Below are 72,089 nucleotides of genomic sequence, written 5' to 3'. Positions count from 1 at the left end.
CCCCCATCAATCGTTGTTTCTCCCGCTGCACCTTTGCCCTTCGTTTTACTATATATTCGATCACTTCTTCTACGCCCTACTTGAACCACACCCTTCACATAACCTTCCTTCAACACTGCTTTACCTTTCCCATCCCTCTTAGTTTCATCACCGATCATCATTTCAGACCGACATCCACTACTTTCCCCAGTGACAACGACCTCTCGCCCAACATTCTTCCCTGCACGACTTTTCTGCCATAGATTCTTAACCTCCCGGTTGTCTAACAAGATGTTGACCAACAACTCCCTACTCAACCTATCCCATGTTGATTCAACCTCCATCTTAGAAGTGTTCCTGCCAAAAGAAAACCCTTTTACTGGAAAATACCACATTTTATCAAAATTCTACAAACTATAAAAGTAACATACAAAAACAAACTACACATACATTCGCCTCAAATAATGATTCAATGAACATAAAACAAAAACATTTTTTAAAAAACAAATCACAAACATATAACATGTTGGTGCAACCTCCATCTTCGATAAGTTACTGATAACATAAACCACTTTTAATCACCAATACCTGATTTGATCAAAATATTACAAACTATAAAAAATAACATGCAAAAACTATAACACACACAATCGACTCTAAAACTAATTCAGTAAACTAAAGACTCATCTGAACCCGAGTCAGCCTTTCAAACAGCCCATCATAAGACTCATCTGAGCTATAATCACTGCAAAGTACTATTCAAAATTTACATACTGTGTTTATAAAACATATTACTACATGAATTTAAAAATCATACTTACGCATTTTCCAATTTGTTTGCAGTTCCATCAATACCATCTACCCCGACACCAGCAATACTTGACTCCCCAACTAAAGACTTTGAACAACTGCAAACACAAGAACAATATATATAACATCAGAAAAACATCCCAAAATACAAAACTAACAATATTAAAATACCATTTATGTAAAACATCTGTCACACAACAATGTCTTTTATACTTAAACACAATAAATTAAATGTTTACCCTTTTACACATTCTAATACCAAGTCTTCACACTGATCAAGAATGACAGATGTATCAACCCTAACTATTGCAGGGACAGTAACAGATACTTCTTGCTTCACAATCACTTCATCATCCCCACCATCCTTCAAACTCTCCAAACACAAAGGATCAACATCATGACAAAAATCTTCAAATGATGTCAATTTAACCTTCTTGCCGGTATTTTCCTCATATTCCTCCGCAACTTCAAGATACTCAAAGTATAGTTCTTTGATCTTTGCATCAAACGGGAAGACAGGATTCTTCGATCGGCACCTACACGTATTCAGAACATTTAGATGACTGTCGATTAATAACATTATCCTACAAAAAACAAAAACAAGCATGCATCTAAACCAGACAATAAAACCCAGAAATCGGTACCCACATAATAACATGCAAGACGAAATATAATGCTTATACACAAAATAGGAACCTACAAAACTGAACATGAACAAAAACGTCGGTGTTTACCCGTCATCTTCAACTTTCCGGTTGAGGCTTGACATTTTCGACTAAGATGACGAAAGGTTCGTTTCGTACTAAATAAAAAAATGGAAACCTTGCTTTTCCCAAGTGATCTGAATGGTTTTACCTCTTTGTAAAAACTCTTTCCAAACTAATACACACGTGAATGAATCTATTGATTTTTTTATGTTTCTGTCAAATAATAATAATAATAATAATAATAATAATAATAATAATAATAATAATAATAATAACTATATATCAACCATAAATACACACAATTATAATAACCAGTATTCATTATTAAATATTTAAAAAATATTCAACCAAATATTTAAAATTGCCCTAGTGGCTCAGCTCTTGCACTCAGTCTTCTTTCTCTCTTCTCCAAGGTCTGGGGTTCGATCCCCTCCCAAACCTTTTGTTCATTTTATTTTTCAACTTGTTGTTTTGTATTCTGGTTAAAGTTCTATTTAATGATACTTGTCTTAATATTATTGGTGGGTCAACAAGTCAAGTTCTATTTATTAGGAATCATTGGGGGTGTTGGTGTTACTCTTGGTTGCATATAAAAAACGAAGCCTTGTTTATATATTATCAGTGGAAGGCGTGTAGATAAATGAATACATCGTTTGCCCCAGTAGCCCAGCTCTTGCACTTAGTTTTCTCTCTTCTCCAAGGTTTGGGGTTCGATCCTCTAAAAATTACATTCAACAACATCAGATTATAAAAACAAACTAAAGCATCAAATCCACAGTACTTAAAAACTTCTCAATAAATTGGATTTATTTATGTGATCCAATTCTATCAATATAAAGTGGATGGCTATGATCAATTTGGGTAAAATATAGATCTCATGCATGGTTGTGACCATTTTGTCACTAATAGATATCAATCGGTGATTTAATTCAGACAGCTGATTATATACTCCCTCAACACCCATCGCTGGACCTTATTATACCACTTTAATGTTGGCCACTTTAAATGGAGTTCGAGAATGTTACGTTTTGAAACCCTCTCATCCCAAATCCCTTTTCCATTAAACCATGTCATCTTCATCTATTGCAAACTCCAAAGCGTCCCAAATCCCCCAAATCCCTGAATGTGGATGCAATAAACCAATGAAGTTGTTTATATCCAACTCAAGAAATAACCCTAAAAGGAGATATTGGAAATGTGCAAATGTGAAGGTGAGTTTGATTGGAAAATATGCTATATGATTTCGTCTTTTATAATCTGTATTATAAAATGGACTTGGTTAATTTATTAGTGAATATGGTTAATTATGATGTTTTTTAGGCATGGCGATGCTGTAGTTTGTTCATTTTGGATGATGAACTTGATGGTCGACCTCCATATGATCGGAAAATAACCATGGATGCAAGAAATGTAATTCTGGATTCGCATGACGCAACAACACACAGTGGGTCAATATGTTGCAGCTGCTCAGAGCTTTTGAAGGATTTGCATTGCATTGTTAAAGAACTTCGAGACAGGAGAGGAGAGCAGATGGAGATGAAACTGCAAAATGAATGGAAATTTTCCAAGATTTTTAAGACTTTGTTTTTATTTTCTTGGATTATTATTGTCATTGCATATTTTAAAATGTCTGGTTAATTTATCTAATGTAATTTCTAGAACAATAACCTAATCTATGGTTTTTAATTTCTAGGTTTATGTTTAAGTTACCAATGATCTAACTTATTTATTATTTTTTAAGAAAAGAAAACTGATAATGAAAAATGAATACCTATGTTTGTTTTTAATAAGAAAATGATAATCTTGATTAATTTTAAGTATTTAATATATTGAAAAAACATATCACGTCTATGACAAAGGATTCGATATATCATTACTTGGTAAACGTAACATTGCAACTTTTCATCTGACCAAAGATTTGGTATATCATTAGTTGGTAAAGGTAACATTGCATGCAAACTGTTCGGTTTTTAATCTCTCTTTCTTTTGCATTCTCTCTCACTGTTTAACTGTTGTTCTTTGCGCAACATCCACTCCAACAACAACACTTGATTTGAGACGACATCATGTCTTCTTCAAATAGGTTAGTATTTGTTCTCTTCGTTTTTAACTCATCTCTGCTTTTCTGATATTCGAATCGAAAGGGTTTTAGGATTCATGTAACATGTGTTTGTTTATGCCATACAATGTAGCGCAATTTTATTGATTTAAATGTTATAGATTTTACAAAATTTAGGGTTTTTGGTACACATTTACGGTTTATGTAATTTGTGTTTGTCCATGCATTGAATACCGCGCAAATTTGTTGATTTAAATATCATAGATTTTACATACTTTAGGGTTTTTAATACAATCTTCAGGATTTTATAAACAATGTGTGTTGCATGTTATAATGTTGCAGAGCTGATAAACTCAATCTTCAACATTTTGACGAAAAGAGACTTCAACAGATGTACCTATGTCATAAATTGTATCTGAAAAAACGACTGCTCCAGAAAAAAAAAGATCAGGAAATTGTATAGCTACGAAGAATTTTGTAAACAGTTGGTATAAGTGTGTAATCTTCGAGCAAAATACGGACTTAATCCACCAAAGGAACCTGCCAAGGAGCTCATTCAAAGTGCTCTAGTCAATACTGGTGTTGATGCAAGAAAAAGTTACCATGCATATGTTTACAGAGCCTCTCTCCAAAATGCTGCATCCAGGAGGTAACTCTGAAGTGTGTTTTATGAATATGAACATGTATTTTACCATAAAAACATGTATGATTAGAGAGCAAGTAAGATAATAACGTTTCTTTACTTCATTGGACCATTTGTAGGAGTAATAAACATAGTAACGTGCCGGGAATAGCGAAGGGAAAAGGTGAAGCTGGCGAGGGGGGTTCCAGACAATGCTGTGTGCAAGAGGTTACCAGTTCTACGATCAACGACAGGCTCTCCGTGTAGGTGGAAGTGTGTAATCTTCGAGCAAAATACAAACTTGATCCACTAAAGGAACCTACCAAGGAGCTCATTCAATGTGCTCCAGTCAATACTGGTGTCGATTCAAGAAAAAGCTACCATGCATCTGTTTACAGAGCATCTCTCCAATCATCTGCATCCAGGAGGTAACTATGAAGTGTGTTTTATGAATATGAACATGTATTTTACAATAAAAACCTGTATGATTAGGGAGCAAGTATGATATTAACGTTTGTTTACTTGATTGGACAATGTGTAGGAGTAATAAACATAGTAAGGTGTCGGGAAAAGCGAAGGGAAAAGGTGTAGCTGGCAAGGGGGTTTCCAGACAACATTGTGTGCAAGAGGTTACCAGGTCTACGATCAACGTCAGGCTCTCCGTGGAGAAAAGAAAGAATAAATTTTACAGAGCGAAGATAGGTTAATTCGTCCGACCCAAGGTGTGGTGATCGATGAGGGCATGGAAGGCAAACGCAAAAGAGGAGGTCATCGCGAAGTTGATGTCGGAGGTAACAGCAAACTAAAGGGTAAGGCTGTAGGTTCTTCGGAAGCCCCCGACGCTCAAAGCGTCGACTATGAATTCACAAGTATATCATCCGACAACAATAGGTAAATATATTTTGAACGTATATTATATTGAAATAAGTTGCTTCGATGTTGAGTTGGAAGTTTCTAAACAAAGTTTATATGATGTTTTGGCTTTGGTACAGGGTGTACACTCCGATCATTGTGAATCAGGATGAAGAGTATTGGGTTAGAGAAGTGTTTGATGCAAAGAAGATGCGCAAGAATGTGATGGTATGTCCTATTTTTATTTGATTTCCTATAACAGCAGAAGTCAGTTGTTAATTTTAAAGAATCTGACATTCGGTGAAAACCTTTGCAGCAATTTCTAGCAAATGTGATTGATAGTTGCCTTCTCCGCCAATTTTCAAACATTGTTTTACTTGACTGTGATAAGGGTGAACCATACTACTGTGAGATAAAGAAGAGGGAAGAGAAGAAGGAGACATATCTGTGTGGGGCGTGGTTTGATTACGTAAGGAAAGCTGATTTGAAGGTCGGTGACAAACTCCATTTTGTCATCCGATACCCACCGGTGGAGGAAATATTGGTATATGTTGAGCGTAGGGTTGCAACCCCATAGGGGCACCGAGGAGGATCATAGTTGCAATGGTTTTTTTGAAAGATTCTATTTGTAATATTATAATTTTATATTGTAAACAGTGATGGAAGTTTATTAAGTTTTATTTATAATGTTCCAGATACAATGTTAGTTGTGAAGTGAAGTATATTGGGTATTTTGTATGTGTTTGTTAAGTTTTAATGTAAGTGATTGTTATTGCTGGAAAATTTTATGTATGACCCCAGTTTATTAAGATTGGGCCCTTTTTTTGGTTGTATTAATCATAGCACATTCTGTTGTTTATCTGCATGATTTATATACTTTTTATATCAAAAAGTATTTGTACGGAGTAAGGATCCATGCAAAAACCCATGCAATGCTCAAAATTCAGGGGGTGCAAAAATGAAAAAGCATGAATTACTGGTATGTTAACATAGTTATTTTGCAACAACACACAGTGGGACAGTCTGTTGCGACTGCTCGAAGCTTTTGAAGGATTTGCATGGCATTATTAAAGAACTTCAATACAGTAAAGGAGAGCAGATGGAGATGAAACTACAAAATGAAAGGAAAATCTCCAAGATTTTTAAGACTTTGTTTTTATTTTTTTTGGATTATTGTCATTAGATAAACTACAAAATATGCAAAGTATTTTCCGGATTAAGGTTTCTGTTACTAATGACCTAATTTATGGTTGTTGTTGTTCACGTTTCTGTTACTAATGACCTAATTTATGGTTGTTGTTGTTGCTGTTGTTTATGCTTTTGTTACTAATGACCTGATTTATCGGAAAACAAATTATTCATTTATAGAAAAAAGAAACTTCTCATCTGAAATATTTGTAGTGAGTAAACTGCTAACTGAATGATGCAAAATGCTAAGATTTAATTTAATATTATACACAAGCAATACAATAATTCATTACACTGCAAAAGTACATTATGAAACTCAACATTTGATTCATTTCAACACCAAAACAGACAACATCAAAATAAACTACATACCAATTACTTAACAAAACATCAAAGAAAATTACTTTCCATCTTCAACCAAGTTTAATTATACGCCTAAAATTATTCGTATTACATCATAAAACGAACAAACATTCTTGTAGGAGGATCTGCCACAGTGCACTCAAGAACATCACCAGCCCTCAGACGACTTGCTTTAACATACTCTTACCAACCTAAGCAAAGATATCTCTCCCCTGGCCTCCTACTAGTCTTCAACACACATGGGTAAACAACATCGGTATGAACATCGACAATGTCTATCTCAGTTTGCAACGGCAATAACCAATTGTCAGCAACATTAGATGGAAAGTGCTGCATTTTAAATATGTTTCATAGCACAAAACCATTATCAATACATGCGTATCTAACATACCAACATGTCGATTAAAATAACCGGTCCAGATTACTTACAAAAACATTCTTTCCTCTTACACAAGCAGCAGTGACACAATAATTGAATGAAATGCCATTTTCTTCGACCACGGGATCACCAAAATTTTCATCCATCTCTTCTTCGCCTTCATCACTTTCAATGTCACTGAGATCGACATTCTGTTCAACCTTATCGTAAACGTAATTACCTAAATACTCAGCCCATTGTTCATCCATCCTTCAAAAAGATAAACATGCAACTATTAAAATTACAAAGCAAACAATGAAATTATATGTAAACGCAAATATGTAAGCAAATGATAAAATAATTACGTATCACTTGAAGTCACTGAGTGGGATTCACCACTGGACATTTCTCAAAAGCAAAAACACTTAACAATTCACTTTTAAAACAAGATTTTTTCCTTATGTTATTTTTTCCTTCTGTACATTTATTTTGCACACTACTTCCACCAATGCGACCTCTTTTTCCATTCTTGTCATGTTTTAACAAACAAATTATTCTTTTGATACAGATAATAACACGTTATAATTAATACAGCATATCAGAGCTTGTATTAAAAAAACATAATACCTTCACAACTTGGCTGAATGACTCAGTTACTGGTCGCGACGTCATACCAACATTTTGTTCAGATGGCGCGTTTTCCGCAACCTACAAATTAAACAACATAAACTACTATGTTTATCAAAAGAGCAACAGATTGACTCAAACGAACAAAATATAGCTTTTGAAATTACCGAACAACTCCTTGCATTATGAGTTCTACTGTTGCATTTAGAACATCGCCTAATAGCTTTTATGTCATTCTTTTTTTTCTTTGGAGCACCTTTGCTATTCACAATATTTGGATCACGTACGGCTGAGTTCGATGCCAAAATAGAATCGTCCGTACTGCATTACTTTTTTTGTAACTTTAGAATGTCACCCATTATTTCCCCATAAACACCTTCCTTTTTTGAAGTTTCTTTGCAAAAAGCAGTAAATGCAGAATAATATGCACCAAACCGAGCTAGCTCAATCATATTAGAATCATCAGAACCATTACAATTCATGTTCAAGTAGTGAATTTTTGCATCCTTCGTCCATCTCGACAAAATTAAACCGTTGGGAATGAGACTAATATGTTCTTCCTTCATGACACCAAACATATGAGAACGTGGAATCCCACGAGAATCCCATAACCTACACTCACATTGAAGTGTTTCACCATCATACACAACCTCTACGTCATAGTTATCACAACAATATTTTTTAAATCGATAAGTCTTAAATCCATTGTGAATTAACTTTTCCTTAACAATCAATGATCCAGCCTTCACTATTTCATCTCTGACTTCCTTGAAAATCTCCGTAGTATAAACTTTCGCAGCATGGCTCTCAAGGGCACGCAGTTGAGTAGTCATCACAGGTTCTGAAAACATTGATTTAAAACACATTAGCTTCATCAACTGTACCAAATTCCATAGCACGAATTTCATCAGCAGTAAGGGCATCAATTTTCACTGTTCTATCACCTACAACTGCATCAAATTCAATAAAATTTTCACTGTGACTATCACCATCGCCATCGCCATCACCATCACTTGAACCTTGGTACGCACTGGACACCGAATTATTGTCATCCTGACCATTGTCCGATTCAGAATCAGATGTACCACTGTCATGGCATCGATAGTCGTTGGAATCATAATGGTTGGTGTTTTCCATGGTAAACCTGAATTAACACATTTGTTAACACACCAAAAATCAACATAAATCACAGTACCTAATTTCCTATTCAAATCAAAGGTACTTAACATAATGGAAATTTCCAAATCATCAAATAGGAAACCCATGTACAGAAAACAATTTCAAGCATCAATCACAATTCCTTATTCCCTTATTAAATCAATCGACCTGATTCAAAGGTACCCACCAAAAGTGAAATTTCGTAATCATCAAATATAAAACCCATGTAAATAAAACAGATTCAATCATAAACCTTATTTTCCAATCCTAAACCCTAATTCCCAATTTGAAATCAGTAAATCTTAACTATTCAAACAAATATAACAACCATTTTCTCATTTACCTTTGCAGCAGCGTGCTCAATACGAACACAAACATATTTGTGGTCCTGTTACGTTTGACGAACCTGTGAATGGGACAATTACTGTTGTGTTGAGTTTGTAGTGTTTGGAAAAAATGCCAAGATGAGACGATAACTGTTGTGTTGAGTTTGTAGTTGGGAAAAATGCCAAGATGAGATGATGAAGAATTTTTATTTTCAACTTCTGTTCACGATGATGAAGTGAGGGAGATGGATATGAGTTGATTAATTTGTTGAGTTGATTAATTTGTTTTAATTTAATTGATTTTGTCTATAAACATTACATTTTAAAAACAATATTAATATGTTAGGGACTAAGTTGCAATATACAAACTATAAAATTACCACAGTAAGTGTCAATAAGGGTCATTTAATGCTTCAGTCCACTGTGGCACTATTAGGGCTTAGGGCTTAATTCTGATTGGTCAGGCAGTGACTTCACCACTGAAGTGTAATTGGTGATTGCACCATAGAATTCTCCTTATTGATTTGGTTAATGTAATATAATTGGATACTATTATTGATTTCTTCCCTTACGAAGATATTAAGGGAATTTGATTACTTTTACAAATTAATTTGATTACCAACGGAAATAATATAATATTAATATATGGGAACAACTTCTCTACCCATCACACAAAGTTGGGTAGTGTACATTCCACCAATCACATTTCATCATTTAATTTTGTCATATTTAATTAATTATTAAATAGTATATTTTTTTATTGTATCCAAAGCATTTTACACTAAGGTAACTCTACCCAACTTTTTGTGTTGGATAGATAAGTGTGATTTTTTAGTGTCCTTTAGGTGATTATAAATTGAATTTTATTTTATTCCTATTTTTAATAATAAAAATTAAAACAAATATAATTGGTCATATATATTTTACCAACCAATTAAAAATAATACTATATAATAATAATAAATACTACTAATAATATGATAAATAAATTGTAATAAATGTATTTTACGTTTCTATAACTTTAGATTTAAAATAAATTGTAATAATTTTGCAATATATTTAATAATAAATTAAAATAATTTTAATATTAAAGAATGTTATTTTGATTTTATTATTTAAAATTAAAAATCTATTTTCTAGTAAATTAAAAATAAATACAAAATTCAAATACTATATTGTAAAAAAAAACATACTAAGCTAAAAATAAAAAATATGAATAATTTAAAAAATGGTAAGATTTCATTTTATTGAAAAATAATTTTTTTCTATCATTATAATATTATAAAATATTATAATTTTATTAAATGGTAATCATGAAAAAGAATAATTTGAATCATGCTCACCTTTTAATTCATTAAATATTTCAGATAGTTAATGATTAAATATCAGTATTAAATAATTAATAATTCAATTATTTAGTTTACATCATAAGATTCCAATTTTTTAACAAAAAAATATTATTTTTAAATTACAACAGAATCCTTATTTATGAGACATGAATGTTAATTACTGCCATTTTTATAAGGATTTTAGTACTTGAAAATTGAATTAATTTCATTTTAATACAATAATGATTGGTTTATATTTACTAATTAAATTAGTTGATATTTTAATTAGCATGATTAAATCTATGAATAGATTATGTGTTATGAGATACAATTGATTGATATTCTAAAAAATTTATGAATAAAAAAAAACTCTCAGTCTTTAAAGAAAATGTATAATATGTCATACTTAATTTGATTTTTATTTGTCTTAAATATTTGATTATGAAATTTTTATTAAATTCAATTATGATTAAAAATATACATAATATTTGATTTAAATTGGTTTAATTAGGTTGATTTTTAGAAATTATAATTAGAAATTTATTGGTAGAAGATTGAATTTTGGTTCTTCTTTAAAAACTGAGTTAATTTTAATAAAAAAATTTGAACTAGTTTTTATAATAATTATTGATAACTATATTAATATATAGTTCTAATGATATAATCATAATTAATAAAAAGAATTAATTATCTATTATTTAAATGGAACTTTGTTACATTTGTTTAATTTGTTGTCTATTATTTGATTTTAGTGAATGAGTGATTAAAGTTTGGATGATATTTTATAATTTTAAAATAGTTTTATATAAAGAAATCATTAAATGGGGGAATTTTAATTAGAATTGATTCTATATTTTTATATTTTTTAATTGTAATCATTTTAGGGCGATATTAACTTATGAAAATATGCACAAAACTTCTTGCTCAAAAATAAAATTTTATTTTTCGATTCAAATGTTATATTTTATTTATCTATGATTTTTTTTTAAAAATATAATATATTATCTAAAATTATAAATACTATAACATATTAAAATAAAATAAATGATATTATAATTTATTTATGATGAACGAAAATGTAAAACAATTATATTCATTTAATTGTATTTATGTTATAATATATATAATAAGTTATTAATTGAAACTTATATGATTAAATCAATAATTATAAAATATTTTTTTGAACAAAATGATAATACAATATAAATTAATTAAATAAACTTTAATAAAAATAATAATAGAATGAGGCATAAAATAATACGGGTGAAATGCATTAAAAATTAGATTACAAAAGATAATGTATTATAAATAAAAATTGGTAAGATTATAAATATAGGATTGTGATCTAGAATAAATACTTAAGAAATATATGAATTAAATAGTATCAAAATTGTATGATAATATGAAGTAATCTTAATTATTTTATGATCACAAAAATAAAACTAATATATAATTATGATTCAAACATGAAAATTATATTTATTTAAATTTTAATCTCTCCTAATATTTAAATTTTAATCTCTCCTAATATGAATAAATTATTTTATGCAGATGATGTTTTCTTATTCAGTAGAGGAGATCAGTCCATTGATATTATGCTTGATGCTTTTCAGAATTTCTCTAAATCAACTGGCCTCATTATGAACCCTAAGAAATGCAAGGCATTTTTTGGGGGGATGGATGATAATACAAAATCAACTGTTCTGCAAAACACAGGGTTCACTGAAGGTCAATTCCCCATAAGGTATTTGGGCATTCCATTAGCCAGCAAGAGGCTTAACATTCATCACTATCTGCCTCTCATAGACAAGATTGTATGTAGTATTCGTCACTGGACTGCTAATCTGCTCCGCATTGTAGGTCGAATCCAATTGGTGAAAGCATTGTTGTTGCCATTACACACTATTGGATGCATTGTCTTCCACTACCTAAGGTTTGCTCAAGAGAGTGGATTCGATTTGCAGGAATTTCAGCTGGGTCGGTAAAGCTACTATTGGCAAGAAGAGCCCTGTTGCTTGGAAACAGGTTTGTCAACCTATGAAAGCAGGTGGTATAAACATCCCCAATCTTTATATCTGGAATTTGGTGGCTTTACTGAAAAACCTGTGGACCATTTGTATGAAGGGTGACAATCTATGGGTGAAATGGGTGCACACATTTTTCTTGAAGGGCAAGGACCCCATGGCTGATCTGCAGACTAGGAATTGTACTTGGATTCTGAAGCACATCCTTGACAGCAAGCTGGAAGTCCCTAATATGCTCCTTCTTTGGAATCAGATGAAAATTCAAGGTGTCTTTCATATGACTAAAGTTTATAATGCACTTGTAGGGGTGACTGTAACGGTTGACTGGTATCATGTGATGTGCCATAACATTGCGCGACCTCGTGCAAAAGTTATTCTTTGGCTGGCGTTTCAGATAGACTGGCGACGAAACAACGGCTGTTCAGACTTGGATTCTTGCAGCATCAACTTTGTGAACTCTGTGAAAAGGAGGATGAAAGTCTTGACCATTTGTTATTTTCCTGCCCCCAGACTGTAGGAATATGGACTGCTATTCTTCACTGGATGGGAATTAGAGATTTCAATAATCTGAATTTCGATTGGATAAAGCAAAAAGTCAGAGGCAAAGGTACTAGAATGAGATTGCTCAAACAGTGATTGCTGAGGTGATCTATGGCATTTGGGTGTTTAGAAATAAAAGAATTTTTGATAACATGGGTCAGCATAATGACATTGATAGTATAGTTAGAAGTATACAAAATATAATTGTATATAGAGGGTGGGTGAAACCTATCTATAGAAAGGTTTTAGTTGACCTCCTTATGTAATTAGTTCCCCATATATATGACCTTTAGGCCCTGCTTGTATTTGACAGTTTGGAATAAATATCATCTTTTATTTCAAAAAAATTTATGCATCAGTAAAAATGAAGTTATTGATCAAAAAAATTAAATCATAACGGGAACAAGTTTACTATTGACTCAATTAATTTTGTAAATAATGCCAAAAAAATATGTACATAAGAAAATATAATATTATTGATTCAAACATAATATTTATATATAATTATTTTATGATCACAAAAATAAAAATAATATATAATTATTGAATCAAACATGAAAATTATATTTGTTTTAAATTTTAATAAATTTTATTTTTTCCTGATATGAAAATTTTATGCAATTGGAAATATGAAGTTATTGCTAAAAAAGTGATAAAAAACGGGAACAAGTTTACTATTTATTCAATTATTTTTGTCGATAAAGGCAAATCAAAAATAATTTTTATATTGGAAAAAATAATATTATTGAATCAAATATTTTTATTTTTGAAAAAACGTAACGCACCAGTACCCGTATGAATGCATGTGTATCAATACTTAGGGGTGACAAAACCCGTAAAAAAAATAGTGGAGCGGGCAAAACTGCCAAGTGGTAATGAGCATGGAAGTCTAGGTCGCCACTTCAAGGTGGCGGGTCGGCGGACGGCTGACTTGCCTGCCTATTATTTATTTATTATCAAAATAAGATTTCAAATACTATGTTATTCCTTGATATTTATAAAATTAAATTATTGCATAAATATTATTATAAATAATGTCAATTTTTTTTAATATTTACATAATAATAAACTTTTTTGTTTAAATAATTTTGTCTCTATTTTTTTCACTCTTATTACATTTTAGAAACATATGCGCATAGTGTACCAGTACTCGTACAAACATACGGTGTCCAAATTAGAATTTGTGCGATTGGCACGAGTTATTATATTTTCTGTACAATTAAAAAGAAAATTTTAAAATAATGTATGAATCCAAATACGAGAAAAATGTGTTATTTTTTAATTATTTATGTTAATAATATTTTTATTTTAAAATTAGTTACAATTTAAGATACAATATTTTTTAAGTTAATATTTAAAAAATTAAAATACATATTATTGTTGTAAAATAATTTTGTTTTTATATGCGTATCACACCGAAACAAGGATGGTGTGCGAATCGATTTATGGTGTGCAAAAAAATTGGATTGTGATTTTAGGGTTTCATATATTTTTTCTGATTTCTTCTGATTTAGTGTTTGTTGTTTCAGGTTTGGTTCTGTTGGCTCACGCGGAAAGGAGGAAGATGCACGTAAAAGGAGATTGTTTCTTCCTTCTCTTTCTGTAGCAAGGTACATTGTTCTTTTTATCTTTCTAACAAATATATGAATAAAGTTTTCACTAACTGCTTTTATGTTTTAACATTCAGACCTGTGGTGGCAGCAACAGGTTTCCGACGATTAGTGTGGTGGTGGTTGAAATGGATTTCCGGCGACGAATGTGGTGGTGGTCCGATTCGAAAAGGTTTATGTATGACATTTTCAATTTAGGTTTCGTTATTAGCTTATTTTATTGTAGAAAGTGCAGGATCTGAGCTAATTATTAGAGATTTGAAATTATTATTATACAACTCAAAACTCACTCATTTAATGGAGTTGCTTATCAAACAGGAGTGAAGATTGCAGTTGCTTATGGGGCTGCTCCTATTGGTCAACAAGTTTGTGTTCTGTTTCTTTTTATGTTTTATTTGTTGGTTTAATAGTTTGTGGATTGGAATTCATTGTTTGTGACTGTAAATAGAGTGGATTGGAGATTTGATATATGGTTCATTATTATTATTATAGAAACTAGTATATAACCCGCGCGTTGCGCGGTTAACATATAATATATTATTGGCGTTGATTATGAAATTTTAAATTTATCAAAATTTTAAATTAGTTTTTTTTTTGTGGAATATTTTTTAAATAATTTTATTTGAGTAATTATTCTATGTAGTTTTATAAACACATATTTAAGAAAAAGGTGAATTTTAAGAATAATATAGAGGATCAATTGATTATGTTTATAAAAAAAATTTTACTAAATTTATTTGAATAATTATTATATATGAGTTTAGAATAATATTTGAGAATATGTTAAATTTTAAGAATTTAAAAAATGGTTATTTAGGAGTTATTATTATATTACTTAAAAAAATTAATTCTTTAAAAAGAGATAAATAAATTTAACTTATATGCTTTCTTATTGTGTAAATATTAAAATATTTAAAATCTTTATTTAAATTGACTCTTAAAAATTAATATAGTATGTGTAGATAATAATTTATATAAATAAAATAAAATAAAATTGTTAAGTAATTGCAAATTATATATTTGAATTATTTTTATTATTTTTATTATCTATACTATTATTATTATTTTTTTAAAATATTAATATAGAGTCAACAAAAGGTATAGTAGGAACCACGGTTTTTATTAAATACTAATTTAAATTTATTCTTAATATTTTTTGATAAATATAATTCAATGAATAAATAAATTTTAAAATATTGATATGTAATTAAGTTTAATATTAATTTTAAAACTTGAGATAACTAATACTTTTTCTGATAAATTTAATTTTCTGCATTGTATTTATATTAATTATAAAAAATCAAATATGCGTAATGAATATTTGGGAATTTTTAAAACTATTTTATATTAAAATTATATTAATATTAATTTTTAAATATTCTTTTATAACTAATTAAACAATACATAAAATAAATAAAAATTAGTCATACTTAATTCTTAATGATTTTCTCTTGTGTAAGAAAAAGTAAGAATTTTAATTAATTGATTTTGTTATAAAAAAAACTTAAGATATTGTCCAATGAAAATTAAAGAGTCAGAAAATGAAAGATAACATAAAAGTTTAAATATAAATTTTTTATTCCATATGTGTATAAATATAGCAAGCTTTTTTGTTTATTAGCATAAGATAATTGCTTTAAAAAAGTTTAGGATAAGAAATCATCAAAAGTTATTTTGAATACAATAAGAGTGTAAGAGTATATTTTTATTGGGTATAATATTTGTAGTGAAATCATTATTAATAAATACAACAATAACACACTAATGTAATATAAATGGAATAAGTGATGGTGTATTTAAGGGTGTGAATAGGCCAGGCCAGCCTACAGGGGCCTATAGTCTAGCCTACTTAAGGTCAGACCAGGTCTATTTGATAAAAAGACTTGGCTTGGGCTTTTTTAAAAGCCTATTTAATAAAATAGGCCAGACCCAGACTATTAAAAAAAGCCTATAAAGCCTTGTAGGCCGACCTATATTTTCATATATATTAAAATTAGTCTAAATAGGTTGACCTATATGCATATATATATATTAAAAAAGTGTTAAATAGATTGGTCTATATATGCATATATATTAGAAAAAATGCTAAATAGGTCAGTCTAAATGTTCAAATATATATGCGACCTATAAGGCTTCATAAGTAATATAAATTAATTGAAAATATTAATAAGAAAGAGGCTTTTAAATAGGCTTTCAGGCCAGGCCAGGCTTTTAAAAAGGCTAGGCCAGGCTGAAAAAACGAGCCTATCGTAGGCCATAGGTCAGGCTCAGGCCTGGTAAGTTTATCGTAGGCCAGATCCAGGCCTTATAAAGCCTAGTCTAGCCTAACCTATTCCCACCCCTAGGTGTATTTACTCTCCTGGTTAATATAAAAAATAGACATATTTTTATCAACTAATAAAAAAAAAGAGAAAGAAAGGTAGAATAACAAACTTATAAAAATTACTGTATATAAATAAAAAGAAGAATTTTATGTGATTCCAATATTAGGGTTTAAGACATGTATTTATGTGAATGACAATTTCATTGACCTCCATTGCAGTATTAATGCACCAGTTACCATAAATAAAAATCTCTTATATCTTATTCTCCTAGTTAATATAAAAAAAAAAAAAGAAGTCATATTCCTATTAACCAATATAAAAATTAATAAAAAAAAAAGTAGAATAACAAACTTACACAAATTATATCAATAAAAAGAAGTGGACCAAAGAGATGATATACTTATATTTCATAGACTTCCTAAACAACAATAGTGCAATAAAATTGTATCATCTTCCTGTAATTCACATATACAAAAAAATCATCTTCAAACCAAACAATAAATAGTTATAAAGAAAGTTAGACCAGTAAAGTAACAAAAGTTATATCAATTAAAAAATGAGAGGTAATATATTAAAAAAAATCAAAGAACACCACCAAAGATTTTGTTTGTAGAAAATGGTGAAAACTCAATATCCAGTATTTATAGACACGTATTATGAATAGAATAATAATCAATAATTAAAATAATTGTCAATCAAATTATTAGTTACAATTCATATCAGTGTAATAAGTGAGTGAATGGTCCTAATTAAGTAATGACAGTTGTAATATCAAAAAAATAAAATAATGACAATTATAAAATAGAAGAAAACGTTCAAATATTTATGTGATATATTTATATTTATATACTTATTTCATTAATTCTACTTTTAAATTTTATTTTTGTAATATTTTATTTCCTATTTCCCTTTAACCCTTTCATTATCTTGACTATTCCTTTTTCAGGAGTTTCAAGTTACTTATTATTTTCAATTCATTATTATTCAATTCATTATTCTGAATATAAAATCTAAAAAAATATATATCAAATGATGACAATTCAGTATAACACATTTATATACACATGACTATGAATAAAATAATAAAAACAATAATTAATTAAAAAGTTAGTTAAAGTTTATATCAAGACAATAAGTGAGTGAATGAATATAGTTAAATGATATTATTAAGAAATATATCATTAATTGTTATACATTAAGAAATATAATATTAATTGTTATTAATTTAATATTTAGTAATTGCAATAAAAATAATTATTGTTATAATAATAACTGAAATATAATAATAATAATAATAATAATAATAATAATAATAATAATAATAATAATAATTGTTTCTATAATATAACATGAAAATAATATTTAATATTTAATTATAATTAAATGATAACATGAAAATAATATTTAATTATGATAAAATTATTCAAAATATAAAATCAAGATTTTAAAAATTGAACGCTTTTATATTTATAAATATAAATTTGAGTTAAATTATTTAGAAAGTCAAATTTCAATAAAATCAAAGATAAACTTTATTTTACTAATTTATCATGTAGTGAATGAAATCCTTGGGTTTTTAATAATTTAATTTAATTTAAATATGTTGTCAACTAATTATTAATATGAAATGTTGTCAAGATTTTGGATAGTTTTAATTTTTAACTACTCTGTTATAACAATTTAATCTATTTTATAATTAAATTGAAATTTCGAATTATATAAAATTGAAAATTATAATATTTATACAATTATTATTAATTTAATAAATTTCATTATATATATATATATTATTTAAATTATTATTGTTATTAATATTATTGTCAAAATATTATTATTATTATTATTATTATATATTTATTATTATTATTATTATTATGATTGATTTTATATATATATATATATATATATATATATATATATATATATATATATATATATATATATATATATATAATATTTATTTTTATAGTGGTATCTAAATATTATATTATTACTAATATTACTTATTTTTTAAACAAAAAAATAGTAACATTCTATGATAATATGAGTTATAAAAGTAGTAAAATGTTTTTATGAATGTTACTTGACATATAACTAAATACTAATAATAAAAATTCATATATATATATATATATATATATATATATATATATATATATATGTATATATATTATATTTATTTTTATAGTGGTATCTAAATATTATATTATTACTATTATTACTAATATTTTAAATAAAAAAATAGTAACATTCTATGATAATAGGAGTTATAAAGGTAGTAAAATGTTTTTATGAATGTTACTTGACATATAAATTAAAAACTAATAATAAAAATTCTTATTCTTATTATTATTGTTATTATTATTGTTATTATTATTATTATTCTTACTATTGTTATTCTTATTACTATTGTAATTATTATTATTATTTATTTATTGTATATATTATATTATTTATATTATTATTATTATTAGTAGTAGTAGTGTTAAAATATTATATTATTATTACTGGTATATATTTATTATTATTATTATTTATTTTTAATATAGGGTTAATTTAGTAAATGACACATTATGGTTTTTTGTTAAGAAGGACTATCATGATGACACGTGGTTAGGGAATGATTATCATGATGACACATGGCTAGGGTTGCCATCATGACTACGTTCCATTTATATATATTCAGATATCGGCTTCATACTAGCTTCCACTTAATAGTTTCTTGTCTTTCCATCAGGAACTTCCTTACACTGTCTTTCAACGACAAGCATTGGAACTATATGCCACAGAGGAATACGATGATCGTAGGCAGGTTGCTTCAAGTCATTTAGAAATAAAAAAAATTATTTTGAAAGTTGTAAATATTTCACTTTTTGACATAATTTCGTTATATTTGAGAGTTTTCTTGTAGGTTTGAGACCAATATCTTCTTTTGCTGATAGGTTCTTTACATCACGTGTCCTGCCGCTTATGTTAGCTGGTGATCTAACCAACTCAGTGAAGGCACAGGTTCATGAAGTATATTGCCTTGACTTTTTATACTCTTGCTTTCAAAATTGTGTTTCTCACTAAGTTGATGTTACTGGCTTTATTTAAAAGGCAACTCACATTATTTCTTGGTTGGCAAAGTACAAGTCTATTATTTTGGCAAACCCGCACACATTTTTCTCTCGCTATTCGGATGATTTTTCACGTCAAAACCGTCCAAATCGCACCGCGAACACCCCTACGAACAAGGAGATCCTAAGAATCCAGCCACCAAAAGACTAAAACCAAATCCCAAGCACTACTTAAGAGTTAAGGCATCATTAATCTAGTAACATGTTCTCTAAGAGTTAGATTTTTCCATGTATTATACACAATGTTATCTATGATAATGGGTACAACTGGATGGAAATAGGCTAGATTAAGTTTTAGAAGGCTTGATTCTGCCCTACGATAAACTTAAAAGGTTTGAGCCTGACAGGCCTATTATAGGCTCAGGTTTTTGGCCTGACCTGACATTTTTAAAAGCCTGGCTTGATTTGAAAGTGTATTTAAAAGCTTGAATCTCATTAAAGTTTTCAATTAATCATTATTACTAAAGAAGTCTTATAGGTCGACCTATATATGCATATATATAAGCCGACCTATTTTGTTTTTTTCCTCATATTTATGCATATATAGGCTAGGCTATTTAGCCTTTTTTTAAATATGTATGCATACGTGGGTCAACCGATTTAACATATCTCTAATATATAATGATAATATAGGTCGGCTATAAGGCTTCATAGACTTTTTTAATAGCCTAAGTCTGACCTATTTAATAAAATAGGCTTTTAAAAAAGCTTAAGTCTGACCTCTTTATTAAATAGGTCTGGTCTAACCTTAAGTAGGCTAGGCTATATCCTATTCCCATCCCTAGGTCCAACACTTGTCCTACCCATCACGTCTCTAAAACAATTGTTATTTCTAAATTAGTAGAAGACCCGTGCGTCCGCACGAGTTTTACTGTTACCAAGTTCAAGTAAAATATTTAGTACAATGAAAAGTTTTGTATGTAATAAACAATTGTAAGTAATTAATAGTCACTCAATAAAATAGGTATTGTGGTGATAGTGTCTCGTGTGAAAGTTTACATCATGTTTTTCTTAATTTTTTAAACTTATACTTCTCTTAATTATTTCATCTCAAGACAATAAAATATTAAATTAAACATTGTCACTTCATTAAAATATGTATTGTTGTGCTAGTGTCCCGTATGAAATTTTATATCATGTTTCTCTTAATTTTTTCAACTTATACTTCTCTTAATTATTTCATCTCAAGACAATAAAATATTAAATTAAACATGGTAACTTCAATAAAATAGGTGTTGTTGTGATAGTGTCCCGTATGAAAATTTATATCATGTTTCTCTTAATTTTTTAAACTTAGGTTTCTCTTAATTATTTCATCTCAAGACAGTAAAATATTAAATTAACATGGTCACTTCAATAAAATTGGTATTGTGATGATAGTGTCCCGTGTGAAATTTTATATCATGTTTTTGTTAATTTTTTCAACTTATACTTCTCTAAATTATTTCATCTCAAGACAATAAAATATTAAATTAAACATAATCATTTAAATAAAATAGATATTATTGTGATAGTGCCCCGTGTGAACGTTTAGATCATGTTTCTCTTAATTTTTCTAAATTATACTTCTCTTAATTATTTCATCGTCAAGACAATATATAATAATTGGGTTAAATGGCTTTCACCCCCTGCAATAGTAGCGAGTTTTGATTTCCCCCCCTATTAATTTTTTTTTGTCTTGGCCCCTTAACAAAAAAAGATTCCACAATGGAAAACCTTATGGAGCCATATTCTTTGAATATTACATACGTGGACATAATGTAGAAGGTGATGTGGAATTGGGTGACACACTGGCATATTGAAGTTTATAATTAGGGTAAATCTTAAATCCCCCCTTAGAAAGTTAGGGTTCTTCATTCTGGAAAAGTTGGAATGGGGAAGAAGAAGCGTGCTTCCAAGAAGGTGCCGCCACCGTCAAAGCCATCAGAAAACCCGTCAAAGTCCAAGCAAGGGAAGAAAACGAAGAAGGATGCAGAGAAGCACAAAGAAGATGGAACATCCGTTCACGATGATCAGGTATGTTTAGCTATGTTATGGTACCTTCCGTGATGATTAGGGTTAAAGTTGGGTTTTTAAAGTATTTTCATATGATTTCAGTCAAATGATATGTTCAATGCTATAATCCAATATGGTGGCGAGTTTGTGCTTCTGAACAACGGTGATACGATTTACAGAGGGGGTGTGTTGTTGTTAGTTTCGGAACTCTATTTAGAAGAGTTTACAATGGATAGTATACATAGGTTGGTGATGGGTTGGGGTTACCGGGAAGGGACATATAGAATCTGGACTCTAATTCGTGAAATATGTGAAGATTATTTTTAGATTAGAAAGGATGAAAATTGTTATGACTTTGCTGCATATAGTTGTGCTAATCGAATAGATGGGGAACTTTTCATAGAGCATGATGTTGATGATTTGGGAGCATCAGTTACTTCTCCTAGATGTGTCAATGAGGTTGTTGAGATGGAAGGAAGTGATGAAGATATTGTTGAAGGTTTAGGTAGCAGTGAAGATGAGAGGGCCACTGTAATTCTTGATGGTTTTGAAGGGATTGATATAGGTTTACCAATGAAGGAGACCCCAAAAGGTCTATAGTTTATTAGTGAGCCTAAAGAGAAAAAGTGTGAGGAAGATGAGTATATTAGTGATGAGTTGGAAAGTTCTGATCCATATTTGTCAGATAGCGAGAAGGGCAAAGTCCAGATTTGTCATTGATATTATACAAGATCTGAGGCAAAATTACTCATTTGGAATTACTGTGGCTAGGGCGTGGAAAGCAAAACTCATAGCCAAGAAGATGTTGGAGGGAGATGCTGATAGGCAGTATGCAATATTGAGGCGTTATGCTGCAGAATTGCATAGAGCCAACATTGGAAACACACTGTCAATCACTGTTGAAAGGCCAAATCCAACCATCCCACCAAGATTTGGTTCTTTTTATTTCTGCTTTGAAGGATGTAAAAAAGGGTTTATAAATGGTTGTAGGCCTTTTGTTTGTGTGGATGGCTGCCACTTGAAAACCAAGTATGGTGGTCAATTGCTAATTGCTGTTAGGAGGGACCCTAATGATCAATATTTTCCACTTGCTTTTGGGGTGGTTGAGACTGAAATAAAAGAAAGCTGGAAATGGTTTTTGGAACTGTTGATGAATGACGTGGGCCATAATAACAAATATGTCTTTATATCACACCAACAAAAGATATGTGTTAATGATTTAAGTTACAATTACTTGTTGCATTGTTTGATGAATATGTTTAATATTTACTTGTTGATGTGGGTCATAGTAACAAATTTTTTGTGTGACTAATGGTTGCAAAATTTTAGGGTCTTGTTGCAGTGTTTGAAGAGATGTTTGAAAGGATTGGTATCCCTTGTAGACATGATATTGCTTCTCTAGGTTTCAAACAACAAAATCCAGAAGATTTTGTAGACCATTGTTACCACAGGGACAAGTATGCCATATGTTATAGTTTTGCTATAAGTCTTATAAATGGTGAAGAAATGTGGCTTGAAGTACAGTCTGATCCAATAATGCCCCCTATGTACAAGAGAGGTCCTGGCAGGCCTAAAAAATTAAGGATTAGAGAGTGTGGAGAAGATGGTGCAAGGAGGAGGAGATTGCCAGGTGTGTCTTATAGGTGTACTAAATATGACAAGTTTGATCACAATGCTCAAACTTGCAAAAGCACAACTCAAGATCCCAATGCACTAAAGAGAAAGGTATGTCCACTATTCTTAACATTACAAAATGTATTGTTAACATGTATGTTGAAATTAACAAATTCCGTATTTGAATGATGTAGAGGAAAATGAAAATGGAAGTTCAATCTGGTACAAATCAGGAAATTACACAAACTGAAGTTCAAACTCAAGGGCTATTTGAAGTTCAAACTCAAGGGCTATTTGAAGGGAAAGCTGAAGGGCAGGCTGAAGGGAAAGTGATAGGGCAAGCTGAAGCACAAACTGAACATGCACAAGACCTTGCAGAGAATGGATCAACACAAGTAAACATTGATTTTTTTTGGAGACATCACTGATGAATTGCTATCCCTTCCAAACATTAACTCTACCCAATGTTCTTTTGTGAATGGCAAAGCACAAAGGAAAGGTAAGAAAAAAATGTCACCTAAGAAGCATATCAAAAAGAGGACAAGTGAAAGACAGAAATTGTTCTGGTTTAAAAAACCAATCATATAGCCAGGTGCTAATCCAGATTAGCCATTGTCTTTAACTGATGAAGAGAATGGTGGTGACTCAAAGCGTGGAAAGAAGAAATTAAACAAGAAGTTTTAAGTCATTAACTGCTGCTATGTCCTAGTTATGTAATTAGCTAGTGAACATTTGTTTTTTTACTTATGTTTGATGTTGGTACAATGATTATGTTTTTTGGTTGTACTGAAATATGAATTTGGTTGATGTTGGAACAATGGTTATTTTGTTATGTAATTGGAACAAAATTCAACGGAACAACACACATTACATTAATATAAGTGTACATTACACCCATTACAATCCAAGACACCACCAATGCCACTTTCAGTTGATTCTTCTCTTCAAAAGATTTCAGTTGGGTAATTCTTCTCTTCAAAAGAGCCTGCTTCAACTTGGTTTTTTCCACCCCTTGCCATTAGGGTGAGATTCGGTAAAGATTCTGTTCTTCTGCGCCCCCTGTTCCTTGTTTGACTAACTGTGCGTGAAGAATCTGGCTGACTGGACATTTGAATCTTTTGTCTCACCCAAGATTCAAACTTGGAACTGATATGTTAATAAGCAATATACCCACCAACTGAACTACAACATTTTGTTGAAATTTATTTTACTTATTAACGTTTTAAAAATGTTTTATAAGCGTTTTTTAATTAGCATTTATTATTTACTTCTAAAAACTTTAATAATAAACTTATATTTAATTATATATACTTTTAAAAAATTTGTTAATAAGCTGTATAGTATTTAATTATATATACGTTAATATATATATATATATATATATATATATATATATATATATATATATATATATATACTAGTATATAATTAATATAATATTTAATTAACTATATATATTATATAAACTAATATTTATTATATACTATAATAAAACATATAAACCAAATAATAAACCTATGATAGTTTATAAAACATATATGTTAATTTATAAATGTTATTATAAAAAATGTGTATTAGTTTATAAAATGTTGTTGAATATTATACTTACAGTATATATATAAATGTTATTACAAAAATTGTATGTTAGTTTAAAAAATGTTTGTTTACAAATAAAATATTTGTTAGTTTAAAAAAATGTAATAATAAATAAATTAAAACGTTAAAACGTAAAAAAATGTAAAACATTCTTATACGTAAAAAAATGTAATAATAAATAAATTAAAATGTCACCTAAGAAGCATATCAAAACGAGGACAAGTGAAAGATAGAAATTGTTCTGGTTTAAGAAACCAATCATATGGCCAGGTGCAGATTCTGTTCTTCTGCGCCCCCTGTTCCTTGTTTGACTAACTGTGCCTGAAGAATCTGGCTGACTGGACATTTGAATCTTTTGTCTCACCCAAGATTCAAACTCGGAACTGATATGTTAATAAGCAATATACCCACCAACTGAACTACAACATTTTGTTGAAATTTATTTTACTTATTAACGTTTTAAAAATGTTTTATTAGCGTTTTTTAATTAGCATTTATTATTTACTTCTAAAAACATTAATAATAAACTTATATTTAATTATATATACTTTTAAAAATTTTGTTAATAAACTGTATAGTATTTAATTATATATACGTTAATTTATATATATATATATATATATATATATATATATATATATATATATATATATATATATATATATATATATATATACTTTTAAAAACATTAGTATATAATTAATATAATATTTAATTAACTATATATATTATATAAACTAATATTTATTATATACTATAATAAAACATATAAACCAAATAATAAACCTATGATAGTTTATAAAACATATATGTTAATTTATAAATGTTATTATAAAAAATGTGTATTAGTTTATAAAATGTTGTTGCATATTATACTTCCAGTATATATATAAATGTTATTACAAAAATTGTATGTTAGTTTAAAAAATGTTTGTTTACAAATAAAATATTTGTTAGTTTAAAAAAATGTAATAATAAATAAATTAAAACGTTAAAACGTAAAAAAATGTAAAACGTTCTTATACGAAAAAAATGTAATAATAAATAAATTAAAATGTCACCTAAGAAGCATATCAAAACGAGGACAAGTGAAAGACAGAAATTGTTCTGGTTTAAGAAACCAATCATATGGCCAGGTGCTAATCCAGATTAGCCATTGTCTTTAACTGATGAAGAGAATGGTGGTGACTCAAAGCGTGGAATAAAGAAAATAAACAAGAAGTTTTAAGTCATTAACTGCTGCTATGTCCTAGTTATGTAATTAGCTAGTGAACATATGTTTTTTGACTTATGTTTGATGTTGGTACAATGATTATGTTTTTTGGTTGTACTGAAATATGAATTTGGTTGATGTTGGAACAATGGTTATTTTGTTATGTAATTGGAACAAAATTCAACGAAACAACACACATTACATTACATTACATTACATATAAGTGTACATTACACCCATTACAATCCAAGACACCACCAATGCCATTTTCAGTTGAAGAGCGCCCCCTGTTCCCTTTCAGTTGATTCTTCTCTTCAAAAGATTTCAGATGGGTAAACCCACCAACTGAACTACAACATTTTGTTGAAATTTATTCTACTTATTAACGTTTTAAAAATGTTTTATAAGCGTTTTTTAATTAGCATTTATTATTTACTTCTAAAAACATTAATAATAAACTTATATTTAATTATATATACTTTTAAAAATTTTGTTAATAAACTGTATAGTATTTAATTATATATACGTTAATATATATATATATATATATATATATATATATATATATATATATATATATATATATATATATACTTTTAAAAACATTAGTATATAATTAATATAATATTTAATTAACTATATATATTATATAAACTAATATTTATTATATACTATAATAAAACATATAAACCAAATAATAAACCTATGATAGTTTATAAAACATATATGTTAATTTATAAATGTTATTATAAAAAATGTGTATTAGTTTATAAAATGTTTTGCATATTATACTTACAGTATATATATAAATGTTATTACAAAAATTGTATGTTAGTTTAAAAAATGTTTGTTTACAAATAAAATATTTGTTAGTTTAAAAAAATGTAATAATAAATAAATTAAAACGTTAAAACGTAAAAAAATGTAAAACATTCTTATACGTAAAAAATGTAATAATAAATAAATTAAAATGTCTCGGAACTGATATGTTAATAAGCAATATACCCACCAACTGAACCACAACATTTTGTTGAAATTTATTTTACTTATTAACGTTTTAAAAATGTTTTATTAGCGTTTTTTAATTAGCATTTATTATTTACTTCTAAAAACATTAATAATAAACTTATATTTAATTATATATACTTTTAAAAATTTTGTTAATAAACTGTATAGTATTTAATTATATATACGTTAATATATATATATATATATATATATATATATATATATATATATATATATATATATATATATATATATATATATATATATACTTTTAAAAACATTAGTATATAATTAATATAATATTTAATTAACTATATATATTATATAAACTAATATTTATTATATACTATAATAAAACATATAAACCAAATAATAAACCTATGATAGTTTATAAAACATATATGTTAATTTATAAATGTTATTATAAAAAATGTGTATTAGTTTATAAAATGTTTTGCATATTATACTTACAGTATATATATAAATGTTATTACAAAAATTGTATGTTAGTTTAAAAAATGTTTGTTTACAAATAAAATATTTGTTAGTTTAAAAAAATGTAATAATAAATAAATTAAAACGTTAAAACGTAAAAAAATGTAAAATATTCTTATACGTAAAAAATGTAATAATAAATAAATTAAAATGTCACCTAAGAAGCATATCAAAACGAGGACAAGTGAAAGACAGAAATTGTTCTGGTTTAAGAAACCAATCATATGGCCAGGTGCTAATCCAGATTAGCCATTGTCTTTAACTGATGAAGAGAATGGTGGTGACTCAAAGCGTGGAAAGAATAAATTAAACAAGAAGTTTTAAGTCATTAACTGTTGTTATGTCCTAGTTATGTAATTAGCTAGTGAACATTTGTTTTTTTACTTATGTTCTGAAATATGAATTTGGTTGATGTTGGAACAATGGTTATTTTGTGAGATTCGGTAAAGATTCTGTTCTTCTGCGCCCCCTGTTCCTTGTTTGACTAACTGTGCGTGAAGAATCTGGCTGACTGGACATTTGAATCTTTTGTCTCACCCAAGATTCAAACTCGAAACTGATATGTTAATAAGCAATATACCCACCAACTGAACTACAACATTTTGTTGAAATTTATTTTACTTATTAACGTTTTAAAAATGTTTTATTAGCGTTTTTTAATTAGCATTTATTATTTACTTCTAAAAACATTAATAATAAACTTATATTTAATTATATATACTTTTAAAAATTTTGTTAATAAACTGTATAGTATTTAATTATATATACGTTAATATATATATATATATATATATATATATATATATATATATATATATATATATATATATATATATATATATATATATATATATATATATATACTTTTAAAAACATTAGTATATAATTAATATAATATTTAATTAACTATATATATTATATAAACTAATATTTATTATATACTATAATAAAACATATAAACCAAATAATAAACCTATGATAGTTTATAAAACATATATGTTAATTTATAAATGTTATTATAAAAAATGTGTATTAGTTTATAAAATGTTGTTGCATATTATACTTCCAAGTATATATATACATGTTATTACAAAAATTGTATGTTAGTTTAAAAAATGTTTGTTTACAAATAAAATATTTGTTAATTTAAAAAAATGTAATAATAAATAAATTAAAATGTTAAAACGTAAAAAAATGTAAAACATTCTTATACGTAAAAAATGTAATAATAAATAAATTAAAATGTCACCTAAGAAGCATATCAAAACGAGGACAAGTGAAAGACAGAAATTGTAATCATATGGCCAGGTGCTAATCCAGATTAGCCATTGTAAGTTTTAAGTCATTAACTGCTGCTATGTTGATTCTGTTCTTCTGCGCCCCCTGTTCCTTGTTTGACTAACTGTGCGTGAAGAATCTGGCTGACTGGACATTTGAATCTTTTGTCTCACCCAAGATTCAAACTCGGTAAGTCATTAACTGCTGCTATGTCCTAGTTATGTAAATAGCTAGTGAACATTTTTTTGTTGGAACAATGGTTATTTTGTGAGATTCGGTAAAGATTCTGTTCTTCTGCGCCCCATGTTCCTTGTTTGACTAACTGTGCGTGAAGAATCTGGCTGATTGGACATTTGAATCTTTTGTCTCACCCAAGATTCAAACTCGGAACTGATATGTTAATAAGCAATATACCCACCAACTGAACTACAACATTTTGTTGAAATTTATTTTACTTATTAACGTTTTAAAAATGTTTTATTAGCGTTTTTTAATTAGCACTTATTATTTACTTCTAAAAACATTAATAATAAACTTATATTTAATTATATATACTTTTAAAAATTTTGTTAATAAACTGTATAGTATTTAATTATATATACGTTAATATATATATATATATATATATATATATATATATATATATATATATATATATATATATATACGTTTAAAAACATTAGTATATAATTAATATAATATTTAATTAACTATATATATTATATAAACTAATATTTATTATATATTATAATAACACATATAAACCAAATAATAAACCTATGATAGTTTATAAAACATATATGTTAATTTATAAATGTTATTATAAAAAATGTGTATTAGTTTATAAAATGTTGTTGCATATTATACTTCCAGTATATATATATAAATGTTTTTACAAAAATTGTATGTTAGTTTAAAAAATGTTTGTTTACAAATAAAATATTTGTTAGTTTAAAAAAATGTAATAATAAATAAATTAAAATGTCACCTAAGAAGCATATCAAAACGAGGACAAGTGAAAGACAGAAATTGTTCTGGTTTAAGAAACCAATCATATGGCCAGGTGCTAATCTAGATTAGCCATTGTCTTTAACTGATGAAGAGAATGGTGGTGACTCAAAGCGTGGAAAGAAGAAATTAAACAAGAAGTTTTAAGTCATTAACTGCTGCTATGTCCTAGTTATGTAATTAGCTAGTGAACATTTGTTTTTTTACTTATGTTCTGAAATATGAATTTGGTTGATGTTGGAACAATGGTTATTTTGTGAGATTCGGTAAAGATTCTGTTCTTCTGCGCCCCCTGTTCCTTGTTTGACTAACTGTGCGTGAAGAATCTGCTGACTGGACATTTGAATCTTTTGTCTCACCTAAGATTCAAACTCGGAACTGATATGTTAATAAGCAATATACACACCAACTGAACTACAACATTTTGTTGAAATTTATTTTACTTATTAACGTTTTAAAAATGTTTTATTAGCATTTTTTAATTAGCATTTATTATTTACTTCTAAAAACATTAATAATAAACTTATATTTAATTATATATACTTTTAAAAGTTTTGTTAATAAACTGTATAGTATTTAATTATATATACGTTAATATATATATATATATATATATATATATATATATATATATATATATATATATATATATATATATATATATATATATATATATATATATATATATATATATATATATATATATATATATATATATAGGGGACAACTTCTCTACCCATCACAAAAAGATGGGTAATGTACATTCCACCAATCAGATGATACCATTTAATTTTTATATATTTAATTATTTATTATATAGAACAATTATTTGATGTTTTCAATGCATTTTACACTAAAGGTAACCTTACCCACCTTTTTGAGGTGGGTAAATAAGAATTCACCATATATATATATATAAACTTTTAAAAATATTAGTACATAATTAATATAATTTTTAATTATATTATATAAACTAATATTTATTATATGCTATAATAAAACATATAAACCAAATAATAAACCTATGATAGTTTATAATTATATATACGTTAATATATATATATATATATATATATATATATATATATATATATATATATATATATATATATACACTTTTAAAAACATTAGTATATAATTAATATAATATTTAATTAACTATATATATATTATATAAACTAATATTTATTATATACTATAATAAAACATATAAACCAAATAATAAACCTATGATAGTTTATAAAACATATATGTTAATTTATAAATGTTATTATAAAAAATGTGTATTAGTTTATAAAATGTTGTTGCATATTATACTTACAGTATATATATAAATGTTATTACAAAAATTGTATGTTAGTTTAAAAAATGTTTGTTTATAAATAAAATATTTGTTAGTTTAAAAAAATGTAATAATAAATAAATTAAAACGTTAAAACGTAAAAAAATGTAAAACATTCTTATACGTTTATTATTTTATAAAATGTTTATTATATATATGATTTACTGTTAATATATAACATTCTTTTATATATATATATATATATATATATATATATATATATATATATATATATATATATATATATATATATATATATATATATATATATATATAGGGCATATCATATGAGAATGACATATTTATATGAGAATGTGATAATGAATCTGAACCATTGGATTTTAAAATAAATGGTGGAGATTATGGGTGAATCTTTATTTTCTCTCTCCTACTTCATTTATTTCAAGATACAGGAGAGAGAAAAAAAGATTCACTCATAATCTTCCCATTTATTTTAAAATCCAATGGTTCATATTCATTCTCACATTCTCATATGATATGCCCTATATATATATATATATATATATATATATATATATATATATATATATATATATATATATATATATATATATATATATATATATATATATATATATATATATATATATATATGTGTGTGTGTGTGTATATATACACACACACACATATATAGTTAGTATATTATACTGTTAAAATTTATAAACAAAATATGCTGTTAAAATATATAGTTAATTATAAAATTATAATAAAATTAATATTACAAAACACGTTAATTATATTGTATTTCAGTTCCATAAAAGTATTATTATAAAATTAATATTAAAAAAACGTTAATTATAAAATTATTGTAAAATATTATAATTAATAAGAAAATTTTTTTAATTATAAAATTATTGAGCAATATTGATTTATAAATTCCTAACAAATATTAACGTTTTATATTTTTTATATAAATATTAACGTTATAAATTTATAAATTTCTAAAAAAACTTAGCAATTCCTAAAAAAAATTGAGCAATATTAATTTTTAAATTCCTATTCACATATTAACGTTTTATATATATACATTAACTATAATATATACTAAAAATATGTAATGTACATTAACTATAATATATATCTTAATATAATACTAAACTAGTACTTAGACCCGTGCGAGGCACGGGATAAATTCGGTAGGTTGAAAACAATTATAATTCATATCTTTAAATTATATTCTCTCATTTCAAAAAAAGAATTCAATAAAAATAAATAGTAAAAAAGACTATCTAAAACAACACAAATAAAATATCAAGAATTTTTAGGCTCTTCCAACACAGACAACATAAAATACACTGACCTATGTTTTGACATCTCTTCAGCAGGTAAGGTTGATATTAATGACATGTGGGTTGAGAAACATAAATCATGACTTTTTATACATTAAAACTAACTCAAAAAAAAATTAATTTTATTCTAAAAATTATTAGTCATAAAATTGGCCACTTAAACTAAAATGTTGGCTAAGTCAATTCTCTAAAAAAAATTATTAGTCTTAAAATTATTTATTATTAAAATCATAAAAATAATTATTATAATAATGAATAATAAAATTAAATGGCAATGAAATGAATCAAAGAAGTTTTCATGCATTCAAAGCTTAATTAGCGCAACCAAAACTTAATTAGCGCAACCAGGAAAGAAGATGTTGAACTTGGAAGCTCCACAAAGTTTATGAATTTTCATACAACAATGTTAATATTTTTACATATTATATAAAATTGAATGTTGAAAACTATTCTAATCCTATAATCTTAGTTTTGAAAACTATTCTAATGAATATTTTGAGACTTCCCTAAAAGAGATATATGCTTAGATTTTAGTAGGATAGTTGTTAGCACAAACAACTTATAAGTAGCTTCAATTACTACAATACTTAAATAACAATTGAATCTAAATACATGAATTCCAATCACCCTTAATATACTATACATTTAACCAAAATACACTTTTTGTTGAGTCTAAATACATTTAACCCTTAATATACTTCCATTTACTTGTTTTTTATAGCTTAGTGAGTTGCTTTCATTTAAGGAGGATTGTGAGAACTAATTAAAAAATGTGTAAGATTAAATAATTGGACAGTGGAGTCCATATACAATACAGCTTAAAATTGTATGTGTTTTCTTACTCTCAATTTAATATTGTTTTAAATTCAAATAAACTCCTCTTTTCTTATCGTATAGGATACAAATCGTGCATGTAAATTGGTTTAAAATAAACACAAACTCAACAATAGATTAAACAATGAAAAACTAACAGTCTGGGAAAAAAGTTGTTTAGCCTTAGCATTTAGCAAAAGACATATGTCTGCAAGATAGAGAAACTATGACAAACAAATCTCTCAAACATACTCATTTGGTCCAAGCAATAAAAAATAGGAGAAATATACAAAGAAACATGCAAGTAGGCTTCCATCTGCAATTGGCCTAAATGTAGAAACTTGCAGCAAGAAATGTAGAAACTTGCAGCAAGAAATTGAGTAGGCTTCCATCTACAATTGGTTGGTCACCACTTGCACAAAGTGACCTATGACATAGTTCAAGAGGCTTCCATCTGCAATTAGTCGGTCACCACTTGCAATTGGTGATTCACGTGTATTATACAGTTTACCCTTCACATCTCCTACTGTAACACGATATGGCTCGTTTGGAGGAACCTATTTCCAAAATTTCAAAGTTTATTACCAATATTTCATGAGTGCTGATATTAAATTTTGATAAGTTATGAAAATTCTGATAACCATGTTAAAAGTGTGTTATTTGGAACATAACGATTCATACAAATATAATGTTTTGCACCTTTCTTAGATGATATATGGAGCTCATCATCCCTAACACGAAGCTTGTCATTGCAACGCCAAATAGACAACTAAAAAAGCATATAAAAGCAAGTGTTTAAGAACCATTTCCTTGATGCTTATTGAAATTTTATTAACACAGCCGAAACCGGCATATAAGATTACCTAAAACATGAGATCCTCTATCTGAGAGAAGTATAATTTAGCTGCCATCATTCGAGCCAGCAAATACATGTCCCTTGTAACTTCAGGGGCTACCCTTGGATAACCTATAGTACACATTAGACATATTGTAAGAGAAAAGATATAACTATATTATAAGCCTTGTTTCTTCCGAAAAAAGTTGTGTTCATTTGTAAATTTCTTTGGAAAGATAAGTATAGCGTTACGACCTCCTCCCATCCAAGAAGAGAATTGGATAACAGGAGCATTATACAGGACACATTTGTTTACTCTAAAATTCTTTAGATCTGTGTCAACCCGCCGGCAAATAAGAGAGAACAAACGGGCTCTGCTCAAATGTTACCTTTAACTAATCCATCCCGGTGGAGTGTACCTTCTCGTCGTCAAAGCCAACTCCACTGCGGAGCCGAAACCAACAATAATCAAGAGTCTTTGAAGTGATAACAGATTAGCCGCCAAAGCCCAATCCATTCCTTTCACCGTGAAAATCGCAAGCTCTGCACAACCAAGCTTGCAAATCATGATGTGCAACTAAGCTAAGATAATATTGGCATACAACAATAAACAGATAGAAATTATTACCTCGCCAGGTTTATTTCTCATCTTAGAATTTATAAACCTTAAAAGATGCTTTTGATTCATGCATGCTGAGAGGTGGACATGAGTATCAACTTTCCTAACATTGAAGAAGTCTCGATGAAGAGCACTCTTTTGGGCGAGAAATTCCTTATCCGCGTTTAGCATCAAATGAAGAATGAATTGCTGAGTACATACAAAAATGGTCAAAAACCAGCTGATTTTAAGCAGATTAGAATAGAGGCAGGACCTAACAAAAGACACAACGACTAACAGTTAATTTTTCAAACCTGGCCAAAAGTTCTCCATCAAGAGAATATAAATCTGCTTGACTGCATTCTAAGGGCTATGTTAGATTTGATTTGATCTTATCTTATTGAATGAATTGAAAAACCAAAGGAAGTATATGGAAGCTAAATTGAACATTTGAATCCCTGAGAAAGTAAACAGTTTTGCATACTATTGACTGCAACATATGGAAGGTCAATGCAAGTTATATTGGTCGTTTAATCCTTATATAAACCATCCCACACTGGTGTGTTTCCACATCCAAGCTCCAGAACAAATGAATTGGGCGTTAGATAGGGATGAATAATGTGACGAAAATGGGAATAATCCTTGAATAGCTCATACTTCTCCTCCTTCGAGAATCTCTCATCCCTGAAGCATCAAATTCTCAGAAATTCAGAAAAAAATATCAATGAAGATGTCAAAGGTTTAATTATTACTTACCAGTAAGAAGGGTTAAGGTTCACCAATGCGGTTGAGGGTGATACACTTTCCGTCAGTGTTCAGTCAAAAATGAAACATTTATATCTTGACCATCAAAAGGATGCTTACCTGGTGTAACACCGACTAATACACACTTGTCGTGTTGCTCAAAATCAAGAAGAAATAGGCATCTTTTGTTTACCTGTCACACGGATTCGACAAAATTAGCTTGCAATATTGCAGGGCAAAGGCCATGAAACATTAATAGTATTTCATCATATACAATTCATGATTCAATCCTCAATGAAAAGGAATCAATATTCGAAGAACCAAAAAATCGTATGCCTGAGCAGCATGCTAACTTCCTGCTAGATCCAGAAAATTTTGTTCAAACAAACTAACTCTTGGTTCATTACATCTACCTGACAACAAAAATAAAACAACCTATCTTGCAAAGAATGTCTTAAAGCACATATCAAAAATAATTCAACGTCCTTTCGTTCTCACCAAATTAACCGGTAAAATTTAAAGACAATACTATTGATTAAACGGAAAAAAGTAAATGCGTTTACCATATGACATGGTATAATTCAATCTGGATAGTCAAATCAAAAGGCTGAGACAACTTTTTAAGTTCTGAAACAATGAAATTGTTGCGTTATAGTGAAAATTGAAGAGAATGCTAATGAATTCTCCTATTAACACCGCAAAAGCAACACTTTCTAAATATTTGTATGTTTCAACAATAAAGATGTGGATCTAAGCCATGTTTATCAACAAAAACATAAAAAGTTAGTAAGAACTATAGGAATAATCACAACTTCAATGCCACAATTTGTAACGAAGAGTATTTTATCATCCACACAACTAATCCATCAACAAAAGGTTACAAAATACAAAACATTTTATTCACCTAACATTCTATTGTGACCCTAACCCCAAATATAATTAATAAATCAATAATTGAATCATATAAACCCTAAGCAATTAGTAATTCTAGCAACACATGCATCAACAAAATTAAGAACTGAAACAAAAATTTCTCATTCAAGCAAAATTGAAATTAAAAAATAAACACGACCTAAATCGGTCGATTCAATGGTATAAGATTAGAGGAGAACACAAGAAAGGGGAAAACGAAAAACCTTGCAGATGGGGCATGTGATTTTGAGACCTTCGACTTTGGCTTCAATCTGAGAGCCTATAGATTTTTGATTCTATTTAGTGTTATGCTCATGCGCTTCAATTTTCTGCTTTCCCCGCGTCATCTTGAGTCAAGATTCTTGAGAAATAAAAATGATGACATTAGATAGGGTGAAGAAAGAGGGTTGGCGACTGTTAGGGTTAGTGTAGAAAATAGAGAAAATGGGACTTAGAGAGAGAGACAATGTGGGAAGGAGAATGGAAAGTGTCTTAAAGAGAAGAAAGTAAAAAGATAGAAAAAGAGTAAGGGAGACGAAAGATGCAAAGATAGAGAAACAACATAGAGATAAAGGTGTGCCTTGAAAAAGCAAGTGACATATTGGGATATGAAAAGGTGTACGTTGAAAATAAAAGAAATAACTATTAGAAACTTAAAGAATCTGATATTAATATTCTATTATAAATTATAAATAATAATTAAATATTAAAAATAAAATTATGATTAATTATAGGAACCTTTCCACTAATAGTAAATTTAAAAATAGCATGGATTCTAAAAATTTGACACTTGTCAAAATTTCCAAAAAACTCATTTTGCTTTATTATTATGTATGATATATAATATATATCTTTCAATTTCGTAAAATAACATAATTGCTAAAGTGGCCTAGTGGTAAGCCCCTGTTAATTAACGTGGGGGATATTTTCTAATTTTCCAAACGCCACATGAATGCCAAGTCACCAGATTCTCTATGCCCAGTCAGCCAAACAAGGGATAGGGGTAGCGGAACCAAACAAGGGATAGGGGTAGCGGAAATGGAATCTGTCTTTTATAAGAGGGTAATCTAAAAAAAGTTTAAAAGGGGAAAATCAAAACTCGCCCTATTGGCCAGGGGATGAATATGTATTAACCCTAATTTAATATATATTCCAAAAGCTACTATTGTCATTGTCATTGCACATTGTACCAGCAAACATTCCAAATCAGAATCAACTTCTTCCTTTAGTTTTTCAAACTTAGTTCTAATCTCCATGACTTCCTGCAACATTTCATTTCAATGTAGAACCAAAAAATGCGGGTTTAACCAATAGTGCAATTTATAAAACAAAGGAAACACTGCTATAAGCATTTAATTGAATTGTTAATCCTAACCAACAATTATAGTACTAACAAAAGGTTGTTGATTTGATTCTCAAAGTCGTTCCAATGGGGTGCAGTTACCGTGCATAGATAAAAATCTATGCACCATGCATAGATTATTATGGACCCTTGGATCATTAGATCAAATTATAAAGATCAATTGTTATTACTCAATACTCAACACTCACTACTCAAAACTCAATACTCACCACTCAATACTCAATACTCAATACTCAATACTCAATATTGGATTAAAAACATGATCCAATGACTTAGATTGACTTATGCATGGTGCATAAGGAAAATCCTTATACATATTAGCCAATGCCGTTCCAATGGTGGTGCAGAAACAATCCTATATTTCAAACAACAATTAAAATAAATTTGTAGCCTTAACATTGAAAAAAAATAACATGACCAATGCTACAATATACCTTTAGTTGAGCAATGATTAATGAAATAGACTTGAGTTCCCTAGTATTTGTCCAACATTCTCACACTCTCAACATTCTATTAACTGAGCTATATGCTATATAGTTTATATACAATACAAATCAAGAAAAGTAACATAACCCTCCATAATACATTAATTCAAGCTCACAAAATTTATAATAACCATGCTCATGCTATGCACAAGCATATAGTAGTAACTTTATTTCACAACATTTCTTACACAATATGCTTCTTTCTTCCGTAACTCTCTTTGATTCAGCAATCCAAATATAATTAACTACTGTAATAAAAAACCCAACAACATTGATGAAATAACTGTAACACATCACAACACAACAGGGAGGAAAGTTTTAGCCTTTAAACACACATCACAACACAACTCAACAATCTAAGTTAACTAAACTTTACTTGATGCAATGCAATGCCTAAAAGTCTGCCACAAGCAAGACTAACAACAACAGCTGAATCATCGGATCTGGTGCACAAAAACTAATATAATTGTAGTTATGATGATATACATGAAACAAAAAAATTGGTGGTTTAATTAATTTTCATGAATATCACTTTTCAGAATGCACACATTTTTTCAGTAAAAAAAATAATAAAGGATGCACTTGACTAAATTTCCCATGAAGTGTGAGGTTAGGTACTTTTGTTTAAAATTGAGACTGGTATGCTTCTTGCTTTAAAGTTTAAAAAGAAAAAGAAAATCAATTCCTTTACAAAAGAATCACTAAATATAAGCATAAGAATCTTAACATTTGAATTAACTTGAGAAGCAGACAGAAAGACAGCAGTGAAAACGCACAGTTACTTGAAAGAAATTACACTCTGCGGTATTAAACTTTAAGGCATCAAGCAACATTTAACCTAGAATCCAAGACACACCTTGTTATTCTAATTTCTTTCAGATTGCTATGTCCTGGACACATGTTTTGCACAGATTTTACCTGCAGGTGTGAAAATCTCAACAACTTGTATGACACAAAATATTTGTTAGTGTCCAAAAACATACATCAACATCAATTTCATTGTTGCTGTGTGTAAATCAAAATCCAAAATAGACCAAGCTTTAATATACGGAGAAGATCCTAAACTCATGAATAGACCAAGAATGCTTCCCTGCTTTGTTTCTTTTCATATATATTACAACAAACCATGCTCCGGCGGCCACCATAACCGGGCTGCACCACAAATGTCATTATCCAAAAGAGTAAATCTTCACATTTTTGTTGCAAGTCTTCCATAGCAGGCTAACCAAAGAGTAAATAAAGCCCTCGATCTTGCATTATTATTATAGAACAACTTTTTCCAATCCACCTCTTGATATCGATCTTTAATAGTTGGGTAGATGTCCTGGTTAGGAACTTCTCTTACTATAGAAAATTGTCCCAGTTCTGGAGCTGTTCAGCCACCACTCTTTAATTCAAAATGGCCTTGAGAATCCACGAACAGGAATTCCTGATAGGGACCTCCATAGTATTCATGCCTTTGCTATAATAGCAGTGGGTCCATTTGATCCACAAAGCTGTCATTCTTGTTGCAAAGGTTCCAAAACAGTATGAGCAGAGAAACTTTGTTCCAATCCTCAATAGATATGATGCTGAGGCACCTTGGTTTTTTGAGGAACACACTTTTTTCCAAGCTATATGAGACTTTTTGGTGATTTTCTCACTACCTACCCATAAGAAAGAACGACAGACACCATCAACAATTCTAATTCAACCATTCTAATGACTTTTTAAGGAATGGGAATTACTTGTATCCAGAAATTTACAATAGAGAACAACGCACTTTTGATTAATTGAGACGTTCCAGCAAAACTAAGAAGTTTATATAACTCCACCTCTCTTGGATTTTAGAACTCTAGTATAGTCTCCGTTCACTTTATATGTGTATGACACAATGGTTACTGTGGTCATAATCCATTGAGTAAACTTTGCAGGAAATCCCATCTCCTTTAAGATAGCCTCTAGAGTTGACCATTACACAGTATCATAGGCCTTTTGAAGGTCCATCTGCAGCACACACTTTGGGATCAGTTCAAAAGCAAAGAGAATATGGTTTTGTATGTGCAACCTAGGCAGAAAAGTAGTCTGCTAGTTATGACTTTGGAGATGAGTTTATGTATAGTGCAACAGGATATAAGTCTATAGTCCAGCTTCACCATTGTAGGGATAAGTGTTACTAATGTGTTGTTTATAGCCTTGTACATGTTGCATTTCTCAAAAAATTCCATAACTGCTTTGATAACATCTAGTCTAGTGACCTCCCAAGTTGCTTTATAGAATTGTGAACCTGGAGATGTTATATCTTTGATACCTTCCAAAGCTTTGATTATTTCCCTTTTAAGACTGGTAGCTGCAGTCCCCACAAGATTATTATAGAATTTTAGACCCTCGTCTTCTATGTTTTTTTGGTCAGTTAAGAAGTTACCCTCTTTTGTCTCCAAAGAAGTGATGTGAGCATGTTTTTAATTACTTTTCAGAGAAGCATAAAAATAGCTATTATTCCCATCACCATGTCGATTCTAGAGTATATAGGATTTATAGAGTGTTTATTAAACCAGGTAAAGTGGTCTCCCTCACTGTCCTTTTCAGTCAGCTGATTTGTGTTTTTCATATGGTTACAAGATCTATATATTAAGAGCATAGATAATAACAGTACGCCAATCTTTGAATTCCTCATTACTAGAGTACAACTCAACTCACAATGAATATAAATATAATGATCAGAACAAGAAATTAGCTTTAGTTTAAAAAATAGCTTTTTGCGGTAACTGTATAATTTATATTAACCAAGTGTTTCACTTTGTTTCCATTATTATAAAAGCAAAGGCACATGTCATCATTCATGCATTTGCTCATTTTTTTCATTTAAAACAAAAACATATCAAAGGAAATTTTCTATAAAAAAACAAAACATATCAGGAAAACTTTAATACGAAAGTTACTAAATAAATAAATGTGAGTATTTAAATTTAGGGTTTGGAAAGAATAACGAAATAGTATATGTACAAGGTCCAAGCCCAATAACAGTGCTCTTCTCATCTATAATACCATTTTTCAGCCGCCCTTCCAATTCAATTATCAATGAGCCGTTCAAAAAAAAAAAACCGCAAACCCCGCAAGGTGAAGGCTCCCAGAAAGCGGCAGCAACAACAACTCTCAAAAGGTTCGTTGTGATTTAAAATAGGTTGAATTTTGAATATGAATACATTTTTCTCTAATCCATTTTATATGGGTTATTTTCTTGTAGATATTATCAGTGATTTGTCAGACTGTATTCTGATTCACATACTATCGTTTTTGGACGTACAAGATGCCGTTCAAACTTGCATTTTGTCTAAAAGATGGATTAATCTTTGGAAGATACTCCCCACTGTTGAATTATTATATTATTCATTTGATGAACCCCAACTTTATGAACAATTTGTATATCAATTTTTGTCTCTCCGCAATGACTCAATAGACATTCACTCCCTCCAAATTTATCCAACTTTTACCGAAGAGCGTTGCACCATGTTAGTGTCTCAGATTATAAAATATGTTTTTTTACACAACGTTCAACACTTGCTAATCAGATTCAGATACTTTAAACCTTGTTGTTTTTTCTATTCATGTCACACTTTAAAGACACTTGATCTTACAGGTGGTCATTTTACTTTTGGTGGGCAAAGTATATTTCCAAATTTCCTTGATTTTCCAAAATTAACCACACTCTCTCTAACCTACTTTACTTTTTGTTCCAGAGAAGATGAAGGTTCTGTTAGTCCCTTTTCCACTTTTTACATGTTGAGTAATTTGACCATTGATCAGTGTATAGTTTTGTATGAACAAAACCTTTGCATATCAAATCCCAAGCTTCTCAATTTAACTATAAACATGAACTCATATCCTAGTAACTATCCCGGAGTCTTTTTTGGAATAGAATTATATGCTCCAAATTTACATAACTTTTCTTTTAGTGGTAAAAGTGTTACAAAACTTTTTGGGATTCTCTCTTCTATTAAACAATTAAATATTCAAGTTAGGTGTTTTGACCTGAACTATTTGGTTTACTCATCTATTCTACTCAATTGGTTGGTGAAGTTTGCTAATATAGAATTATTGACGGGAGATGAATATACTTTTGAGGTACTTTATATTTTATCATTAATTTTACTTTTTATGTTATATATAAGTTTTATAAATAAATATATATATTTGCAATTGACTCTAATACTTACCTATTTCTTAGGTTTTTCGATATTGTCATGAATATCTGAAGATTGAGCCATCATCTTTATGTAACTTGAAGTCATTGAAAATAAGAGTGACGGCACATTCTTGGTTATCTCGATTTGATGAAGCAGTGGACTTCTTATTTCAAAATTCACCATCAGCAAAGGTTGAAATTATTAATCCCTCTGGTCACTATTATAAACAAAAAATTGACTATAAATCTTGGTCATCTTGGTCACTATTATAAGCGAAAATTATTAAATTTTAAACTAATTAATACTTGTATTACTATTATACCTTTAATTTAATTCAAAAGCATTTAAGAAAATTAAGAATATTATAATAAATTTTATTTAGTTTATATATGAAATTAAGAAAATTAATTACACTTAACTAACTTTCTTAATATTTGTGAAAATAATTATTTTGGCTTGCGTTCATTATATACGATTTTATATTTATTAAATGAGAAATGTCAACTAGTACTCTTTAAAAACAATATTTTCTTTATATGAAATGGTTAAAGAGGACCACTGGGCACTCATTAGCATGACCCTTATTTAATACTCCTTCCGGTTTCAAATATAAGCAAATTTGCAAAAAAACTCACCCTTTAAGGAGAATGTCTCAATGCATTTAATTCTTACTCTCTTTCTAATTCTACCCCTATTTATTGCTTTGGAAATTGTTGCAAACATTTAAAATGTAAAAAAATTATAGGGGTATATTTGGAATAGTGACATTGAATGTAATAAATATTGATTTTTTTTTAGAATTTTGTTTATAAAAAAAAAAGACCATAGAATTTTTTTTATTTTTGCTTATATTATTTTTTGGACTTTCTATTTCCCATAAAGTTTATTGCTATTTATATCAATTAACAATTTAAAAAACAATGTATAAATTTATGTGTATTTAGTGCTTTAGAGCCTGTTTGGTGCGCAGGATAAAAGACAGAATATCCTATCTCAATCTAATGTTTGTTGACACAACATGATAGGATAAGTTAATCCTGAAACTTATCCTATCCTGCCTCACTAGTTCAAATTGCTATCCTGAATATAAGTTGGGTTAAAATCCGGCAGGATACGATAAGAAAATAATTTACTAATTTACCCCTATAATATATAATTTAAAATAAAAAATTAAATATAACAAAATATAAATAAAAATTAATTTGATATTAAATTAAAAATATTAATAATTAATTTAATAAAATAAAAAATTAGAATATTTAAAAATAAAATAATTATTAAAATTTTAAAAATATGAATTCTAATTTAATTTTTTATCAAATTAAATATATGTTCTTGCAAGGGTAATTTTGTTTTATATATATATACACGAGAATTCATGATCTTTGTCAAGAAAAATTGAAATTATTTACTCAATATTGTCAATAAATTTTTTTTACCAACTAAAAATTTTAAATATATATATATATATATATATATATATATATATATATATATATATATATATATATATTGTCATGTGTCAACCAAACACATAATATGATATGTCTTATCATGTCTATATCATATCCATTCATTATCCTGCTTGAAATCTTATCATACGGACCCTTAATGTTTTATGGAAAAATTGTTTTCGGTAAATAGCTAATATCAATTAAGAGACGCAATTATATCCAATTAGTGGTACTTTGGAAATTTTTTGTTAAATAATTGATTGGCTGCGAGTTCGAATCTCACATCACAACTGATTTTCTTTAACAAGGTGTTTATTTCAAGTTTAAGAATTAAGTTCTCAAGAATAATTTTTAAAAAATGGTTATACCCATTTTTGTTAATTATTTGAAGAAAATTTATTCCTAGACATATAGGTTCCAAGGAATAAAATAACCTCCAATAACTTCTATAATTCCAATGATTTTATTCCCATGTACCAATAACTTCTATAATTCCAATGATTTTATTCTTATGTAAAAAGATATTATGCATATGGAGGATAGTGCTCAATACTCATGGATATTCAAAGCAATCTTGCGGCAAAGGGAAGCAGTTGGTGGGTTGCAGATTTGGAATTCCATGGACTGTTTTAGAACTGCCAAGGTCTATAAGATGATACATGAAGATGATACACAGGTGCACTGGTACAGACTATTCTGTGGGAATAATGCGAGACCTCGAGCCCTCATCACTCTTTTGCAAGCTTGTCATGAGAAGCTTGCTACTAGGAGTCGACTGTAAAGATTTGGTATGGTGAATTTCAACACATGTTGTTTTTGTATGCAGGAAGAAACACTAGATCATTTGATGTTTGAGTGCATCAAGACTAGGAATGTTTGGAAGCAAGTCCTTATGTGGAGCGGTTTCAACCATGACCCCAGGATATGTGCTGAAGAACTACCATGGGCTGTGGGTATCTGTAAGGGGAAGTCTGCTAGGTCTAGCCTACTGAAGATGGCATTTGCTGAGACAGTCTATGGAGTATGGGCTTTTAGAAATTCCATTAGTTTTGGGAATGGGAACGATGAAAATAGAGTTACTTTGGACATTATTGATAGTTTGATATATAGGGGATGGACAAAAGTAAAGCTTAGGCCATACTTGGCCCTTATGATGTTGTAGTCGGTTTTGTTTAGCTGGACCATTTTGGTCGCTATGTGTAAACGGTTTTTTGAATTAATATATTCGTAATTTGATTAAAAAAAAAAGGTACGAATCTTCATTCTCATGAAATTTCACATGATTTTTCAATTAAAAAAGGTAACTACTAATTTTCCTAGAAATATCAAATAATATGCCTAACATATTTTCTTAAAAATACCCTAGAATCACACTTCCTTATTTTTATTCTGAGATAACTTATTTCGGAGAATCTCTTTAGAATCCTTGAACCAAACACATCATGACAAATTTATTAAACGAAATATATCATTACAAATCATTTTAAAAATACTTATATCTAAATATTCTCCTAAAATATTTACTGGGATCAAATATTTCTTTTTTACAGAAAAATTGTATAGGCATATATCATTGGTGAATTAATTTTCTCTTAAATAGCACAAGGATAATAGATGGTTATAATATTTCATGATAATTTGTCCTATAGTGGAAATATTTTACTAAATATTATTGAATATATTTTTCTAATAATTTATATTTAATTAAATGTTATCATAGCACAAGAATATATTTTTCTAATTAAATATTATTGAATATATTTTTCTAATATAATATTTTATGTTATCATGTCAACTCATTAGAAAACCTAGCACAAACTCTAATTCTAATTTTACTAATTTGATCCTATATAAAGAATATATATATATATATATATATATATATATATATATATATATATATATATATATATATATATATATATATATATATATATATATATATATATATATATATATATATATATATATATATATATATATATAAAATTTAAATACTTACTTTTTGGGGTTTTCTTATTATTGATTGGAGTATTAAATACTTATTTTTAAAATATATTTTTAAATTATATATATAATTTAAATACTTATTATTTAAGGTTTTTGTATTATTTGTAGGAGTATTCAATTAAGATAAAAAATTAATTGATGAGTTTTATTATTAGAATAAATTTTATAAATAAGTATTTAAAATTTTAGGTTTAAATTATAAATATTTAAAACAATTCATTTACACATTCAATGGATTCTCATTTTATTCTTCAATTATATATATTATGTCTCACCTTTCCTGCTTCTCAACTATCATATTTATTCTCATTCCATTTTCAATTGGGGTAGTCAGTAAGTATAAACATGGATTTGTGTCATATATTTCTCAACGTTCTTATTAATATTATATCAAACAGACTGTGTATGTTTCGGGACATAGAATGTGAAGTGCTGGATAATTATAGGAATCCGGCTGGGACTGACAAGGAGGAATTGCAACATGTTGACATTGTGGCACTTAAGAAAAGTTCACAATTGAATGAGGAGCACAGGGAGAGCCTTACAAAGTCGGTTACTAGTTCAGAAATCTGGAGTGCGCTGAAGAGCATTGGAGAAATGAAGGCTCCGGGAATGGATGGCTATACGTCCAAATTTTTCAAAAGCACTTAGAGGATTACCGGGGGGACGTCACTTCTGCGCTACATGACTTCTTTGGGAGTAATCGTTTGTTTGCAGCGGCTAATTGCACTCTTGTAAAATTAATCCCCAAGAATTCTGAAGCAAAAAGAATCAAGGACATGCGCCCTATAGCTTGTTGTAGCACTATCTACAAGTTATATCTAAAATCTTGACTGTGCGATTGAGCAGGATAATACATGTGGTGATCGAAGAAAGCCAATCTGCCTTTATCCCGGGTAGATTAATTCACGACAATATTATGTTGGCGCAATAACTAATGACAAGCTATAGTCGGAAGAATATATCACCTAGGTGTGCCATGCAGATGGATATTCAGAAAGCTTACAACACGGTGGAATGGTCGGCTTTAGAGAATATCATGCGAGAAATGAATTTCCCCAAGCAATTTATTTGCTGGATTCTATTGTGTGTCCAGTCTATTTCGTACAGGTACAACATAAATGGAAGCATTACAGAGCCGTTGAAGGCGAGACGCAGACTTAGGCAAGTGGAGGAATTTAGGAAGTTTTCAGAGGCAACGGGTTTAATTACGCAGTCCACCAAATGTAACATATACTTCGGTGGAGTGAACGAACGAGTCTGTAGCAGAATCATGGGACTTACTAGGTTCATCATGGCCAGTCTGCCATTTAAGTATTTGGGGGTGTAACATCTCATTTCTACCCAGCGAATATTATTAAAAATCATAGTTTCAAAGTCTCAACATACAAACGGGATGCCACATTTTCTACTCAAAACACAATCACTTAATCACATATAAAATAGATGGGTTAAATATACAAACCCCCCCCTGTAATGTTAGCGAGATTTGTTTTTAGCCCCTGGTAAAGTTTTTTTTGTAAAACATCCCTCGTAATATTTAGATTCTATCATTATAGTCCCTGAATGCACTATTTCAGCCTAGATTCCAATTCTGAGTGACCTGGCAATCCTGCTGGATTTTTATTTCCATAGTTCCCTAGTCCCCTACTTATCCTCACATTATTATTTATTCATAGAAATATTTGTTTTTTCGGTATATAAACACTAATTATGTTTTTATATCCAGCGATGTGGGACATCATCTACAAAAAATAACACTGTAGCACCATTTTCAACGAGCAAGGCCATTTTGAAAAAACTAACACTGCAGCACCACGACACCTATAAGAGAGATAATTTGATGGAACATCCCATTATTATAACAAGCTATCATTTATATCTCTTACTCTTTTCCCAGCATGATAGTTTTCTGCAACACTTAGTATTCTGTCAGCACCTCTTCAATCCAAGGAAAATCCACACCACAACCATTCACTTCAAACTTCTAAGGTGACTCACTAGAAGAAGTAAGAAAACTCCCTCAACCTTTAACTTTAATCTTAGCACCATTTTCAACATATTCCAAATCAAGAATTGTTCCACCACTATTGAACATGTTTGTCAACTGGAACGTGAACTTGTGCTCTAAAGTGAGAGTTGAAATAACCATAGATGTTGCATTAGGTGAGTTAATTAAGATTAAAAGTTATGCAGTATGCCATTCATAATATTTTCGTAATAACAAAAAACAAGTAAAATATAGGTATCAAAGTCTAAGATAGCATCCTTGGTGGCTGATGTCTTCTCCAACACACAGGCTGTAGAAAACTCAGGTAAGGCTATAGATTTCGTATTTGAAGAGTTAAATTTGAATGAAGATGAATGCAGCCAGCAACGGTAAATCGGAGCATTCGTGGAAATCTAGTTGGATAATGGTTTGTTTGTTCATGTTGTGATATCATATATATGATTATTATAAGTTAGCTATGAATGAAAAATATATTTGTACAAACTAGCCAATGAACCCTTGACAAAAAACTAGCCAATGACAACTCTTCTTTTTTATATACAAGTTCCTCTTTTGTACTGCTATATTTCCTTTCAAATATTTTTGGATTTCATCTCGTGTCCATTACTTGGTCATTGATTTTTGTTTCTATATGCTTTTGTATGTTGATCTCAGGTGGAAATAGCAGTGCAGTCCAACACTATAATTGAACTTAAGGAAAAAGTCCCTGTACGTACTTGCAATCCAGGTTGCTTTAGTAACAGTGTTTATATACTACACTTTTAGTCCCACATCGTTTGTTGAATAAACAGAATAATTGTTTATATAACAACCAAACATTCAAACTAATAAATTGAAAATAATTGAAGAGTTGGTGAGCCACTGGTTAACTATTGAATATTATTGGGCTTTAGGTCCAAATGCAAATGTAATATTTTGGTTAATTAAAAAAATAATTTCTAAAAAATATTAATAAAAATATTTAACAAAACGTAAAATAAATAAATAATACAAAAAGTAAAAAAATAAATAAATAATGAAATAAATTCCACGTGGCTCTTACAAATTAAAATAAAAATCCAACTGGACTGTCAAGTCATCAAAAAATAGAATCTAGACTGCACAGGGGCAAAATCCACGGAATCTGGAAATTATGAGGGTGGTTTAAAAAAAAAAAAATTTACAGGGGCTTAAACCTAATCTCGCTAACATTACAAGGGGGTTTGTATATTTAACCCAAAATAGATCCATAACACTTAAAACTCGGATGAACCGATAACATCATAAATTAGTCTTTGAAAATAAAACAACTTTTAAAATTAAGCAGCAATATCATAATTTTAACTCAAATGATATAACATTTTGGTTCAACGGAAAACTTTCAAAACAACGAAGTACTTAGTAAATCCACGTAAAATTCAACAACTGAAATAATAACGACAATAAAGCAACACGCGTTTATCCCCCCAAGTGTTACGTATCTATTTTATATGTGATTAAGTGGTTATGTTTTGAGTAGAAAATGTGGCATCCCGTTTGTATGTTGTGACTTTGAAACTCTGATTTTTAATAATATTCGCCGGGTAGAAATGGGGTGTTACATTAGTGGTATCAGAGCGACGACACCGACTCGAACTAATGAAGGTAAGCAACAAGCAACCTTCATTCTTGATTACCTGCACGTTGCTAACATATGGGTAGCATTCAAACATAAGGGGTGAGATATCAAACCATATAATACAACGTTTAATAAATAATATATTAGAATCAAATTATACAAAAATCACTACTTCACAACTTGACAAGCAACATCAACCACAACATAAACATCAACAAAATATAACCAATAATTTATCAGCACCACAACTCAAATATGCGACGTGGAATGAGACTCTTTACAATGCACATGCATGTGGTACCAATGGAGCAGAACTCCGAACTTAATAATCTGCCAATTAATAGAGGCATCAACAAGGCATAAGCCTTCAAATTCAACATTTTGCCAATCCAGGCGAACATGTTAGCCAATCCAGACCATCACAAATATGCAGGTATGTGACTCGATGAAATGCGACATCACAAAATGCAACTTCAACAACAACTACTACATAACTTCAACAACAACACAACAACGAATCAACAATTGGCCATAAGCCTACAACTTAGTATTGCCACTAAATAGGCACAACAATAACAACATATCAATGTTTTGGCATTGGCAATAATCCTATTTCAATTCAACACTGGCCATAAACCTACAACTTGATCTTGTCAACTATTAGAGACAACACAACAAAATTCATACTCATCGTTATTCACACAAAAACAACACAATGACACATACAACCAATATATAACAACATCATTATAATTTCATACTCATTCAACACTACAACCAAATATTTATATTAATTTATTCTATACTCTTTACTCGTGACAAATTATAAAATTATATAATTATAACTCGACATAGTTTCCAAGGAATCCTAAACAACTCTACAATAATTCATACAACTCCAAAGTGCCCAAAAATACTCTAATGACAAATCTTACATATAAGGATAACTCTTATGAACCTAATGGGCTACTAGTCTAAGTTAAGTAATAATGAAAAAACTCTAGAGTCAAATACCTTTAATTTTGGACATAGGAAGTCTCTTGTTTATGAGCAACTTGTAATCATATAGTGGAAATCTCTTGGAAGTGCGAGAAGATTGGACTACTCTTGATTTGTAGGAGGAATTAGGATCAATTTCTTGTGTGTTGTCTTGCTATATTCTTTACTTCTGTTCAATACCTTTGCGCTGCTATCTATCATACTCTGAGTCAGATTCTGATCATTACAATCAGAAATTGATAACAGATCTTCGGGAGTAAATAAAGAAAAGTCAATACAATTCAACCTCTTCTTCTATTTTTCTCACCTTCAAATTCATCTACTCGATCTCACAAACAATATGGCATGCTCAAAATTAAAAAATAAACAACAAAAATTTGCGAAAATCAACAAAAGCACATCGAAAAATTGCTCAATTCGATCATACTATCCACTCTCAAGACAAATAACCATGGATTTATGCTAAGGGTGATGTTGTGAAACTACTGACTATATTATTTGTGTAAAAAAGCATCAATTCATATTTTACCATTTTTGCTCATGGAGGTTCAAAAATACTCAAACCCTTGATTTTGAAAAATGCAAATTAATGGAATTTTCATGCAATCATTGATGATTATGATTCTAATTAAGTGCACAAACATAACAATGCAAAGAAATTTAATAAACAACAAACATTAAAGTCTAGCTAGATGAATTTGCTCAAGAACGCGACAAAATTTTCCGATCGAATTTGAATGGAATGATTTGTATGGCGTAGGGACGGTACTCTTAGTATTAGATTTGGAATTTCTTCATTATAAGAAGAGATTCACAAATTAACTTAAAGTATCTAACTTTTTTTCAAAGTTTCTTAAAGATGAAGAAACTTGAAATTTGGTGAGTGATTTTTGCAAGACTTTAGCTCTATTTTCGTGTATGATTATTGATGTCATTTGTGAATAAAATGGTGTTAACTTATAGACTCTAATATTAGGTTGAATGGTGGTTTAGAAATTATAAAAAATATAAGCAATGTGAGTGAATTTGGATGAATTTGAGTGCATTTAAATGTGAATTTGAATTTAGCATGAAAATATCTCAATTTCAAACTAAAATTCAGATCCATTGTGTAATTGGGTGAGATCAAATGAGGTGTAAATGAGAAGTGTGATAAGGCAAAACAAATGTGATCATTTTTTGTCTTTTAGTGCCAAATTTTTGACATTTTGTTGACTTTTTGAAATGAAATGAATTATATTGATGATGAAATGAGAGCTTGTCTTGGATTTTATTCCTATTGAAATTAATATTTTTGATTTTTTATGCATATGATGTCAAAAATAATAATGCATGAACTATGGTCAACTTCAAATTTAATTGTGTTGGCTTTTGAATTTAAATAATACAAGATGCATATAATGAATGATAGGAATTTATTTGGAATGATACACACTATGAAATATATTCAAATGATCAAATATTAACTTTTCAGTGACTTTAGATGAATTCAACTTGAAATGAATGAACTTTGCATGCCATATGATGCATGTACGTGTACTTAGAATATTTTTGCAATTTCAAATGAGGTAAAGCTTGATCTAATGCAAATGGAATGAAAAAATGATTTTGAAAATCTTGGGACAAAATTAGGGTATGACACCACACATCCACCTCTATAGTAAAAATATCAAAAATATTTCCATAATATTTTTTGAAAGTACCCTTGTTAATTCCTAAATTTTGCAGAAGAATATATAAATAAGTAAACAAAGTATAAAAGTAATGCAAAACAATAAGAACATGGAGAACAGAATTCGTAATTCAGGTTGGAGAACCTTAGCTCTCCCTTATATATAATTCTTTGCTTACAAAAAAAACAAAGCTAACATTCAAATCCTAAAGGTAACTAAACTAGACTTGACTCTCAGATTAATTCCCAGCAGAGTCGCCAGCTGCCGTGGGGCAAAAAATGCCCGAATAAATGAACACTCAAAATAAAACAAGAGTCTCCAGTGAAGTTTTATTTTTAAAAGGGAAACATCGATAAAACCCTTGAATAACAAAAATATGGTCATCTAAATCAAATTCAGGTTTGAGAGTCGATTATGCGTGGGAAAAGTATTAGTACCCGACACATCTGTTGTATCCAACGAGAATGATTAAATCAGTTTTGGGAAAGCGCTAGCTTAAAATGTTTCAGTTTCTACTTTTTTATTAAAATTATTTACATGAAATAAATAAAAAGGACTGAAAATATTTTTTTTATTAAAGTGTTTGACGAGATATTAAATCTCGCTCGTATGTATCTTCAAGTACGATGAGGAATTCAATGCTACATAGTTCTTTGTAGAAAAAGGTTGTTTGTTGGATGTTTTAAGATGGATGATGAGTATTTAAAAGGCAATCTATATGGCTTGTATTCGAATACCTGGGGAAGAAAGAGGCATATGCCCATTTAATCTCTTTTCATCCAATTTTATGATAAAATATGTGAGGTGAATTGAGTCACGATTTCTCAATTAAAGACAAGAATCTGAAAGAAAAGATATATAGCTTGTATCCAAATACTCGGGAAAAAAGTGGCTTGCGCTCAATTATTTATTTTTCATCCGCAACAAAATGAACTAAATTCGGTTAATCATTAGGTTTTTGGACAGAAGACGAATATCCAAAAGGCAAGCTATACGACTTGTATCTAAATACTCTGGAAAAAAAGAGGCATACGCCTAATTAATCAGTTTTAATCCATTTTTGATTGAGAGGAGAAGTTTTCAAGTTTGATTAATTTTTGAGAGGGTGACAAGTACTTGAAAGGCAAGCTATACGACTTGTATCTAGGGATGGCAAGTAGACCCAAACCCGCGGGGCCCACCTGCACCCGATCCCGAGTCAACAAGTGAAAACCCGAGTTGACTGGGTTTGGGTTCGGGTGCCACCCGATATTCCGGGTTCGGGTAATTTGAAACCCGCACCCGAAACCCGAAATCACACCCGCTTATATATATATATATATATATATATATATATATATATATATATATATATATTGGGGAAAGTTGTAGGAAAAATGTATTTTGTGTATTTTATTATGGGTTCGGGTTTGGGTGAAAAAACCCGAAACCGAGCGGGTGTGGGCGTGGGTATTGTTTTGCCACCCGAACAGTATTTGAGTTTGGGTTCGGGTGCCGATTTCGGGTGCGGGTTTGGTTAGTGTGAAACCTGCACCCGATCCGACCCGTTGCCATCCATACTTGTATCCAATAATCAAGGAAGAAAGAGACATGCGCTTAATTAATCCCTTTTCTCCTGATTTAATAGAGAAAATATTTTTGGTTTAATTTGTAAAAATAAGTTGAAAACAAGATTGATTGTTTTATTTTTATTATTTATGTTAAAAAAGTAACGAAATTAATAATCAAAGAAATAATCAAAACGATTAAAAAAATATTTAAAAAGGGTGCAAAAGTAAATATGGGGGTGATACCTTAGTAAATAGAAGGGCCCTATAACTCAAGTCCATCGAAAAGAAGATAGTAAAGCAAAAGGTTTTGCTCAATCAGGACCATCTGAGAGAGATCAGGTGATCCTGATATAGCCACAAGATTTAGCAAATTTGGGTCTCGCGTTCTAAATCAAAGGATTATTTACGCAAGATCGATAGAAGATACATTGGGGGATCCGGTACAAGATCCCTCCATTTAAAAGGAAACAACGCTAATCACAAGGTGACATGTTGTACCTTATTTTAAAAAATAAAATAAATAAAGATATTAAAACAAAAATAAGAAAAGAGAATCAGATTAGGGATGTCAACGAGACAGAGAATGCTTGGAGGATGCTTCCCTGCTCCCCGCCCCTAATTTATTCCCCATCCCCAATCTCCGTCACGGGGGGATATTTCCCTCCATCCCTATCCCCACAGATCTCCACGGAGATTCAATCTTAAAAGAATTTCTATACTTTTTGGTCAAAACTATGGCACTAGTATTTCGTTATTACCATATATTTGAAGATTAATTACCATAAGCAAAATGAACAAAGGGAGTGGTTGTTGTGATGAAGAAGAGAACAGAGAATATGATGAATTGAGGAGACAAAGATAATTGAGAAAAGAAAATGAGGATACGGTGTGTATATTTTATGTATTGGGTGCAATTTCTAGAGTTAGGTACTTGAGTGGTGAAACAATATATTATACAATAACACATAAAAATAAATTGTTACACTAATAACTCTTTCTTTTCTAATACATTAATATTTTTTTACGTTAAACCCAAATATTATTCAAATCATCATGTTAACACAACGGAAAAATATTTAACATCTGAACAATGCAACATCCAAAGTCATAGACTTAAAACACCACCATATTAAAGCACTGAAATAAAAATAGTTCAACAAGTAACTCTAAACAACGTCCCCGGTGTTACACGACCAGAGCATGACACAGACCCAACTGACTCTAACGAACTGCTTGACGAGCTAATCCTCACCAAGTACAAGAGCTACTCCTCAATCTGAAAAATAACAACAGTAAGGGTGAGTCTCATTCACATTTAATAATGTTATAAGATATAGATAATAAAATATCAAATCACATGCCATTCACCCAATCATAGTTACGATCATATTCAAAACCATACAATCAGTAAGCAAACAACCAATCAACACATATTATAACATTGGACAATCTTCCATTCATGTTATAATAGCACAAACAACCTAATGCAATGTAACTACATGCATGTGGTACCAAAATCTGGGATAACCCAACTCACCGACCCACCATCGTCATGGATACGGTAACACCCACTCACTAATTCCACACAATGGGAATTAGCTACCACTGATCCACCATCGTCAAGGACCAGCCACATAATGATTATGAATGCATGCATCAACCGTAACATGCTCATTACCCACATAAATTGACCAAGTGTCATAATCATCAATTACAATAGTAAATAGCCACACACAATCACGCTATTCCTCAACCATAATAAAACACATATTTTATACCAATAATACATGTATAACAAACACCGGTTACAACCACAACATCATACAGGTAAAACATTCATTAGTGTACCTATAAGCAATAACCATCACAATCAAATAAAATCGAGTGTTTTAAAAATAATTTCGAGTCACAACTCAAAACACCATTTTATTATATAAATTATTTGTTTAGCTTCACTATACTCGAAACGGCTCCAAAACCCGGATTATGGTTTAAAAGTTACACCTCTTTAAACTTTTCAAAATGGCCTGTCTCCAACAGCCAACAGCACGCGGCGCCACACACAGTCGCGGCGCGGAACGAATAGGAAGCACGCCTTTGCGGCGCAAACAAAGGTTCGCGGCGCGGAACGAGAAGGAACTACGCCTTCGCGGCGCTAACGAAGGTTCGCGGCGTGTACTAAACACAACCAAATTTCCTGGCTTTCTGCCAAGCAGTTCGCGGCGCCAACCCCTGGACGCGGCGCGAACTGGCAATTTCCAGAACTCCGAATCGTAGAAAACAGCCTGCGATTTCGCCTTTCCTTCACCAAATCCTTACCAAACCAATTCCATTCCAACCAGATTTCGCATACAGTGAAACAAACACATATTATAACACATTATAATATGTTTCAATCATCTAATTAACACCATACATGATCAACACAATAATTACCAATCAATTCTCCCAAAACCTAACATTTTTACAACCTAAGCATAACTCAATTGGTACGATTAACACGATCAATTCTATCATACTACCTATAACTCCATAATAGAAGATAAACGGAAGAGTCTCCCCTTACCTGAAGGTTGATTCTTCGCTCTTCCTCTTGTCACACTTCTCTGCTCCTCTTCTCTTTTCACGTTCAGACTCTTTTCTAAATGATGTAACCTTCTCTATTCCACAACTCCTTCTATTTTATTAAAATGAAATAAAATTATTTTAATTAGTAATCGGGCCTACCAATGCACCCCCTCTTTACTAATCACAACTCAAGCCAAATTGCTTAATTCCTCATAATTCAATTAAATTAATTAAATTAAATTATGAAAATATAGAGTGTTACAATAATCCTCACAGGAATCTTCATTAACAGATGCAAATTAACATCTCTTAATCAGATCCTCTTTTGAAAAAATACTTACATGGACACAAACATAACATGTCGTCTTACACATAACCAATTATAATTTTTTTTATTAGTTTAAAAATAAAAATAAAATTTTCTCTCTCCTTAATTATCTCAATCACCCATAATTCCAATTAAAAACAAAATTTAAATTTAAATTTTCTCTTATTTATTAGTTGTTCCTAAAACACATTTAACCCTATATTGTAATACTAGATTAGATATAAAAAGTAACAAATCAAATTTTAATCAACACAATCAAAAGTTCAAATTAAATGTTATTTGATTTTGTTTTTTAAGCCATATTTAGCAAATCACACTGATACTTTCCTAATATTTTTACTTGCTTATTAAGAAAGATAAATAACAATTAAAAGTAAAAAAACAAGAAACAAGTACATTTAAAATATTTTATGTAAAGTATTTTAATAAATATAAAAAATAGAAATAAAAAACATTTTTTATGATTAAAATTAAATGAAATATTTTTTAATCTTTTGTGATAAAAATTAAAATAAATAACTAAATAGAAAATCAAAATAAATAACTAAAACAAATAATCCTTTTTTAGTTTTTTTTAAAAGTAAATTATACTAAATGAAATAGTACCTCAAATCAAACTAAAAAATGCGATTAAACCCTATATTTGCCTAGAAAAATATTAAAAATCCAGACAAAATTAAGGTACAATACATAGTTAAAGAAGAGATGATAAAATGTTTCAGCAACCGAGTCAAAAAGACTACACATTGATGGGATGAGACAACCTCTTAGCATAAGGTTACATTTATGGGGAGGTTGTCTATCAATCTCCATACCATTGCAGATTTAGAAGGAGGAATTTCTTCGTTCCAAATGATCTTGTTCCAAGGCTTAAGCAAAGAAGGATGAGAGTAGAAATAATAAGTATCCTTGAGAGATAAACCACCTAAAATGGTGTGCTTCCAAACTGGCTTGTCTTCACAAGGAAGCAACATAATGTTATATTTTGTATCATTGTTATTAGGTTGGGGTAAAGACATTGAAATTCCAATCAAATTTTCCATTTGGAGAGGACAATGGTAACCTTTGCTTGTAAATTTTGAAGAATATTAGAAGGGATTTGGAAGTAAAATCCCAAATTGATAGAAATCTATTCATGGTTCCAGAAATTTATGCTTTTACCATTGCCAATAAGCCACCCGGTATTGTTAAGCACTAGGGGAAACTGGGGTTTGATGCCAATCCATAAGGAAGAGAAAATATGATACTTGATGCAATCCTTGTTCCTAAGAATTCTACTTTTGAAGTTGCATTAAGGGAAGAGATAAATTAAGACCCATGACTCCTTCAAGGATAGGAGTGCAAACTATTTTCCAATCCACAATGATAACTTGTCTTGCCTCAAAATCTCCACTTCAAATGAAATTTCTTATCATCTTGTCCAGTTCATTGACGATGGACTTAGGCCAAGAATTGTCAGTGATTGAGTAAATGAGCATGCCATGATTAATACTTTTGATCAATTGAACTCTTCATGCAAAGGAAAGAAGTGAAGCTTTTCAGGATGTCAATTTGATTTTGATTTTATCAATGATGAGTTGAAATTGAATGTCTTTAGATTTACCTTTAAAAATTAGAACACCAAGATAAATGAAGGGTAGAGTACCAATAGGAAAATCAAATGAGGTATCTATGTCTTTTAATTTATGATGTGCTAAAGATCCACTATAAATTGTGAGTTTTATTGTGCATATTTATGGAAGAAGGTTGTGAAACTTTACATTTTCTTATTTGAAGTTTTTTTTTAAAGTTCTTTATTTCATGACCAAATATATGTAATTATATGAAAATTATATTAAAAAAATCTATAAATATTTTTAATGTAATTTCATTTTATTATTCAAATTTTTGTCCAAGAAAAATGAATTTATTTATGAAATATATCTAATGTTATATTTGTAATGTTCTGGACTGAGCCGAGGTCTGGCCCAAATATATCTAATGTTATATCCTAGAACTATAATTTATATGAATGTGGTAGAATAATTTAGAACTATAGTATGATGAATCTAGAATTATAAGTATATGTAAAAGATAGAATAACTTAGAACCATCATGATACTAATCTATCATGAGAATTCTAAAAGGAACTAAAGAGATGTAGAAATATTCACCACGATTGAGCGGTTGGTGACTTGAGCCTATAAATGGGCAAATGGTATCTTGTAATTGATCATCCAAGAAATAAATGACATGGCTTTCTTTCTAAACATCTCTCTAAAACTATCTTTTATCAACTGTTAACTAATCAACTATCAACAATGTATGACACAATGGTTACTGTGGTCATAATCCATTGAATAAACTTTGCAGGGAATCCCATCTCCTTCAAGATAGCCTCTAGAGTTGACCATTACACAGTATCATAGGCCTTTTGAAGGTCCATCTGCAGCACGCACTTTGGGATCAGTTCAAAAGCTAAGAGAATATGGTCTTGTATGTGCATCCTAGGCAGAAAAGTAGTCTGCTAGTTATGACTTTGGAGATGAGTTTATATATGATAGTACAACAAGATATTGGTCTATAGTCCTTCACCATTTTATCATTCTCCGAATTAGGGATAAGTGTTACTAATGTGTTGTTTATAGCCTTGTACATCTTGCATTTCTCAAAAAAATTCCATAATTGCTTTGATAACATCTAGTCGAAATAGTACCGGTGTCGTGGGAATCAAGCTCATAGCACCTTCCATACGAGACTTGCAAATTTTTATATTTCCACTGTATAAAGTGAATTTCGCACCATATTTTCTTGAAACCATGAGAACTCTTTAATATTTTTCTTCAATTTTTTGATTGACAAAATAAACGCCATCCATAACTTATAGATCAAATAAAGAGGGCAAATTTTGGGGTGCAACAACTATCACCAGTATTAATTCAGAGTTAACCTCCCCCGTTTACAACCCTTCACTTAATCTCTACCCAATGACCCTTCTACCTAGATCCTCTCTAGATATGGAATATCCCCATCCCACTTCCTATCACCGTAGTGATGCTGTACAGTTCTCCAGTCCCAGGAGCTGTAGCAACGACCTAATTACCAACATTCTGGTTACACAAACAAACACAACTTGGAGTTACTTCAAAGATTCCTCCAAGAACAATACACCTCTTACCTACAGGCTTCAAGGTGGATACTACAACTTCGAGAAGAACATACGGTGACCTTCCCACAACCCGGGAGGTTCACTTTTCCTAGCCCTAATGCTTACATCTTTGATAAATTCGGCTAGCTCATTACCTAGGTTACAAGGCTTCTATTTATAACCTATACTCAACTGGATTTGGGCCTTCAATCACAACTCATCAGCTGTTACAAACCTGCAAAAGATTATGCCTAAAAATAGGAACAATATCATGTGTTTCCTAGAAAGTCTCAATCATCTCCCATGCTAGATTCCATGCTAGAAATGCTCCAAAATTTTCTCCTTAAAGTTAGGACTTCAATCATTTGTTTCCTAAAGTGTCTCCACAATTTTAACTGCTAGAAACACTCTAGGATATTCTCCACAAAGATAGGACTAGCTGCTAAAAGCACTCCAAAATATTCTCCATAATCTTCTCCATGAAAATAGTGCTTCAAATATTAGATTCCTAATCAAATATCTTGAAATCAGAGATAACAAATAAATACTTTTATCCTAACTTGAGCTCCTCATAAGATTGCATAATATTTCCATAATATTCTGCATTCTGTTAATTGTTGAGTCTGATCCAATTAACAGTTAATTTCATGAGCGATGTCGAATGACTAGCATAGGACATCTTCTTCGACATGTTGTCCAGATGTTGAAACATTTCAACTTAACATGTTCCTTTATCAAATAGAACTTCCACCTGCTTCCTCTTACAAGTTACAAATCCTATCTAACTAATTGCTACTATATAAGTTTTACCAAACATAATGCCAATTCAAATTATAGGGAAACAACAATCTCCCCCTTTGGCTTATTTTGGCTAAAACTAATTTATACAACCTTTGTATTACAGAAGCTAAAAAAATACAATGATCTTTAATAATTAAGTACAACATCAATTTGGAAGTCTTCAGATAGTCACCGTTTATGATCTATAATCTTTGCATGAGACAATCTCCAGTCTTCATCTATGATGTCTCGACAACATACCAGGACTTCTTTGTGGCAGTCCCACTTTCCAATGTTCTCTCTCTTTTTTAAAGTTCCCACGGATAACACATAGTTTCTCCCCTTTAAAAGATGCTCCATAGAGATAACATAATAACCACTTATCCCCCCTTTTAGCCATAATATGAAAAAGACCTTTTACTAGAAGGAGAACTCACTATAGCACATAAATCATAACACCACAGACACCAACTTCACATAGATGGAGAAACAACTGAAGTCATGGTGCACATGAGGAATAAAATACCAAATACTCCCCCTCAAACTGAGAACTATGCCATGACTTAGATAGACACAACATCCTCTTTCAGAGTATAAGAGGAAACAAACCAACAAAAACACACACTTGATTATCCTTTCACAGACATAGAGAAATCAGACCTCTATATTGGATAACTCAGAACACAGGACACAATTTGTGTTCAAGACTCAAAACAAACATTTGCCAAAAGAAACAGACACAAAATAGGACATCGTATTTGACATCTTTGCAAAACAACTGCAAAGACTGACCTCAGACTAAACAAATAATGTCTGAACACTACCCTTTTTCCCTATGTATGCCACAAGTTGACACACATAACCTTCACAGACGCTAAATTTACTCATACCCGGACGAAAGACATGAGAACAATCAAACAAAGACAACAAAAAGTGAAGTGAAAAAAAAGAAACAAAAAGACTCTCTAAATACTTGAGCAACCAAGATAACATACCTAGACTGTAACAAATGTCTTGGTCAAGAAACACTACTTCAACAAAGAAACGCTACTTCAACAAAGAAACGCATCAGGTAATTTTGTGCACTGACTAAAAGACTTGAATGCTTATAAGACATCCGGTTTATTCTGGAAATGAAAGTTTTCAAAACTGCACATAGTGAGAACACGTAATACTCACCATCAATACTTACCTATTTCTTAGGAATTTGGATATACACATCTTAAGATTGAGTCATCTTCTTTATGTAACTTGAAGTGATTTGATAGTGTCGTGAACTTTTTACTTCAAAATTCACCATCTACAAAGATTGAAATCATTATAGGTGCGTTCATTATATTTGATTTTATATTTATTTAATAAGTATTTTTTACACTCAGTTTCTATTTTCCATAAAGTTTATTGCTATTTATGTCAATTTCCAATTTGAAAAACAATGTATAAATCAATATCAATTAAGAGAGTCTTTTATGTGCAATTAGTGTTGCTATTGAAGTTTTTTTTTGTTAAGTACCCTATTTGCTGCGAGTTCTAACCCAGAGAGATTTAAATATTAGGAGAGTTGTTTAAATTATATATATATATATATATATATATATATATATATATATATATATATATATATATATATAAAATACGGATAAATATTTGACAATGATCAATAAAAAAGAAAAATATTTATTTTCGGTAAACATTTTGATTTTGTTGAGAACACTTGGTTATTATGAGAAATGAGAACAATGAATCACGACCATTAAATATTGATTTTGTTGATTTTAATGGACTGGATTGGTTTCTCTTTCTATTTTGATTTGATAAATACTAAGGATCATAGAAAGAGAAACCAATCCAGACCATTAAAATCAACAAAATCAAGATTTAATGGTCGTGATTCATTGTTCTCATTTCTCATAATAACCAAGTATTCTCACTTGAGTCGTCCCCTATATATATATATATATATATATATATATATATATATATATATATATATATATATATATATATATATATATATATATATATATATATATATATATATATATATATAGGATAGGATCAAATGACACCAATGTGTCAAAGTTTAATTTGACACCAAAATCTCAACCGTTAAAAGAATTGATCAAACGGTGATACTAAATGAAATAAAATAATAATAAAAAAATACATAGCATATTTTTCTCCTAAAAAATAGGCTATTTAGTATCACCGTTAGATCAATTTTTTTAACGGTTGAGATTTGGTGTCAAATTAAACTTTGACACCTTGGTGTCATTTGATCCTATCCCTATATATATATATATATATATATATATATATATATATATATATATATATATATATATATATATATATATATATATATATATATATATATATATATATATATATATAGTAGATTATGGAAAACGTGGTTGTTTGTTAATTTTGTTATTTTTTATTAATGAATAATTAGAAGAATAAGTAGTTTTTTTTTCTATTAATGAATAATTGAAACAATAATTATAAAATAACTAAATAAAACAAATAATAAAGAACACAGGTGAAAAAAAAAAACTTATGGAGAACATGGTTTGCTAATTTTAGTTATTTTTTATATTAATGAATTATTGAAAAAAATTATAAATAATTAAATTAAATTAAACAAATAATAAATAAATAAGTAAAATGAAAATAGTATCTTAAAATTTTGGCAGCAAAATTTTTTAAAAGACTTAACAACTTTTTATATATAAATAAAAAATTCAAATAAACAAATAAATGTTAACAGAAAATAAATGAATATGAGAAATCACAAAGTGGTGTCAAAATTTTATCAAAAATAAATTATTAAAAAAAGAAAAGAAATAAAGGATCTGTTAGTGAAATAAATGTTTACATATTTCAAATTTTTAAATTAAAATGAAGTAATAAAAAATAACAATAGTTAGTGTAATAAAAGTTAGGCTTTTTTTAGTTAGTGAAAGAAAAATCATTCTTTAAAAATAATAAATAATTAAAAGTTAGGATTTAATTATTAATTCACTTATAATTTTTATTACTTTAAAAATACTAGTGTGAAGTAGTGGAAGTTTAAACCGTTGCAAAAGTAATTAATGTAGTGGTTGAATAAAAATCCCCCATTTAATTCCAATTAATTGAAAATAATTATTCAATTTATTGTATCATTTATTTAGTACATTTAAAGTCATGGATGCAAGACAATTGACAATAAAATATATAAGAAATGAAATTTAAATTGAAATATGATTAGTTGGTGGAAGGTTAATTAAAAAATAGAAACTCCATTCACTATTCTTTTTGATTAATCATTAATAATTAATTAATCATTCATATAAAAATAGAATAAATAAAATATAAATTAACTTTAAAAAAAAGAGAAAAGGGATGGTGCGTGTAAAATACTGTCAACCAATGACGACTATATATTCCGCCACATTTCAACGACAGTGCATTATTATTAAACTTTTAAAAAATCGGATATTGGTGTGTTCATTAAATTTAGGAGAGTTTTTCAATATATATTTTTTTGAAAAGCCAAAAGCAGAAAGAGATATATTAGTAGAAAGGCATAAGCAATGCCATAATAAAATAAAGTGTTACAAAACTCCAAAACCAGACACTAAGTGAAAGGCTGAGACATTAAAGTAAATTATCCAAGCAAAGATTCTTCTGTCTTAGATTCAAAAGCCATTCCCTTCTTTCTATTACAGAATCAACAAAATTCAATGATATGAAGCAGAACTAGCAAGAGGCAATAACTCCAATCCAAAATGATACGCAGCCCAAATAACATAGCCGAGCCAGCAGCCACTTTGCCGTCGAAAATTTTCTACCAGATGCAGTCAATTTCACTGTTATGCCAGGCAAAGAAATAACAGTGACATGCCAAACTAGAGCTGAGATTGCAGTCACAAAATTGGCCTCATCCACCAAACGCATGCTATTCCACAAAAAGGAGAAAAAACCAGACATCGGCGAACCCAATACCGCGATAATTTGCAATTCAGGAGCTCGACACAAACACACAGACCCTTAACCGAAACGCCAAAGCCGAAATCCACAGAGACGTAACTTCGCCGCTGCCTATCAAACCTGACAGAAAATTTATCCCCAAAACGGACACACCCAAACCACCTGCAATAGCTAACAGACCTGCATAATAGGAGAACCAGCCGAACCACATTGCTGATACGCAAGGTGCTCCACTCCTTGGTCTTCTCCAATATTGGACCCGACCCTGCAAAAACTGGAACCACAGCAGACAGAACAAGCAAAGCGGACTGACCGATTGCCACCTAAACACAACACGCTTGAACACAAAGCCGACTCCAGATAAATACTATAAGACTAGGCACCACACCCAAACACATCAGAATCCCCTAACCAGCAAAAAAATGCTTCAAAACTCCGCGAAATCATGCACCAGCCGCTACGTCTGGACTTTTTGAAAATGCGAACACCGGATCCAAAGCAAGTTGGCCAACAACAAACATACTATAATGCAGTAATCGCCAGACTCGTCATCAAAATATGCGCTGCAAAAACACTCAAAACTGGCTCCGATCCTCCCTCACTCCATTAATCTTTCCCAATCCATCCGATGCATTCTTTTGGGTTTGTAGTCCATTGACTTTACGTATAAGTGAATCCAATTACTTTTGCCTTTAGCCACCTCCACGCGATCACTTGAATGTCTTCAATACAAGGATAATTGTGCAGCGATGTGGTTCTTAAGATCTTCTCGTTCCTCCTTTTCCAAATGATCCAAATACTCGCAAACCAAATGACTGAAAATTTCTCTCTAAGCACTCAGCCGCCGTTGCTTAAACCTGTAAAATGAGCAAAATTTTGTATAGCAGAATTGTGAAATACATATGTGAAACCCAACCATCTTAGGACCTCGCTCCATGCAACCAAAGCTGCCGGATATTCGAAGATGTGTTCAACATTTTTCACTCTCCCGCAGCCATAAGGGTATGAATTTTGAGATTCGACTAAGATCCCCCTCTTCACTAAGTTCACTCTACTTGGTATTTTGTTTTGGCAAATTCTCCACACTAGTACCGAAATTTTTAGCGGAACAATTTTGTTCAAAACAGTCACCAACTCTTTGTTATCTTCTATGGAATTTATCAGCCCTTCCATGATCATTTGATACGCTTCTTTGACCGAATACTCACCCTTATGCCAACTCCATTTATCTTTAACATTGTTCCTAAGAGAAACTCTACTAACCAAATATCTAATTTCCTCTTCACACTTAGCATTTTCCCCCTCCAGCCTACCCTCCGATTCTCCGTTTCAAACTGATCTCCCATTCTCATTCCTAATCGCGTCACAACTTGAAATTTCCTTATCCTTCGACATCTTACACAGGCCAGGATATTTATCCTTCAGTCTCACGCTTTCCAGCCAAGGATCCTTCCCAAAAAAAGATTTTGTTCCATCCCCGATTACTTTGGACAAGTTGTTATCAAACCACCTATTACTAAACCTTCCTTCTTTTTTTCCCAGCACATGCAAATCTCTCCACCAGAAGGAGCTGAATTTATCAACCCGCTCTTGAAAGGCACGACAGCCACACTTTAACCAAACCACGCAGAATAATCTAAAACCAACCAGTTCCTATGGCAGTAATTGACAAGGATCGTGCAATAAACCTGGTCCTTTGGAATCACCTTCTCCGCCTCAACTCGAATAAACATTTTTATGCTATCTGACCACACAGACTGTCTATGCAGCATCTCAAGCATAGGATGCTATCTGACAGGGATCGTGCGATAAACCTGGTCCTTTGGAATCACTTACTTCATGTTATTTTGAGTATAGGGATCCTCGTACAATTTTGAAGTTTGTTCAACCGCAAGCAATGGGAGTTTCAGCTTCAGATGTACACAAATTCAGAAGCATGAAAAAGCTTTGTGCAGTCCTTAGCTCCACAACCTTAAAATAACTGTTTTAAAAGAAGCAGAAAAATGGACTAGAAATTAAAAATAAAAGCACATCAACCAGGCTCAGTCATAACTAAATAGGTGGTATATATATTCTAGGACTCACATCCAATTTATTCAAAACCAACACATAAAAAAACAAACAACAATCATAATAAAGACATAATCTAACCTTTGAAATCAATATCATATTTCAACATAGCAAAGCAACAATTACTCCAATCAAGCATATCCGAAAAACACTAATTTCTAAACCAATTTTTTAATGTAAAAAATAAACTAAGGTTAAGTTTGGTTTCAGAAAATATGTTCCCAAATCAAAACTTGTTCGTTTTTATGGCATAAGCTATTTTGAGGAACCAATTTCACAGAAAAAATTATAAAAATAAACAAATTACAGAATCCAAAGGAGAGATACCTCAGGTCCCCAATTTTTTGATAATGCTGTGTGTATAAACAATTATAGACTGATAATATGAAAACAATTATAATTTGAAACAATACAATATGAGAATTTGAAATTAACAGTAAACACATAGTAAATACAAATCAAACATAAGTAGAAAGCAAATCAAACAAAATCAGTCATAATATATGAAATCTGAGTGCGAGCAACTGAAAACGAAATCGGTCTGATGAACAAGATGTTAAGATTAGTATTTAGATATTTATTTAAATAAAATTAGGTATTGCAGAATATTAGTATGTGTCAGCTTATTGTTAGCTATTTTATTGCTTCAGTCAATATCAGTTCCTAGATTTTAGGAAGGAATAAACTGCTCTACATGTAATGGGCAGTTAGAGAGAGATCGTGTGATATTGTGTAAGCCTATTTATTGGCCTTTTCTTATTCAATCAAGTAAGTTTTCCAGCATTTGATTCTAATGCAAGAAAAGTAAACGGAATGAAAAGAAAACTTACAGAAAAGAAGCACGGAGAGTCTGAGTAGTAGGGAGATATGGAAGAAGAGAAGCACGAAGTGTTCACTAGCGTCATCATCATAGTCGCTATAGAAATCGTGGAGGGGCCTCCGTGTGGTTGGCAGCATACTTCGGAGAAAAGGAAGTAAATATCAATCAGTGAAGGGGGAAAGGGAGAGAACCTAGGGTTAGAGAAATTTTCTATTTAAAAACAAAACATATATATCAGGAAAATTTTAATACGAAAGTTATTACCCAAATCTGTTACTAAATAAATAAATGTGAGTATTTAAATTCAGGGTTTGGAAAGAAAAACGAAACAGTATATGTACAAGGTCCAAGTCCAATAACAGTGTTCTTTTCATCTATAAAACCTAGTTCATCCGCCCTCATAATTCATTCTCTATCGATGAGCCGTTCAAAAAAAAAAATCCGCAAACCCCGCAAGGCAAAGGCTCCCAAAAAGCGGCAGCAACAACAACTCTCAAAAGGTTCGTCGTGATTTAAACTAGGTTAAATTTTGAATATGAATACATTTTTCTCTAATCTATTTTATATGCGTTATTTTCTTGTAGATATTATCAGTGATCTGTCCGACTGTATTCTGATTCACATTCTATCGTTTTTGGATGTACAAGAAGCTGTTCAAACTTGCATTTTGTCTAAAAGATGGATCAATCTTTGGAAGATACTCCCCACTATTGAATTATTACATTATTCATTTGATGAACTCCAACTTTATGAACAATTTGTATATCAATTTTTGTCTCTCCGTGATGACTCAACAGATATTCACTCCCTCCAAATTTATCCAACTTTTACCGAAGAGCGTTGCACCATGTTAGTGTCTCAAATTATAAAATATGTTTTTTTACACAACATTCAACACTTGCTTATCCGATTCAGTTACTTTAAACCTCGCTGCTTTTTCTATTCATGTCACACTCTAAAGACACTTGATCTTACTGGTGGTAGTGATTTTAGCTTTGGTGTGCAAAGTATATTTCCAAATTTCCTTGATTTTCCAAAATTATCCACACTCTCTCTAACCTACTTTACTTTTTGTTCCAGAGAAGATGAAGGTTCTGTTAATCCCTTTTCCACTTTTTACATGTTGAGTAATTTGACCATTGATCACTGTATAGTTTTGTATGAACAAAACCTTTGCATATCAAATCCCAAACTTCTCAATTTAACTATAAATATGAACCCATATCCTTGTAACTATCCGGGAGTCTTTTTTGGAATAGAATTATATGCTCCAAATTTACATTACTTTTCTTTTAGTGGTAAAAGTGTTACAAAACTTTTTGGGATTCTCTCTTCTATTAAACAATTAAATATTCAAGTTAGGTGTTTTGACATGAAGTATTTGGTTTACTCATCTATTCTACTCAATTGGTTGGGGAAGTTTGCTAATATAGAATTATTGACGGGAGATGAATATACTTTTGAGGTACTTTATATTTTATAATTAATTTTACTTTTTATGTTATATATAAGTTTTATAAAAAAAATTGCAATTGACTCTAATACTTACCTATTTCTTAGGTTTTTCGATATTGTCATCAATATCTTAAGATTGAGCCATCATCTTTATGTAACTTGAAGTCATTGAAAATAAGAGTGACTGCACATTCTTGGGTATCTCGATTTGATGAAGCAGTGGACTTCTTATTTCAAAATTCACCATCAGCAAAGGTTGAAATTATTAATCCATCCGGTCACTATTATAAACAAAAAATTGACTATAAATCTTGGTCATCTTGGTCACTATTGTAAGTAAAAGTTATTAAATTTTAGACTAATTAATACTTGTATTACTATTATATTCTTAATTTAATTCAAAAGCATTTAAGAAAATCAAGTATATTATAGTAAATTTTATTTTGGCTTGAGGCCTATAAAGTATTATAGGCGCGTTCATTATATATGATTTTATATTTTATATTTATTTAATGAGAAATATTAACCACTATTTTTTTAAAGGATATTTTCTTTATATGAAATTTAATTAGTATTTTTTGTTTCCCATAAAGTTTATTGCTATTTATATCAATTGACTAATTTAAAAAACAATGTATAGATCAGTAGTATGAATTAAGAGGCTTTTATGTGTATTTAGTGCTTTAAAGTTTTAGGGGAATATTTTTTTTTGGTAAATAATATCAATTAAGAGGTCCATTTATGTCCTATTAGTGATACTTTGGATTTTTTTTGTTAAGTAATTGATTGGCTGCGAGTTTGAATTTCACATCACAACTGAACTTCTTTAAGGGTTGTTTGTTTTAAGTTTAGGAATTAAGTTTTCTGGAATAATTTTTAAAAAATGGTTATATATATGTTTGTTAAAAGTTTGAAGAAAATTTATTTCTAGACACAAAGGTTCTAAGGAATAAAATAATTTTTAATAACTTTTAAAATTTCAATAATTTTATTCCGTAAGAAAGTATGAATCTTCATTCCCATGAAATTTCACATAATTTTTTAATTAATAAATATAGTATTAATTTTCTTAACAATATCCAATAATATGTCAAATATATTTTCTTAAAAATACTCTAGAATCACACTTCCTTATTTTTATTTGAGGATAATTTAATCTTGGAAATTTCTTTGAAATTTTTGAACCAAAGACACCCTAATAAATATATTAAGCAAAATATATCATTACAAATTATTTTAAAAATACCTATATCTAAATATTCTCCTAAAATATTTCCTGGGATCAAATATTTCTCATTAGGGGATGGAATAGGCTAGGCCGGCCTACATAGGTCTAGGCCAGGCCAGACCTATTTAATAAAGAGGCCAGATTTAGACTTTTTTAAAAGCCTATTTTATTTAAATATGTCAGACTTAGGCTATTAAAAAAAGCCTATGAAGCCTTATAGGTCGGCCTATATTTTCATATATATTAGAGATATGCTAAATAAGTTGGTTCATGTATGCATATATATTAGTAAAAAAAGCTAAATAGGCTACCCTATATAAATATATATATATATATATATATATATATATATATATATATATATATATATATATATATATATATATATATATATATATATATATATATATATATATATAAAAACAAATGCTAAATAGGTTCACTTATATATGTATATATAGGTCGACCTACAAGACTTCTGAAGTTATACAGATTAATTGAAAACTTTAATAAGATACAGGCTTTTTAAATAGGCTTTCAGGCCAGGTCAGGCTTTTAAAAAGGCCAGGCCAGGCTAAAAAACTGAGCCTATGATAGGCCTTAGGCCAGGCTTAGGCCTTTTAAGTTTATCGTAGGCCAAGCTCAGGCCTTCTAAAGCCTAGCCTTGCCTAGCCTATTTCCACAACCAGAAATTCTCATCATCTTGTGGAGTTCATTGACGATGGACTTAGGTCAAGAATTGCTTGTGATTGAGTTAATGAGCATGTCATGATTAATGTTTTTGATCAATTGAACTCTTCATGCAAAGGAAAGAAGTGAAGCTTTTCAGGATGTCAATTTGACTTTGATTTTATCAATGAAGAATTGAAAGTGAATGTCTTTAGTAGGGATGACAATGGGGCGGGTCGGGGACGGTTATTACCTACCCAAACCTGAATCCCAAAACAATTCTCGTATCCCACGCATTTTTTTAATAGAAATAATTATTTTTTTCAAAATTAAATTAATTTATAAATAATAAAATGAAACAATTTCAAATAAAATCATATATACATTTCAAATGTTTTAAATAATAAATTTAAATCAAAATATCAAAACTTTGGTTATGTATTTACTATTCTAAATTATCAAAAATATATAATAATATATAGAATGAAATAAACGGGGCGGGTTCGGGGTGGGTGTTAGTGTCTCCATTACTCGATCTGACCCCATATTTTATAATCGACGAAAACCCAAACCTGAATCCAAATCCTGTCAAAACGGGTTTTCCCCTTCTACTTCGAGACGGGTTCGAGTGGATACTCGTAGATATGGATTTTGTTGTCATCCCTAATCTTTAAGTTTACCTTTAAAGATTAGAACACCAAGGTATATGAATGGTAGGGTACCAATAGAAAAATCAAATGAACTACCGATGTCCTTTAATTTATGATGTGCTAATGATCTACTATAAATTGTGAGTTTGGTTGTGCTTATTTATGGAAAAAGTTATTTATTTCATCTCTTTGTTTATATTTATATGTTTGCTCTATTTATTTTAGTTTATATTTCAAATAGAGTCAATTTTAATTATTATTTAAAAATTTAGTAATTATAAAAAGTTTAAAAATGATACAATATTTAAATAATACACACATAGGGGCCTCCCATTATGTCAATGGTACGTTAGTTT

General features: G+C 29.6%; 2 long non-coding RNA genes across 4 annotated transcripts; both read right to left on the bottom strand.

Moving 5' to 3' along the window:
- Positions 1-33,784: 33,784 nt before the first annotated feature.
- LOC131652506 (uncharacterized) lies at positions 33,785-37,347 on the bottom strand. Of its 3 annotated transcripts, none has more exons than XR_009298726.1 (8): positions 36,980-37,347; positions 35,856-36,036; positions 35,414-35,783; positions 35,130-35,309; positions 34,891-35,044; positions 34,530-34,633; positions 34,348-34,435; positions 33,785-34,223 (listed from the first exon to the last, which is right to left on the bottom strand). It is a non-coding gene; the product is annotated as an uncharacterized LOC131652506 (long non-coding RNA). The 3 variants fall into 3 exon arrangements; XR_009298727.1 differs by having other exon boundaries at positions 34,366-34,435; positions 35,964-36,036; XR_009298725.1 differs by having other exon boundaries at positions 34,366-34,435; positions 36,980-37,346.
- A 27,077-nt stretch (positions 37,348-64,424) lies between these two features.
- Positions 64,425-68,242, bottom strand: LOC131652504 (uncharacterized). Its single transcript, XR_009298724.1, has 2 exons — positions 67,742-68,242; positions 64,425-66,822 (listed from the first exon to the last, which is right to left on the bottom strand). It is a non-coding gene; the product is annotated as an uncharacterized LOC131652504 (long non-coding RNA).
- Between the last annotated feature and the right edge of the window lie 3,847 nt (positions 68,243-72,089).

Source organism: Vicia villosa, linkage group LG2, assembly GCF_029867415.1.
Source record: "Vicia villosa cultivar HV-30 ecotype Madison, WI linkage group LG2, Vvil1.0, whole genome shotgun sequence".
In the NCBI taxonomy this organism is placed as follows: Eukaryota; Viridiplantae; Streptophyta; class Magnoliopsida; order Fabales; family Fabaceae; genus Vicia; species Vicia villosa.
Note: the sequence above shows the minus strand (reverse complement) of the source record. Positions and strands in the feature narration are given on the sequence as shown.